The sequence below is a fragment of the Lolium perenne genome, chromosome 7, assembly GCF_019359855.2.
Source record: "Lolium perenne isolate Kyuss_39 chromosome 7, Kyuss_2.0, whole genome shotgun sequence".
In the NCBI taxonomy this organism is placed as follows: Eukaryota; Viridiplantae; Streptophyta; class Magnoliopsida; order Poales; family Poaceae; genus Lolium; species Lolium perenne.
This window is the reverse complement of record NC_067250.2, coordinates 158,308,834-158,380,922: the sequence shown is the minus strand read 5'-3', so window position 1 is coordinate 158,380,922 and position 72,089 is coordinate 158,308,834. Positions and strand designations below refer to the sequence as shown.

Genomic DNA, 72,089 nt, shown 5'->3' with positions numbered 1-72,089 from the left:
CAATGCAACAGCTCTCAACACTGCAAGATATTCGCAACTCCACACACTTGTGCACGTAGCCGCCGACCACGAAGCGGTAGATTGCAATCTTCTAATCCCCAATGGAACAGCAGATCACACAAACTTTCAGTAGCATAAAACTCCAGATCGCAACGAATTGGAGAGTTGGGGAACAATAGTTTTGCTTAGCAAACAACTATGAACTAGGGTTTATCTTAAACTTGGTCTAAAGCAGCTAGGGGGTCGTCCAAGGCACTTATATAGGTGTCCGGGACGAGTTCTGGTCGAAAAATACAAGTAAAACCGACCCAGAAAAGTTCTGGTCGAGACAGACTCGGACAGATCCGGTCTGGAATCCGGTCAACCGGGCCAGTGACCGGGCTGCCTGGCGTAGAATCCGGTCAACCGGGCGGCAACCGGGCTGCCTGGCGTAGAACCCGGTCAACCGGGCGGCAAACCGGAAAGTTCGCAAAAATCCGGTTTTTGCCCGGTACGATAAATCCAATCCGGTTGGCGCCCGGTCAACCGGGCCAGGGACCGGGCTGGCCGGTCAGGAGGCCGGTCTAACCGGGTGCTGGACCGGCCGAGATGTCGTCTTCTCCTCTCGCGCCTTCCTCCCGCTCCTCCCTCGCGCGACCATGAGATATCTTCATGTCCAGCTCCATGTCCAGCTTCACGTCCATCTTGACGTTCGTCTTCATGTCCAGCTGCTTCTCTACTCCTCTTGCGATGCTCGTCTCCTCTTGATACCTGATGATACATAAGTAATAGGACTTAGGCAGTATAAAATTCTCATCAATCAAAGTATCATTTAGAAACAAGTTCACCTGTTGTTTAAGTAGCTTCGCACGAGCCCTTGTAATCGGTCCAATCCGAACTTCATTGGACTTGAGCTTCACAGCAGGTTCATCTTCATTTATCAATGACGGAGGTAGTGGTGTAGTAGGGATGTCCTCATCATCTCCCCCCCCCTTCAAAAGGCGTCAACCCCGACGCTCCAAGGTCTTCTCCGTCATATGGTGTCAAATCAGCAACATTGAAAGAATTACTGACACGAAACTCATCAACTGGAAGATCTATTGAGTATGCATTATCATTGATCTTGGCAAGCACTTTGTAAGGACTAGCACCACGAGGCTTCAACTTAGACTTCCGCAGCTTCGGGAACCTATCCTTGCGAAAATGTACCCAGACCATATCACCAGGCTTGAACAACATCTCTTTGCGCTTCTTATTCATCCTTGCCGCATTGCTCTTGCCTTTCTTCTCTATCAACTCTTTAGTCTTCACATGGATTTTTCGCACAAAATCTGCCCTCTTGGATGCCTCCATATTAACTCTCTCATGTATGGGCAAAGGCAACAAGTCAAGTGGAGTAATGGGTTTGAAACCATACACCACCTCAAAAGGACACAGCTCCGTGGTAGAATGTACCGCCCTGTTGTAAGCAAACTCGACATGCGGCAAACACTCTTCCCACTCCTTCAGGTTCTTCTTGATCATGGATCTCAACAGTTGTGACAAGGTTCGATTCACCACCTCAGTTTGACCATCAGTTTGGGGATGACAAGTAGTACTGAATAGTAGCTTAGTCCCCAGCTTCCCCCAAAGTGTCTTCCAGAAGTAGCTCATGAACTTCACATCACGATCAGAAACAATAGTCTTCGGGACTCCATGTAGTCGAACAATCTCCCTGAAAAACAGGTTAGCAATATGCGACGCATCGTCGCTTTTGTGTGTGCAATAAAGTGTGACATTTTAGAAAATCTGTCCACTACCACAAATATAGAATCATGGCCTCTTTTAGTACGCGGCAAACCCAACACAAAATCCATACTAATATCCTCCCAAGGTGTAGTAGGTGTCGGTAAAGGAGTATACAAACCGTGAGGCTTCAGCTTGGACTTGGACTTGTTGCAAGTAATGCATCTCTTCACATACCTGTCCACATCCCGCCTCATCTTTGGCCAATAAAAGTGATCAGCGAGCATGAGTAGCGTCTTCTCACGCCCAAAGTGACCCATCAAACCTCCAGCATGTGATTCCTGCAATAAGAGCAAACGCACAGACGATTCTGGAACACATAGTTTGTTAGCTCTAAACAAGAACCCATCATGTATGTGATATTTTTCCCATGCTTTACCAATAGCACACAAGCGGTATGGTTCAGCAAAATCATGATCAGTCGCATATAAATCACATAACACCTCTAATCCAGGAATTTTAACATCAAGATGGGTTAATAGCATAGTCTTCCTAGATAGAGCATCAGCAACAATATTATCTTTTCCCTTCTTATGCTTAATAATGTACGGAAAAGACTCGATAAACTCAACCCACTTAGCAAGACGCCTACGCAAAGTAGATTGGGCTTTCAGATATTTCAAAGCTTCATGATCAGAATGTATGATAAATTCTTTTGGCCACAAATAATGTTGCCAAACCTCAAGAACTCTAATTAAAGCATACAATTCTTTATCATATATTGGATAGTTCAACTTAGCACCAGAAAGTTTCTCAGAAAAATATGCAATTGGGCGACCCTCTTGCATCAACACACCACCAATTCCAATACCACTAGCATCACATTCAATCTCAAATTGCTTATTGAAATCAGGAAGTGCAAGCAACGGTGCAGAAGTTAACAATCGTTTCAGTTCATCAAAAGCATGATCTTGGGCAACGCCCCACTCAAAGACAACACCCTTTTTAGTCAATTCATTAAAAGGTGCAGCAATAGTAGAAAAATTGGGCACAAAACGGCGATAAAACCCAGCTAGACCATGAAAACTTCTAACTTGACTCACATTCATGGGAGTAGGCCAATTTTGAATAGCTTCAATTTTAGACACATCTACTTCTACTCCATGCTTAGAGACAACATAACCTAGAAATATGACCTTATCTTTGCAAAATGTGCACTTCTCAAGATTACCATAGAGTTTACTATCACGCAACACTTGCAAAACATGTCGAATATGTATAATATGATCAGATTCATTGCGGCTGTAAATTAATATGTCATCAAAATATACAACCACAAACTTGCCAATAAAATCACGCAAAACATGGTTCATCAGTCTCATGAAAGTGCTAGGTGCATTAGTCAAACCAAAAGGCATTACTAACCACTCATATAAACCAAATTTCGTTTTAAAGGTGGTTTTCCACTCATCCCCTTCTTTCATCCTAATTTGATGATAACCACTACGCAAATCAATTTTAGTGAAAACAGCAGCACCACTCAATTCATCTAGCATATCCTCTAAACGGGGAATAGGATGACGATATCGAATAGTAATGTTGTTTATCGCTCTACAATCTACGCACATACGCCATGTACCATCTTTCTTAGGAACAAGAATAACAGGAACAGCACAAGGACTAAGGCTTATGCGGATATAACCTTTGTCGAGTAGCGCTTGTACTTGCTTCTGTATCTCCTTCGTTTCTTCGGGATTCGTCCTATACGGCGCCCTATTGGGCAGCGATGCTCCGGGGATCAAGTCAATTTGATGCTCAATACCTCGCAATGGTGGAAGTCCTGCGGGTACCTCTTCCGGAAACACGTCGCTGAATTCCTGCAAAACATTAGAAACACCAAGAGGAAGAGGGGTCATGTCGTTAGAAACCAAAACCGTACCCTTGTACATGAGCACAATAGGCATGGCTGTAGGATCCTCACAAAATTCTCTCATGTCTTGTTTGGTGGCTAATGAGACTAAGGAATTCACTCTCTCACTTTTCGTTATATCACTCACGGCATTACAATTCTCTCGCCTATCTATGGATGCATCCTCCAAATTTACTTCAATCTTCTGACGAGACTCATTGACAATTTGCTGTGGTGACATAGGCTGTAAGTTAATCTTCTTGCCCTTGAACTCCAAGTGATATGTATTGGCGCGGCCATTGTGTTGCACAGAACGGTCATAGAGCCATGGCCGGCCCAACAGCAGGTGACAAACCGTCATAGGAACCACATCAAAATCAATGGAATCCTTATACGGTCCAATCTCAAAATCAACTCGCACCATGTGGCTCACCTTCATCTCACCATTATTGCTCAACCACTGAATATAATATGGATGCGGGTGCGGTAGATACTTCAGTTTCAGCTTGGCACATAACTCTTTGCTTGCTAGATTGCGACAACTCCCGCCATCAATAATGACCTTGCAAGCTTTATCAGGACCAACTAGTGCATTTGTTTGGAACAAATTACAGCGCTGTGTAGATGCACTTGACTGCACATTAAGAACACGCTGCGAGACAACAATAGTTTGAGCTTCAGAAGGGAAAGCATCAAACCCATCACTGTCATAATCATCCTCATCTGGAGCATTTGGATCAACATCATCTCCAGTTTCATACTCATTGTCCTCATTAATGATCATAACTTTGCGGTTAGGACAATCTCGCTTGAAGTGACCCTTGCCACCACATGTATGACAAGCCATATCGCGATTGCGCGCTGTCGACATGTTAGAACTAGTTCCACTTGCTGCAGGAGCGGGCTTCTTGGTGTTGGTGACACTAGAGACCGGCTTGCTAGACGAAGTAGGAACATCCGCAGGGCGCGATGATGGCGCCATGGAGGGCGGCGCGCGGGGTGTGTAGCGCCCAGCGCCTGTAGCACGTCCCTTCATTTGCAGTTCTTCAGCCAACTGTGACTCAGCTTCTCTTGCATGATGTAGCAGCTCATTCATAGTAGCATAAGTGTGATGACGCACAATGCCCTTGATGTTAAATCTGAGACCATTCAGAAATCGCTGTAGTGTCATCTCAAGCGACTCACGGACACGGGCACGCTGCATAAGCATCTCCATCTCCATGTAGTAAGCATCATCTGTCAACACACCTTGTTTCAATTGGGTCAACTTGTCAAAAACTGAGCGCAAATAATTGGTAGGCACAAAACGAGCTTTCATTGCCGCCTTCATAGCACGCCATGTGATAATAGGCAGCTCACCATCTTCTTCACGAGCACGAACAAGTCCATCCCACCAACGCAATGCATAGCCATCAAATTCAGAGGAAGCAAGCTTGATCTTCCTATCTTCAGTATAGTCAGGATGTAAACGCCATAATCTCTCAATCTTCAGCTCCCATGTAAGATATTCTTCAACATCAGTACCTCCTTCAAATCTGGGAATTGAAAACTTGGGCTTACCCAAACCATCTTCTTGTTGTTGAGGAACACGTTGGGCTCCGACAGGGACAAAACCACGACCACGGAAATCACCAACACCACGGCCAATACCACGACCCATACCACGCCCTTGAGCATTAGCAGCTTCAGCATTGTCGCCTTGCACACTGCCATCGTCATCATGCGGTGGTTGTTGTGGTTGCACCATAGTACGTATCTCAGCAACGGCGTTAGTCAACGTCTGTATGGATGCTTGAAGAGTCGTCACGGATGTTTGAACGGTATTAACCGCTGTAGTAGCCTCATCGACCTTCAAGTGAACACCTTGAATATCCTTGTCCAACACATCACTAGCAACTCGTATTTCACGTTGCATGTGATCACGAAGTGCCTCAAATTCACGCCAAGTAACTGGTGTATCGGCGTCCTTTTTCTGCATCACATCAACATTCTCGGTAGAAGACATGATTAGTAGGTTAGTGCACTAAACAAAAATCTTTGGTGGTACTCTCACAACTCACTCAAAACTGATAAGAAAGGTAAATCTTACCGCTCCAAAGTGAATTAGTATTGCTTACCAACTTGGATTGACGGACTAGTGCACGGATGTAGTGACGCGAATATCAAGGGTATAAGAACAATCACACGACAAAGCAGGATATATGTGGGGCTGTAGGTGGGCTACCTATTTGCACCAATAACAAGCTCTAGCGCTGACCGTAGACAACCAATGATACTCACACAAGGCGATATAATGGGGCAATGCAACTATATGTAGGAAAGGTTGCAATGCACTAGAGAGATGCTAGCAAACCTCAACGAGACAGGCACAAGATTGCTCAACTACGGGTGCAGTAAAATAAACTTAGGCCTTCACTTGAATCAACTAGCACTTCACTTTTCTTTGTGGATTTTCTATTTGTATAACACACGCAGCGATGTAGCTCTTTTTGTTTCTTTTCAATTTTCTCTTATTTTTTTGATTTTCTGACACAACTCCTTGATAACACGGCCAACAGAAATATGCAAAGCACCGATAACCTAACAAGCATCCTGTCGAGCGGTAAAACTAGTCTCTTCTGGGGAAGTTCCTAGTCACTTTATATCGATAGGCTGTGTCTATGGTTGGGAACAAGCACACTGTACGCTATGTGGACTCGGAGTGACAAAACTGACACCACTAGATAAAGGAACACAAGATGAAAGAGTAAACTCAAACCCTAAAATACTAGATGGAAAGAAAAGATACGCAAAAACAACTACGAAAAGCAACTAAAACTTGAAATTAGTGCAATCTAAAGCGATGGCAAACCCTAACCCTAATTTTTTTATGGCTTTTTCTGGATAGGAAAACACTCACAACTCAACTATGGGGTGGATTGTGGATGGCTTACCGAGGAAAACTAGAAATCTGATACCAAGATGATAAGGGGTGGCCCGATCTTCTCAGTAAGCGACGGGTGGTGATGAACACACGATGGTAGCAGCGGATAGAATCGATGATGAGGAGGAGGATAACTTGTATGACGCCGATGAAGTCTCTCGATTGATTCCTGATGCCAATGCAACAGCTCTCAACCCTGCAAGATATTCGCAACTCCACACACTTGCGCACGTAGCCGCCGACCACGAAGCGGTAGATTGCAATCTTCTAATCCCCAATGGAACAGCAGATCACACAAACTTTCAGTAGCATAAAACTCCAGATCGCAACGAATTGGAGAGTTGGGGAACAATAGTTTTGCTTAGCAAACAACTATGAACTAGGGTTTATCTTAAACTTGGTCTAAAGCAGCTAGGGGGTCGTCCAAGGCACTTATATAGGTGTCCGGGACGAGTTCTGGTCGAAAAATACAAGTAAAACCGACCCAGAAAAGTTCTGGTCGAGACAGACTCGGACAGATCCGGTCTGGAATCCGGTCAACCGGGCCAGTGACCGGGCTGCCTGGCGTAGAATCCGGTCAACCGGGCGGCAACCGGGCTGCCTGGCGTAGAACCCGGTCAACCGGGCGGCAAACCGGAAAGTTCGCAAAAATCCGGTTTTTGCCCGGTACGATAAATCCAATCCGGTTGGCGCCCGGTCAACCGGGCCAGGGACCGGGCTGGCCGGTCAGGAGGCCGGTCTAACCGGGTGCTGGACCGGCCGGGACGTCGTCTTCTCCTCTCGCGCCTTCCTCCCGCTCCTCCCTCGCGCGACCATGAGATATCTTCATGTCCAGCTCCATGTCCAGCTTCACGTCCATCTTGACGTCCGTCTTCATGTCCAGCTGCTTCTCTACTCCTCGTGCGATGCTCGTCTCCTCGTGATACCTGATGATACATAAGTAATAGGACTTAGGCAGTATAAAATTCTCATCAATCAAAGTATCGTTTAGAAACAAGTTCACCTGTTGTTTAAGTAGCTTCGCACGAGCCCTTGTAATCGGTCCAATCCGAACTTCATTGGACTTGAGCTTCACAGCAGGTTCATCTTCATTTATCAATGACGGAGGTAGTGGTGTAGTAGGGATGTCCTCATCAGGTGGGCTGCCAAGCCCCTTTATATAGAGGGAGAGGGGGTGGGCTGCCTCCTCATTGATTGAGTTGGTTGGGAGGTAGCCTCTTCATTGATTGTGTTAGTTGGGAGGCTGGCTTGTGGGGGAAGAATTTGACTAAAGCTGAAATTATTAGTGGCATGGGGAAGGGACAAAAAGTGAGAGGCTTCCCAAGGTGGAATAATTATGTGAGAGAGAGGGAAATGGAGAGGCATCATGCATGTGTGCCATGGCATGGCCGGCCACATATTTTTGTCCATGCACATGTGATCAACAAGAGAGCATTTCTACACATGCATGACACCCAAGGTTGAGTGTCTCACAAATTACTAAAATGGTGGCCTAAAAAGATATAGAATTTTAGGCATAGTGATACTAATGCACAAGGGTGCTAAAGTAGATGGTGGTGGCATTCTGACCTAATAAAAGATGTGCCAAGAGATGATGGTGGTGATGGTGATTTAGACAATGGTAGAGCAAGGCTAGGAGAGATGGTGAGTGAAGTAACCATATACTCACAAGGATGAATATGGTGACATAAATCATCAATTCATGATGTCAAGGTGATGATGGAAAATAATAAAGGATTGAGATGGGTATGAAGAAATATAAGTTGCGCTTCAAATAACAGGTCAATTGGGAGTGATTTGAAAATATCAAATGATCATCTACATGATCAAAAATTGGAGGATGAGGGGATACAATGTGGTAGATCAGAGAGATACACAAGATGTGCAAGAGTTGTCATTTGAGAAGGATTTATTTGAAAGGTATATGGAACACCTCAATTGTCTAGGGACAATTGGGAAAGAACTCAAGTTGAATGAAATTTGAAAATGTTGAGAGGAAACTAGTTGGAACATAGGAGTTCAAAATATTCTACTTACTTTCTCAAGTAAAGTAGAGTTTTTCTCAAATATAAAATAAGCAAGAAGAATCAAGAAATGGTGTAGGTACCATAAACAAGCTTTTTGTTAAAAAGAAAGCCAAATAGAGAGCAATGTTTTTATAAATCAGTGCTTGGTAGAAATGGGATGAAAACAAAACCCATTTCAGTTCTTTGTTTTCCTTGATGAAATATCTTGAAAAGATTTAATAAAACTAGAAGTAGTTTTGTGATCAAAACTAGAGAAGGAAAACAATAAGGTTTTTGAGGAGGAAAAAATAATGTAGGGAGGAGTACTATCAAGGGTAGATGGTGGCTACAAAATGTACCCATCATTCCACTCTTGGTTTTGTGAAGATTGATCTTGAATAAAAATAAAAACAAGAGGTAAGAGAGGAGGAGTGATCTAGTGCTGAAACACTGGATAGGGTATAAGATCAGGTTGAATAGAGGAGTTGCAAGGATAGACTGAGACATGCAAGACGTGGAGGTTGAAGAGGGTGTTGCATAGATGAGATCCATGCATTGAAGTCAACAATAACAGTTGTGAGTGCTAAAAGATCAATTGCCAAAGTCTGGACATTTTAAGCCTGTCAACACAGATGGTCGACATGGCCTCAAAACCAACAAGGATGAGTGGGTGTAAGAGAGGGATGTAGCTAGGGGTAGATGATCCCAAGTTTTGAATTAAGGATGATTGAGCTATCTTGTACCACAAAGAGGAAAATCAAGATGGCACACTCATGTTGCCATCAGAAGAAGAGCTTGATGTAGAAAGAAGGAAAACAATTCTTCCTAAGCCACAAATGTGTTTTATTTGGTGAGTTGCTTATTTAACCACTAGGGGTGTTGTTCTTTGAGGTACTCAAGACAAAACTCAACAAGCAAAACAATACAATTCATCTACCAGCAGATCAAAGCAATTCATCACAACAAACAGATCAAGGCAATTCATCTAATTAGTCTTTAGAAAAAGTTTTTGTTCCCCCTAATTTTTGCAATAAGGGCAACTAATCAAGGTTGCAAAAGTTGGGGTGTTACAGATCCTTCCACCCTTAAAATAATCTCGTCCCGAGATTACTGAGCGCAGAACTAGAGGGGTGGTAAAGCTTAATGAAAGTTAGACTCCATCCTTCTGTAGATGCACCATTGTAGAGAAGGTCGTTGCTTCATCTTCTAGCTGACATGATGGATTCCTGCCGATGGCGAGCTCCATGAAGGGGTTGACCACTCCATGCAGATGTTAGACCTGTAGCTTCTTAATGAACCTAGCGGGGTTCATGATTGTAGGAGAGTTAGTGCACCCAATGGTGCTTGAGCAGGGTTGAAAACTTTTTAGAGTTAGCTTAAATTTAGTGGAAGACGAAGTCTTCCACCCTTAAAATTGTTCATCAGGGAGGGGCGTTAAAAACTGTAAACTTCGGCCACGGGTCTTGTCGGGCGCTCCTTGGAGAAGTCACCAGTCTCACGTCTTGAGGCGAACATCTTCAGAGGTTGATGTGTAGTCCATAGCTTCGAGGGGAGTTAGTGCAATCCCACGTTTCCAATGTTGTTTTAGAAAGATTTAAAATTTGAGGGTTAGCTCCAACTCCCTTAAGATTTTTCATCGGGCTTTCGGAAAAACTCAGAGCGTCTGCCTTGCGGTCCTGTCGGGGGCTTCTGAAGAAGTCATCGATCTTCCTTGTTCAGTTGAAGAATCTTCAGGGGTGACGTGCGGACCACAACTTCAAGAGGCACTCACGGTGTTAACTGAGCCATATGGGACGCGCGGCGAGTTAGTAAGTTGATGAAACACCTAGTTGGTATCCATAAGAAACAGCAACAGAGGTCGTCGAAGACAATCTTCAGCTTGCGGGTTGGTGCTGACTTACAGCAGTTGGTGAGTGGTAAGTTGCACCTAGTCTTGAGTTCTTGAGGTATCTTCCGGAGTCTTCACTTGATGAGGACCAGATGAACCATGTAATGTAGCTCGGCTTTGACGCTATTGTTCCCTCTCCTTGTTAGATGGTGTGTTAGAGGGTGGTTTTCAAGAAGATATCCTCGAGGTTAGCGCAATTATGCTCTAAGGTTAGACCAAGTTAGTAAGTCTTCTGGTAGAGGTGAAGTCACTCTTGAAGGTAGGGGCTTCTGCTTTCTTGATGAAGTGGAGATGCTTCAGCGGATCTTGAAGGTATTGGCTTTTGCTTTGTTGGCGTAGTAGAGATGCTTCAGATGACCTTGAAAGTAGTCGGCGTAGATAGTGGTCTGAGTTAGTTTCCCTGACGGTTGAAAAACAACTGCTAACGGGTTTAGAGTTAGAGTCTTTCGTTAATCTACCCAACTAACTAGCAGTTACCAATACATCGGCGAGGCAAACTTTAATCCTATCATTGCATGTGACACCCATACAACCATAACCAGAGAAAAAATACCACTAACAGAGGCTACTGGTATTTTTCCTAGATGCACAGTAACAAAACAAGATCAACACAATTGGAATCATTCAAAAATATTTATTTTTCAATCTTTGAGACTCAAAATACTAACCAGAAACAGTGATCAAGTTTTATTTATTAAAAATCGCACAAAAATCCTAAAAATACAAGGTCAGTGGCATCTGAAAGAAAATTTCATACTGGTTCTAGTGTAATTGGAATCACATCGATCGGAACTACCAAACTATTTTTATTAGCAAAACAGTACACTGGCAGATTTCCATATTTAATTTCTGTTTTACAAATTTCAAACAATTAAAAAGGGCGGGAACGTCTAATTAGCAAGACATACGTGCACACAGCAAACAGATACAAACACTCAAGGCAGCACACTAGGGAACTACAAGCAATCATCAAACCAGACATGGTACTCTAAGTACCCAAAAATTCCTAATGCGCGGGGGTAGCTCAATCGAAGCGATTGAGTTTGTCCTATCCACCCTATTGGATTTGGGGCTGGTCACATATGTTGGCGTCTTCATCTTGTTGGCATCGTCTTCAATAAGGATTCTTGTAGCAGTTGGTGGCAAAGCAGGCCTGGGGTTGTCTCGTCGATGTTGAGGTGGAGGCAAAAACTGCGTAGAACTTCTAGTCTCGACATCCCGGAAATATGAGGTCTTTGAAGGGGTAGCTGTTGAGGGGCTCCCGAAGTCGAGATCTTCTCGTGGCTGGCCTAAAAATTACTAGTCTAGAAACTGTGGACTTGATCCCTGATGACTGCAAAAAGTGCGAGCCCATGGAGGAAGAAGGTCAGCTCCTTGACATACTTTGGTGAAAATCAAAGACATGATCTTATTATCCCTTTATGTGTAGGACTAAGTCGGCGTCCGATCTTCAATCACTGCAGTTGGACCTACTTGAGTCTTCCCGAGGGATTGGGCCATCTATGAGTTCGAATCTCCGGTCTGAGTTGGGGACATCGATCAACATGTAGGTTTGAAGTGGATGAGACAATAGAGCAAGAATTTTCAAACCTTTTTATAAAGCGGAGAGATAAGAATTTAGAAGCTTTGAATAAATAAGAGGAGTGGAAGCTATACTTCCGACTAAAGAAAGAATCTGTTTGGTAAATAGTTTTGCCCAAGTACTTGTTTCCTAACTGACGTCCATGCTAACTAAGGTCTCCTACAGTCAGGATAGCTCTGATACCAGCTCTGTGGGGACCCCGGACTAACTGTCCGAAATACCCTGTTATGTATACAGTTCACGATCCCATGATCAGTGCGTCGTGAACACATAACCGAACTGATATCAAATTACACCATCCATTACAAAGCGGAATAAGAAAATTACAACAAGGTCACATGACCATTCTTACATAATAGACTCGAAGGGCCTATCTAAACATCAGAGTAGCATCATCACTTCAACAGCGCAGTACCCAAGTCATCTGCCATAACCCTACAGGCAACTGACTGGGAAGACGTTCCTAGCTCGCATAGACGTCGCCAACTCCTTCTTCATCCGTCGTGTTCCTCCAAGTCTGGCCAAGTAAATAGCCAGGGACAAAGCCGTGAGTACATTTGGAATTGTACTCGCAAACCATCAAGAAGATACTAACAAGAGCTAACTAAAGAGACAAGAGAGGAAGAGTAGTTTCTCTAGTGGATATAGCATGCATAAGAGAATCAGTGTCTCTTGTGAATATAGCATCTAGGAGAGATGTAATTTCTTTGGTGGAGATAGTATCCCAACTTCTCGGTCGAAGGGGATACTTAGGAGTGTTCTATGACATCTCTATATCTTTGTTAAAGAAGATACTTCAAAAGAGTTCTACAACATAAAACACTAGGATGGGAGTAACCCAGTTTATTTCCTTTCCGACCATCTCCATATGGTCATCACAATTTTCCCGTACCTTCTCGGTACTGCGAAAACAAGTTCCTTCATTTCCTTTGTCAAACACTTTCATAAAACAAAACTCTTTAGGCTAAGCAACAGCCATTCCAACCGTCCATGACCGCGGACACGGCTATTCGAATAGATTTGACTCTGCAGAGTTTGCACACTTTCCCCACAAGATCAGCGAGTTCATCATGTGGGCATCATCCCTGCATATCAACTATGCCATGACAAAAACTCGGACATAGCCTTTCGCCTATTCGTCTTAGCACGGGATCCTACCCTATGGAGTATGTACCTCCCCGGCACCGTGGCAGCTCACCTCACTTTGAGCGTGGCTCCACCGCCAAGCCAGGAGACCCATAGTGTCTTCCGGACGGGTCAGCCCCGAAGGCCTCCCGTTATACTATTGTCTCCACCAACGACAATCCGGATTCAGGGGTAACCTTACCCTTATATAGTTGTGCGGTGTCCCATGTTAAGAAGAACAAACTACGAGCTAAGCCCCGTCCCACTCCAGGGTAATGTGGTTGCGCGGGTTAATTGTCACGGGAGAATACTTAGACGCCAAAGTTTTCGAAAACAAGATTTTCTTTCCAACCATCTTTGCCAAGATCCTTTCCTTTCATAAACACACTCTTGGGTAAGTCCAACTCACCCAAGGTTTTCAAAAATTATTTTCAACAAGGTATTTTTCCAAGGGGGTTCCCAACCTATAGTTTTATGAAGGAACTAAGAGTCACAATGACATGATGCTAGCCATCATACCACTAAGGGGATGATAATTGAGGTGTTAAGGGGATCATACATACTTAGGATAAGCATGTATAGGGACAACATAATTAAGATGATTCAAACAGGGGTCATGATGTTAATCATCATACCACTAAGAAGATGACAACATGGGTATGGTAAAGGGGGCATACATGCTTAGGGTAAGCATGCATAACATCAACAAGGGGGTTCACATACTTGGGAGCAAGTATGCAAAGCATCAACAAGGGGTTCAACATACTTTGGGAATAAGCATGCATAGAGTAGAGGACCAAAAATCACATATGATACAAGGAACCAAGTGTATATTGGAGCAATGAGCACAACAAGAAGGATAAATAGCAAGAGATCAAAAGATGGCTTGCCTTGGCTTATTTGTCCCTGTACTTTTTCAACTCCATCAATATAAGAATCCCAACAACATAAATAAAATCCTTGTCCGATTCCACTTCTTCTTCTTCTCCGAAATTGTTCGCATCTATCGCCGGAAAATATAAAAGGAACACAATCAATCACATTGCACCAACAAAAAAACATACAACAACCATAATTTAACCATTCAATGAAGAGCTACCATACAAAGGACTTATAGATACCACAAACAACTTAAAGAGAACCCATTTTATCTACCTAGTAAAGGTATGAGAGTATCACAACTTAGCAATTGCCTCTCTTGGTTGTCACCATGGTATAAACCAAACATCCCCTGGTAGATAACATCATAAAGATTACATGAGCATTAGTTTGACATCAAATACATTCACAAAACATTTTCAAACATTTTTGGAAATGTAGAAAACAGTTTTCCTAAATTAAGTTGTTCACATAATCCTACATCCAAAATAGGAAGCAAACCATATCCCACATCATTTTAAAACTTAAGAAAAAACAATAGGGCTAAAGTTGAGTTGCAGAGGTTTTGTTTTGCAAGCATAAAACAAAGGTTGCCCATCTCTACTAAAAAGAGTTGGTCAAGGGTTTTGAATAAACCGAAAAGTTTTGCTTCAACAATGCATGTCACACATATACATTACTAACAGTAACAAATATATATGGTATGAGACTAATAATATTTTTCCTAGATAGCCAGTACTAATACAAGACTAACCCAATTCGAAACACCCAAAAATATTAAACCTACAATTTTAGGAATTTCTTTGAATCTGACTGTACAGAAAACAAGATCTGTAAGCCATAAATCGTAGAAAAATCCTAAAAATATGGGGCCACGGGCATTGGAAAGGTAATTAAACAGAGAAGCATACACAATTGAATTTGGGTTAAAATTGTTTATGAAACTCTCACAAATGGATTGACAAGTTTACTGCATGTTGTCACCATTTGCTTGAACTATGGAGTTGCAGAAAAGATAAAGGTTTGAAACTTGTTTGATATGATTAAGAAAACATTCAGTAATCCTACAGAATTTGAATCACTCAATTAGGTTCAAAATTGGATTTTTGATGAATTAAAAGCTAACAGCCATGTCTGCAGAACACACAGAACAAGTTTAATTCACCACAAATCGTACATAAATCATAAAAATATGAGGTCAGCTGCATCTGAAAGATATTGAACAGGTGGTTCTTATCCAATTTGTTTCACTCAAAAATTCGTTTCCAAGCTCCTGGTTTAATTCGACAAACTCAGATCTGACCATATTTTGATCTATGAACCATTTCAGTTTCACAACATCATTTGAAGTGAAACGAACGCCAAAATGAACGTACTGAAGAGGGCTTTCACCCACAGTTGAGTTTGCTAAAAAAGGTTTCGTAAAACGGAAGAAATCTAACAAACAGTGATTATGTATGTTTGCAGAACTTTATTTACCATGCAAAATCCGTAACGAATTTGAGGATGAGACCAACTCCAAGTTGTAGATCTTTTCAATACCTATCCGTGGAACTTTGAATCACTCGATTTGGAACTGCACACAAGATTTGGCGGATTTTACAAATTCGTACCAGAATCTGAAACAACAAGATGAAAGAAATTACTGCAAGGCTTTGGACGAACTTTGGTCAAGAACTTCAGATCTGAGGATAGGTGAAGCTTCTCCATGCTTGGGCCAACATGCACCTGCATCAAGATCCAAACTTAGCAAGGGAGGAAGAAGAAGAGGAGAGAAAACCATCTAGGGTTGGGGAGAAAAAGGAGTGGAAAAGTGAGAGCAAGTGAGGAGGGGTGGGCTGCCAAGCCCCTTTATATAGAGGGAGAGGGGGTGGGCTGCCTCCTCATTGATTGGGTTGGTTGGGAGGTAGCCTCTTCATTGATTGTGTTAGTTGGGAGGCTGGCTTGTGGGGGAAGAATTTGACTAAAGCTGAAATTATTAGTGGCATGGGGAAGGAACAAAAAGTGAGAGGCTTCCCAAGGTGGAATAATTATGTGAGAGAGAGGGAAATGGAGAGGCATGATGCATGTGTGCCATGGCATGGCCGGCCACATATTTTTGGCCATGCACATGTGATCAACAAGAGAGCATTTCTACACATGCATGACACCCAAGGTTGAGTGCCTCACAAATTACTAAAATGGTGGCCTAAAAAGATATAGAATTTTAGGCATAGTGATACTAATGCACAAGGGTGCTAAAGTAGATGGTGGTGGCATTCTGACCTGATAAAAGATGTGTCCAAGAGATGATGGTGGTGATGGTGATTTAGACAATGGTAGAGCAAGGCTAGGAGAGATGGTGAGTGAAGTAACCATATACTCACAAGGATGAATATGGTGACATAAATCATCAATTCATGATGTCAAGGTGATGATGGAAAATAATAAAGGATTGAGATGGGTATGAAGAAATATAAGTTGCGCTTCAAATAACAGGTCAATTGGGAGTGATTTGAAAATATCAAATGATCATCTACATGATCAAAAATTGGAGGATGAGGGGATACAATGTGGTAGATCAGAGAGATACACAAGATGTGCAAGAGTTGTCATTTGAGAAGGATTTATTTGAAAGGTATATGGAACACCTCAATTGTCTAGGGACAATTGGGAAAGAACTCAAGTTGAATGAAATTTGAAAATGTTGAGAGGAAACTAGTTGGAACATAGGAGTTCAAAATATTCTACTTACTTTCTCAAGTAAAGTAGAGTTTTTCTCAAATATAAAATAAGCAAGAGGAATCAAGAAATGGTGTAGGTACCATAAACAAGCTTTTTGCTAAAAAGAGAGCCAAATAGAGAGCAATGTTTTTATAAATCAGTGCTTGGTAGAAATGGGATGAAAACAAAACCCATTTCAGTTCTTTGTTTTCCTTGAAGAAATATCTTGAAAAGATTTAATAAAACTAGAAGTAGTTTTGTGATCAAAACTAGAGAAGGAAAACAATAAGGTTTTTGAGGAGGAAAAAATAATGTAGGGAGGAGTACTATCAAGGGTAGATGGTGGCTACAAAATGTACCCATCATTCCACTCTTGGTTTTGTGAAGATTGATCTTGAATAAAAATAAAAACAAGAGGTAAGAGAGGAGGAGTGATCTAGTGCTGAAACACTGGATAGGGTATAAGATCAGGTTGAATAGAGGAGTTGCAAGGATAGACTGAGACATGCAAGATGTGGAGGTTGAAGAGGGTGTTGCATAGATGAGATCCATGCATTGAAGTCAACAATAACAGTTGTGAGTGCTAAAAGATCAATTGCCAAAGTCTGGACATTTTAAGCCTGTCAACACAGATGGTCGACATGGCCTCAAAACCAACAAGGATGAGTGGGTGTAAGAGAGGGATGTAGCTAGGGGTAGATGATCCCAAGTTTTGAATTAAGGATGATTGAGCTATCTTGTACCACAAAAAGGAAAATCAAGATGGCACACTCATGTTGCCATCAGAAGAAGAGCTTGATGTAGAAAGAAGGAAAACAATTCTTCCTAAGCCACAAATGTGTTTTATTTGGTGAGTTGCTTATTTAACCACTAGGGGTGTTGTTCTTTGAGGTACTCAAGACAAAACTCAACAAGCAAAACAATACAATTCATCTACCAGCAGATCAAAGCAATTCATCACAACAAACAGATCAAGGCAATTCATCTAATTAGTCTTTAGAAAAATAGTTTGTGGGGACCCCGGACTAGCTGTCCGAAATTCCCTGTTATGTATACAGTTCACGATCCCATGATCAGTGTGTCGTGAACACATAACCGAACTGATACCAAATTACACCATCCATTACAAAGCGGAATAAGGATATTACAATGAGGTCACATGACCAGTCTTTACAAAATAGCCTTGAAGGGCCTAACTAAGCATCAGAGTAGCATCATCACTTCAGCAGCGCAGTACCCAAGTCATCTGCCATAACCCTACAGGCAACTGACTGGGAAGACGTTCCTAGCTCGCATAGACGTCGCCAACTCCTTCTTCACCCGTCGTGTTCCTCCAAGTCTGGCCAAGTAAATAGCCAGGGACAAAGCCGTGAGTACATTTGGAATTGTACTCGCAAACCATCAATAAAGGTACGTTGCAAGAGTGCAAGATAACAAGTGCTAATCTAAGGAGACAAGAAGGAAGAGCTATTTTCTCTTGTGGAAATAGCATGTAGAAGAGAAGTAGTTTCTCCTGTGGATGTAGCATGTAGAAGAGAAGTAGTTTCTCTTGTGGATGTAGCATCCCATCATCACAGTTGAAGGGGACACTAAGAAGATCCTATGACATCTCTATATCATTATTGAAGAAGATACTTCAAAAGAATTCTACAACATAAAACACTAGGAAGGGAGTAACCCAGTTTATTTCCTTTCCGACCATCTCCATATGGTCATCACAATTTTCCCGTACCTTCCAGGTACTCCGAAAACAAGTTCCTTCCTTTCCTTTGTCAAACACTTTCATAAAACAAAACTCTTTAGGCTAAGCAACAGCCATTCCAACCGTCCATGACCGCAGACACGGCTATTCGAATAGATTTGACTCTGCAGAGTTTGCACACTTTCCCCACAAGATCCGCGAGTTCATCATGTGGGCATCATCCCCGCATATCAACTATGCCATGAAAAAAACTCGGACATAGCCTTTCGCCTATTCGTCTTAGCACGGGATCCTACCCTATGGAGTATGTACCTCCCCGGCACCGTGGCAGCTCACCTCACTTTGAGCGTGGCTCCACCGCCAAGCCAGGAGACCCATAGTGTCTTCCGGACGGGTCAGCCCCGAAGGCCTCCCGTTATACTATTGTCTCCACCAACGACAATCCGGATTCAGGGGTAACCTTACCCTTATATAGTTGTGCGATGTCCCATGTTAAGAAGAACAAACTACGAGCTAAGCCCCGTCCCACTCCAGGGTAATGTGGTTGCGCGGGTTAATTGTCACGGGTGAATACTTAGACGCCAAAGTTTTCGAAAACAAGATTTTCTTTCCAACCATCTTTGCCAAGATCCTTTCCTTTCATAAACACACACTTGGGTAAGTCCAACTCACCCAAGATTTTCAAAAATTCTTTTGAACAAGGTATTTTTCCAAGGGGGTTCCCAACCTATAGTTTTATGAAGGAACTAAGAGTCACAATGACATGATGCTAGCCATCATACCACTAAGGGGATGATAATTGAGGTGTTAAGGGGATCATACATACTTAAGATAAGCATGTATAGGGACAACATAATTAAGATGATTCAAACAGGGGTCATGATGTTAATCATCATACCACTAAGAAGATGACAACATGGATATGGTCAAGGGGGCATACATGCTTAGGGTAAGCATGCATAATGTGGGGACCCCGGACTAGCTGTCCGAAATTCCCTGTTATGTATACAGTTCACGATCCCATGATCAGTGCGCCGTGAACACATAACCGAACTGATATCAAATTACACCATCCATTACAAAGCGGAATAAGAAAATTACAACATGGTCACATGACCAATACTTACATAATAGCCTCGAAGGGCCTAACTAAAACATCAGAGTAGCATTATCACTTCAGCAGCGCAATACCCAAGTCATCTGCCATAACCCTACAGGCAACTGACTGGGAAGACGTTCCTAGCTCGCATAGACGTCGTCAACTCCTTCTTCATCCATCGTGTTCCTCCAAGTCTGGCCAAGTAAATAGCCAGGGACAAAGCCGTGAGTACATTGGAATTGTACTCGCAAACCATCAAGAAGGGTGCTAACAATGCTAACTAAAAGAGACAAGAGAGGAAGAATAGTTTCTCTTGTGGATATAGCATGTAGAAGAGAAGTAGTTTCTCTTGTGGATGTAGCATCCCATCATCACAGTTGAAGGGGACACTAAGAAGATCCTATGACATCTCTATATCATTATTGAAGAAGATACTTCAAAAGAATTCTACAACATAAAACACTAGGAAGGGAGTAACCCAGTTTATTTCCTTTCCGACCATCTCCATATGGTCATCACAATTTTCCCGTACCTTCCCGGTACTCCGAAAACAAGTTCCTTCCTTTCCTTTGTCAAACACTTTCATAAAACAAAACTCTTTAGGCTAAGCAACAGCCATTCCAACCGTCCATGACCGCGGACACGGCTATTCGAATAGATTTGACTCTGCAGAGTTTGCACACTTTCCCCACAAGATCCGCGAGTTCATCATGTGGGCATCATCCCCGCATATCAACTATGCCATGACAAAAACTCGGACATAGCCTCTCGCCTATTCGTCTTAGCACGGGATCCTACCCTATGGAGTATGTACCTCCCCGGCACCGTGGCAGCTCACCTCACTTTGAGCGTGGCTCCACCGCCAAGCCAGGAGACCCATAGTGTCTTCCGGACGGGTCAGCCCCGAAGGCCTCCCGTTATACTATTGTCTCCACCAACGACAATCCAGATTCAGGGGTAACCTTACCCTTATATAGTTGTGCGGTGTCCCATGTTAAGAAGAACAAACTACAAGCTAAGCCCCGTCCCACTCCAGGGTAATGTGGTTGCGCGGGTTAATTGTCACAGGTGAATACTTAGGCGCCAAAGTTTTCGAAAACAAGATTTTCTTTTCAACCACCTTTGCCAAGATCCTTTCCTTTCATAAACACACGCTTGGGTAGGTCCAACTCACCCAAGGTTTTCAAAAATTCTTTTCAACAAGGTTTTTTCCAACGGGGTTCCCAACCTATAGTTTTATGAAGGAACTAAGAGTCACAATGACATGATGCTAGCCATCATACCACTAAGGGGATGATAATTGAGGTGTTAAGGGGATCATACATACTTAGGATAAGCATGTATAGGGACAACATAATTAAGATGATTCAAACAGGGGTCATGATGTTAATCAACATACCACTAAGAAGATGACAACATGGATATGGTCAAGGGGGCATACATGCTTAGGGTAAGCATGCATAACATCAACAAGGTGGTTCACATACTTGGGAGCAAGTATGCAAAGCATCAACAAGGGGTTCAACATACTTTGGGAATAAGTATGCATAGAGTAGAGGACCAAAAATCACACATGATACAAGGAACCAAGTATATAATGGAGCAATGAGCACAACAAGAAGGATAAATAGCAAGAGATCAAAAGATGGCTTGCCTTGGTTGGCTTGTTTGTCCCTGGACTTCTCCAACTCCATCAAATAAGACTTCCAACAATATAAATAAAAATCCTCGTCCAATTCCACTTCTTCTTCTCCGAAATTGTTCGCATCTAACGCCGGAAAATATAAAAGGAACACAATCAACACATTGCACCAACTAAACAAATACGGAACAATCAGAAACTAACAACTCAACCAAGGTCTAACATACTAAAAACTTATAGATACTATAAAACAACTTTAAGAGTTTTTAATTTAGAAAACTCAATTTATTCACCTAATAAAGGCATGCGAGCCTCACAAAAGAGCAATTGCCTCTTTGGGTATCACCATGGCATAAATTAATTATCCCCTGGTATATAACACCACAAAGAATACAAGTGCATTGGTTAGATATCAAAAGCATCCATATTTCATTTTTAAACATTTTTTTTAAGTAGGAAATCATTTTCCTAGTTTATTTGGCTAATAGTCACTATACAAAAATAGGAGGTAAACAATATGCTACACTCTTTTGAAAACTTAAGCAAAATGATAGGACTAAGGTTAAGTTGCAGAGGTTTTGTTTTGCAAGAATAAAATATAGGTTGACCATTTTTAAATAAAAAGAGTTGGTTAAAGATTTAAATAAACAAAAGTTTTGGTACAACATTTCATGCGATACACACATTAACACAAACAGTAACAAACATGCATGAACAGAGACTAAAAGTATTTTTACTAGATGGCCAGTACTAAAACAAGACTAACCCAATTGGATTCATACAAAAACATTAATTTTTTAAAATTTAGGAATTAGAAATACTAAACAATAACCAGTGATCATGTTTAATACCTTAAAAATCGTACAAAAATCCTAAAAATATGGGGCCAGTGGCATTGGAAAGGTAATGAAATTTGTGATCCAACGCAATTGGTTTCATCGGATTTGGGTGAGTAAAACTCGAGTTATTTTGATTTGAACATCTCTGGTTTTTCAGCAATTTAACAGGAATTCAAATGGGCGGGAGAAAACTGGGCTGTCCAGGGTTTTCGTTTTGGGCTGGCCCAGGAGGTTTCCTGGTGGCGGTGGGAAAAAAAGAAAAAAAGAAAACAGAGAGGGAGAGGGGGCCCCGGGTGGGCCAGGCCGTTGCATGGCCAGCATGGCCACTTGGCCCATGCGGCCCTTGGATGCCGATCGGGCGACTTGGCCTCGTCGTCTTGACGATACCATGCAGGGACGCGGGTGGGCGGCTGGCGGCGACAGAGAAGAAAAGGAGGGCGGGGCTAGGCTCACCGGCGGCGAGTGGTGGTCGTCAGCGACGGCTGGGCGGGGTGGCGGCGAGGTGGGGCCGCCCAGGGACACGTCCGGCGGCTTCCCTTCCACTTGCAGTAGCTCCTCCCGAGGCTCCATGCTCGCAGCAGCTTCGGACATGGTTGACGACGGCGTGCTCTGGTTGACCTGGGCAGCGCAGAGGGGATGGTTAGAACGAGCAGGGCATGGCGAGCACCGAGGAAGGAAGAGGGGAGGGAAAACGGGGTCAGGGCTAGCTTATTCATCTCCCGCCACCTTGCGGTGACCACGGGCGACGGAGGTCTTCCGTCGAACGGCAGCCGGGGAAGTGCTGCAGTGCTCTCGGGAGAGAGCCTGTGAGTGAGGTGGATGGAGTGAGAGTGGTTTGAGGGATAGGAGGGGGAGGGGTGAGGCTTTTATAGCCGGAGGGGAGCGATGGGTAGTGCATGGGCGGTGGCCTTAGGCCAATCGGAGGGCGAGCGCGCGGTGCTGTAGTCCAATGGAGGCAAACATGGTGACGTCAGGGCGGTACTGGAGGGTGACGCAAGAGGGAAGACGTCAGCAGGCGCGGGAAAGGAGGGGGTCGAGCGGGAGGGGGGGTTCTGTGTGCGTGCGTCCTATTTTGGGGTCGGTCTAGGGTTCGGTGGGTTTGGTTTGTGGCCTGGTTCGTTTTGGAATAGAGGAGAGGGTCCAGGGAGGGGGGTTTTGGTGGGTTTAAGGACGGGCCAGGGGTGCTGCACAAGCTGATGCCAAGAAGAATGATGGCCCGGCCATGTTTAAGTAGGAAAGAGAGTGAAAGGAAAGAGAGAGGGTGGATGGTGGTGAGATCAAGTCCCATGCAAAGTCAGGGTTTGCACCACTATGCAAGATTTGGAAAGAAACCAAGAGTAGAAGGAGAAGATGGTGGTGGTGGTGATGGTGAGATGAATTTTTGAAGAAAGGTCCAAATTGTAGATGGGAGGAGTAGTGGGATTATATGGAAGGTTTTGTATTTGAGCAAGTCAAAAAAGGCTAGCAAAAGTTAATGGTTTACCACATAGATATTTTTGGTCAAACAAGAAGAAGGGTAGAACCATTAAGAAATAAATAGAAAAGCTAGATGATGGTGAAAAGAAATAAAAGGCATAGGTAGTGATGATAGAGAATAGATGAGGGAGATGTGGTTGATGAACACAAGACATTTTTAAAATTTTGAATTCAAAAAGGGAGGGGTCTTCACCACTATGAGAGTTGACCCAATTTTGGATAAGGTTCAAAAAGATCTTGTCTCAGAGAGAATTTAAAATAGCCACGAAGATATTTTGAATAAAACGGGACTATAACACAATAAAGCTAAGTGGCACTTTCTCAAAAATTATTTGGTAAAGCAAAGTGCAAGAAAAGGCATGTATACCAATAACATGCATTTTGGTGAAAGCAAAATAAAACAGAGAATAATTATATATAAAATATTTTTTGGTGGAAATAAGGTGATCTAAAATTCCACTCTCATTCCCTATTTTATTTGAGAAAAATATTTGAAAAGATTTGATAAAACTAGAAGTAGCTTTGGGATTAAACTTAGAGAAGAAAAAGCAATATGGTTTTGAGAATGAAAACTTATTTAGAGAGGAGTGATCTCAATGTCAGATGATTATTACACAATGTAGCAATCATCTCCACACTTGGTTTTGTGAAGAATAAAGAAAAACAAGAGGTAAAAGAGGAACAAGTGATCTAGAGCTGAAATAGTGGATAGGGTATAAGACCTAGTGAATATAATAATTTCAAGGGTAGAATGGGACATGCAAGACGTGGAAGTTGTAGAGGATGTCGCAAAGATGAGATCCATGTGTTGAGGTCACCAATAGCAGTTGTGGGTGCTTAAGAATCAATTGCCAAAGTTTGAACATTTTAAGCCTGCCAAATCAGATTGTTGACTTGGCTTCAAAACCATCAAGGACAAGTGGGTAAGAGAGTAATTTGGTTCAAGGCAAAGACATGATTGTGAAGTGCTAATGACAAGGTAGGTCTAGGGCTAGGTGCATTGCCTTGGATGGCAAGGGGTAGCTTAATCCAGGGGCTCCAAAATGGAACCTGGAAATAGATTTAGGACTTAGCCAATTTTTGTGATGTTTTAGGGTTCTGGACTAGGGTATGAGAAAAGGATGTAGTAAGGCGTAGATGATCCCAGGTTTTGAAACAAGGATGGGTTGAGCTAGATTATACCACAAGGATTAATTCTAAGTAGGCACACTCATGTTGCCATGAGTAGAAGGTTTGATGTAGTAAGAAGGATAACAACTCTTCCTAAGTCACACATGTGTTTTATTAGGTGAGTTGTTTGTTTTACCACTAGAGATGTTGTTCTTTGAGGTAGCTCAAGACAAAACCCAACAAGCAGATCAAGACAATTTATCTACCAACATATCAGAGCAATTCATTACAACAAACAGATCAAGGCAATTCATCTAATTAGTCTATAGAAAAAGTTTTTGTTCCCCCTAATTTTTGCACTAAGGACAACTAAACCAGGTTGCAAAAGTTGGGGTGTGACACATAACATAAAAAAAGGGGGTTCACATACTTGGGAGCAAGTATGCAAAGCATCAACAAGGGGTTCAACATACTTTGGGAATAAGTATGCATAGAGTAGAGGACCAAAAATCACACATGATACAAGGAACCAAGTATATAATGGAGCAATGAGCACAACAAGAAGGATAAATAGCAAGAGATCAAAAGATGGCTTGCCTTGGCTTATTTGTCCCTGTACTTCTTCAACTCCATCAATGTAAGAATCCCAACAATATAAATAAAATCCTTGTCCGATCCACTTCTTCATCTTCTCCGGAATCGTTCGCAATCTATCGCCGGAAAAATATTAAAGGAACACAATCAATCATATTACAGCAACAAAACAAACATACAACAACCAACAAACAATAGCTAACCACTCTTCTAAGGCTAACATACAAAAGACTTAAAGATACTACAAAGCAACTAGAAGAAAACCCATTTTATTTACCTAGTAAAGGTATGAGAGTATCACAACTTAGCAATTGCCTCTCTCGGTATCACCATGGCACAAGCTAAGTACCCCCTGGTAGATAACATCATAAAGAGGACAAGAGCATTAGTTTGACATCAAATACATGCACAAAGCATTTTCAAACATTTTTGGAAAAGTGGAAAATAGTTTTCCTAGTTTAATTTGCTCACTTAACCCCATACAAAAATAGGAAGCAAACCATATATCACATCATTTGAAAACTTAAGCAAAACAAAAGAGCTAATGTTAGGTTGCAGAGGTTTTGTTTTGCAAGCATAAAACAAGGGTTGCCCATCTCTACTACAAAGAGTTGGTCAAGGGTTTTAAATAAACCGAAACGTTTTGCTTCAACAATGCATGTCACACATAAACATTAGTAACAGCAACAAATATATATGAACAGAGACTAATAATATTTTTCCTAGATAGCCAGTACTAATACAAGACTAACCCAATTGGAATCACCCAAAAATATTAAACCTACAGTTTTAGGAATTTCTTTGAATCTGACTGTACAGAAAACAAGATCTGTAAGCCATAAACCGTAGAAAAATCCTAAAAATATGAGGCCACTGGCATTTGAAAGATATTTAAACAGAGGTTCACACACAATTGGATTTGGGTTCAAATTGTTTCTGAAACTCTCACAAATGGATTTACAAGTTTACTGCATGTTTTCACCATTTTCTTTAACTATGGAGTTGCAGAACAGATAAAGGTTTGAAACTTGTTTGAGATGATTAAGAAAATATTCAGTAATCCTACAGAATTGGAATCACTCAATTAGGTTCAAAAATGGATTTTTGATGAATTAAAAGCTAACAGCCATGTCTGCAGAACACACAGAATAAGTTTAATTTACCACAAATCGTACATAAATCATAAAAATATGAGGTCAGCTGCATCTGAAAGGTATTGAATAGGTGGTTCTTACCCAATTGGTTTCATTCAAAAAATTCGTTTCCAAGCTCCTGGTTTAATTCGACAAAGTCAGATCTGACCAGATCTTGATCTGTGAACCATTTCAATTTCAGGAGGTCATTTGAAGTGAAACCAACGCCAAAATGAAGGTACTGGAGAGGGCTTTCACCCACAGTTGAGTTTGCTCAAAAAGGTTTTGTAAAACGGAAGAAACCTAACAAACAGTGATTCTGCATGTTTGCAGAACTTTATTTACCATGCAAAATCCGTAACGGATTTGAGGATGAGACCAACGCCAAGTTGTAGATCTTTTCAATACCTATCTGTGGAACTTTGAATCACTCGATTTGGATCTGCACACAAGATTTGGCGGATTTTACAAGTTCGTACCAGAATCTGAAACAGCAAGATACAGAAATTACTGCAAGGTTTTGGACGAACTTTGCTCAAGAACTTCAGATCTGAGGATAGCTCAACCTTCTCCATGCTTGGACCAACATGCACCTGCATCAAGATCCAATCTAGTGAGAGGAGAAAGGAGAAAGTGAGCTGGACTCATCCAAGATTAGGGGAGAAGAGAGTGAGAGGGATGCTCTCATGGTGAGGGGAAGCTTGAGGAAGGAGGGGAGCTTCATCTTGGTGGCTTTCCATGGCCATGGCCGGCCATGGAGCTAAGAAGGAGCAGCAGCTCGTGGGGAGGAAGGGGGAGGAAGGTATGAGGGAGTGGAGTGTGAAAGAAATGAGCAAAGGGGAGTGGAGGTGGCCGGCCAAGTTCTTATATAGAGGGAGGATGGTGGCTGCCTCCTTATTTGATTGGTGGAGGTGGGTGGCTGCCCATTTATTTGTTGGGGTAGTTGGGAGGCAAGGCTTTCAAGAGAAGGAAATGAGGAGGAGTGTCACATCCCGAAATTTACCAAATTTCGAAATGTGAAATAAAAATAAAATCTAAGCTTGTTTGTTTGTCTTGGTTGAAAAATTGACAATGAACTAAAACTTTTTAGAAAGTTATTCCAAAAATGGAGTTTTCAAAAACGTGCATTGCATTTATATGCATCATGCCATCTTTGCTATCCCTAGAAAACTTTAAATGAAATTTAAATTTTAAACAGAAACCTTAAACCCAAAGTAATGCAAATAATGCCATATAGGCATATGTGCCAAATTCAAAATTTTCAAAATATTTTTAAAGTTGTTCCAAAATATTCTTCATTGAATAAGGAATCCGCTGATATTTTATTTGTATTTTTCTGAGTTAGGTTGAGTAACTTTTGATCAAATTCAGTTTTCAAATTAATTTCCAAATACTAAAATAAGAAAAATAAAATAAAATTTGTATATAAAAAAAAAGAAGCCAACGGGACTTGGCCAAGCCATCGAATCAACAGCCAGCCAAGGCTCACGCGTGCAGGCTCGCGCGACGCAGCAGCAGCAGAACGTCCGCGTTTCCTTTGTTGTTTTTCTTTTCTTTCTTCTTTTCTCTCCTCACACGCGGGGCCCACTGCCACGTCACCGTCACCATCAAGCTCCAGCCACGAACGGAGACACATGACTGCATGCGTTTTCCGTTTCGAAAGTTTCTTCTCCAATTGATTTCGGGCAAATTAATCCACCATTTAACGAGAGATTTGTTCCTACTTAAAGCCCTCGACTCCCTCTTCATTTCCCCTCTGTTTCCTCAAACAATCGTGCCCCCAGGCTGCCTCTATTTCACGCCGAAGACCACGGTATCTGCCACCGTGCGAGCTTGATTCCGACGACCACGAGGTATCCCGCCGCCCCGTTTGGTATCCACTGGATCCTCTTGTCCTTGTGCCCCTCCTGATGTCCTCCTTTTATTTTATGCCGCACCTGAGCGTTGTCGCCCGAAGATCACCGTCGACATCGCCACTCTGTCCGTGCGTCGCGACCACACGAGGAAGTTTAGGACATCCTCTAGTACATAAACAGATTTCCCGTGTCATGCCGCTCGTCGTCGTCCACTTCGCCGAGCCCACGAACGACCGGAGGAGCACCACCGTCCGCACTCGCAACAGCGCCGTCGTCATCTTCGAACAGCACTGCCACCCCACGGTAATGGCTTCGTGCATGTATGAAACATGTTTAGATTACACATAGTCAAATCTATCCCTGGACGTTAGAGCTAAATCTGAGCATCCCTATTAGCCCAATTAACTGAACCCTTTTAAGCCTACTTTGCGGCTCACGCGCATGTCTGTGAGCGATTGTTCGGTTCACATATTGTGCTAGCTAATTCTCATATAGAAAGTTTAAAATTCCTGAACAATAGTTTTAGAGCCCTGTTTTAGATGATTTTTCTGTTGTTAAGTTCGTAATTATATTCTCTATAACTTTCGTTTAGGAAGTTTTTCTATCCGAGCAACTTGTTCGGACACCACTAGAATTCTAACCGCGTATTGTAAAAAATCCATATCTTGAGTTCTACTTAGCCAAATTCAGTAAATTTAATTTTCCTAGAATCCTTAGAAAATATAGAATCCAATAGAACCGTTAGTTTCAAGTTTTGAATTATATAAAATACCCGAATTTCAAATGAGAAATCTAGTACTTTGCCATAATAACTTTAAATGTATAAACTCTATTTAATTGATTCCTTTGGCAAATGGAAGATATCGAACTTCTCTATCCATTAGAACCACTTCCCGAAATATTTAAACCCATTTACAAGTATTCAAATTCAAAAATGAGGATTTGAGTATTGTCACATAGAAATATCTCTATAACTCTTTTGGCCACAATTCTTATTGTCAAAGTGATCCTTGCTCTCATAACCATCTACCAAAACCATTTATACTTTCTTTTCCATGATTTCAAGATCATACCTATCCCAATTATCCATGCTTTTGTAGCCTATCTAGTCATTCCCATATATCTAGATGGTCCATTTCTGAGTATTCGACTTTATCCATTCAATCTCTCAAAGTCATACCTTGCAAGCCAAACCTCATGCCACATCTTAGTACCATAGAGCGATTTCCGATTAATTGTCTTTTTTGATTTATGTTGCTATGAATGGTGTGTTTATGTTGTGCTATCTTTATTCTTATAGTTTGTGCGGAGAGCCACGCATTTTGATTGAGAGAAAAGGGAACGATCTTCAACCACCAAAAGGCAAGTGACACACACCAAAAGTCCCAGTTTTAATTCTTGCACCGTAGTGTTTTTATAGTAGAAATGTCTAGGGTTTATGCTTTATGCTTGCTAGTAAATCCTAGTAGTTTAGCTACACCACTCCTAGACTCCTTTAGCCGCCATTAAATTTAGTTGTTACCTGCTATGCCATGGAAAATGTTTTGATAGAGGTTAAGGAAAAACAACTAAGTTTAATGAATTACCTGGGTGAATGGTGGAGTTATGGAGAGGGTGGCTGTATCAGGGGGCAAGACCCTGGTGCTAGTGCACACTTGCGGAAAGTCACCCAGGCTTAAAGAGATTGTAGACAAACCTTGCTCATTAGCTTTCCGTACAACCACATGCTACTATGGCTCTGGCTTGACAAAGTATGTTGTATGAACCCGGATCCTAGGGGCCAGGTGGTGGTAGAGGGATACTGTAGGTGGAACGGGGCCCTTAGGGAATGGTTCGGGTGATTACACACAGAAGGTCTCGGCCACGGTGCACTTTTTGTCCTCCCTCGAGCAAAATGTGCATCGAGGTAGAAGGATTGACCTGGCCATGTGGGTAAAGGTGTACAACCTCTCGAGAGTGTAAAATCTAAGTACTTAGCCGTGTCCCCGGTTATGGACAACTTGAGCGAACTGACAAGTCTTTGTTCGAAGATCTCCTCATCCCAATTTCTTAAATAAAATTTGAATGGGTGAACAAGGGTAGGAAGGTACATTGGGGCTTTACCAATGGTACTTTTAATTGTTACATTGGGGATTTACCAATGTAAATTAGATCGAAAAAAAATGTTTTGATAAATGATAGGGAAAAAATGGCTTTATTCAAAATGAACCTGAGCTCTACCAGCCAGATGTGCACGTAGGTATAGGATGCCTTTTGAGTCCACAAAAGTGTCCTTGCCAATACAATTCAAATGTATTGACCATTCGTGGCTGCAACGTATCATGTTGCAGGTTTTTCAGTCGATGAGTAAGGAAACGTTAGGGGTTACGAGTCTATCCTCAACATGCTCGCCTGTGGCACATGAAGACGAAGGACTCCATGCTGTCTATGTTTATTCGTTGTGAAACTCTGATGATATGCTAGCCTTGTGCTATGCAAATTTGTAATCCTTTATGTAAATTCTGGATCATACGATGTAATAAAGACCTTTGTTTCTTGGTATTACATCTTGTACTGTGTGTGCTAGCGATTGATCCAGGGACTAGCACAGATATGCACAGAGATCGGCACCTTAAAAGGTGAGGTCGCTACAGATGGTATCAGAGCATTGTGTTGACCATAGGTTCGTGACCCTAGGTTTGGATTAGAACATAGGAATACCTTAGGATGAAACATCTATCTAATCCTACTTCTATTAAAAAGACGGTTGATTTGTGAACTTCTAGTATTCTCATCTACTCCATCTTAAAAAATATTTTCCTCTTACCTTAGATGACCTACCTTATGAACCAATCAAGGAAGTAGAGATGATGACCTTGTGCCTGAAGTGAGGGACTGCTGCTTCATGTGACATTCTTCGACTTTGCTAGAAGTGTTGCATGGCCGGGAGACCAATGAAGAACGTCAATAAAGACTTCGATGTAGACTTCACAACACACGAAGATACACTGATAGAGTAGAATAGAAACTTGAAACATCCAAAATAGAAATAGACCAGACCACCATTTTTCTCTTTTATTGAACCAACGATATCCTAATAAAGTATTGATCTTACCAAATTGTGGTATGACCATACTAGTTTGTTTGTGTTTGAACCATGTTTCTTGATGTTTGTTAGATGATTGTTGTTTGCTGAATTGTTTTGATCTACTGTGTTTGGGTAGGAATTCTCCCTTAGAACCTTTCTATCTATTCTCATCTATACCCAACCCAGAGAATATTTTCTCGGCAACTCGCCATGAAGACAACAGTAGTGAAACCAACCCTGATGTTTCCTATCAAGGTGTAGAAGGATATAGTGTGAGATACGCAAAACCGTAGTTAAGGATCGATAGAAATGTTTTCAAAATAGTTCAATAATGGAGATTGAAACATTGATTCAAGTATTCCATGGAAGTTTTGTCAAATTTGTGAGGCTGACCAAGAGTTAGAATACCAGATATACCAAACTGAAAACAAGGTAATGATTGGGTGCGACATGGATTGGCCCCCATGACGACTACTCATATTGTTTGCTCTTGTTACGAGGAATGGTAAATCTAGAGAGACATACCTACAAGTGAGACGTCGCTGATAAGCCTGAACCTTAGGGTGGAGAAATATTATACCCTTATAGTAGGCAAGTGTTGCTAAGCGTAGGACTACAGCGAGATCGAAGATCCAACCACTAGATGAAGAGTGGTGGAAGGTTGTTGTCGAAGACACCAAGAAGAAAAGGATGAAGGATCTCATGAAGTTTTCATATTTTTGGTCTCCTGATAGACCCAAGGAGTGACCCATCAGTATCAATAGTAGTTCAACAATCCACCATTTGGATTAGAATCCCTACTATGAAGGAAACCTATTCGAATCACCTTGGAGAGATATGTTTTTCACTATATGTGAATGAACTTCGCCTATTGGATATTAACTCAGAAGCCATAAGCTATAGATGATTTTAACAGATGACCAGAGGTTAAGTCATATCCTCGGATGTGCCAAGTCATATCCAAGAAGACCTTAGCCTAAACCCAAGACCCAAGACTATCTAAAAAGGTTCCTTTTAAGGGTGGTAGCCCACCCCAACATATTCCAAACCCATCTTTCTTTCTAGCCTCTTCAAATCTCGAGGACGAGATTTCTTTTAAGGGTGGTAGTCTGTCACATCCCGAAATTTTCCAAATTTTGAAATGTGAAATAAAAATAAAATCTAAGCTTGTTTGTTTGTCTTGGTTGAAAAAATGACAATGAACTAAAACTTTTTAGAAAGTTATTCCAAAAATGGAGTTTTCAAAAACGTGCATTGCATTTATATGCATCATGCCATCTTTGCTATCCCTAGAAAACTTTAAATGAAATTTAAATTTTAAACAGAAACCTTAAACCCAAAGTAATGCAAATAATGCCATATAGGCATATGTGCCAAATTCAAAATTTTCAAAATATTTTTAAAGTTGTTCCAAAATATTCTTCATTGAATAAGGAATCCGCTGATATTTTATTTGTATTTTTCTGAGTTAGGTTGAGTAACTTTTGATCAAATTCAGTTTTCAAATTAATTTCCAAATACTAAAATAAGAAAAATAAAATAAAATTTGTATATAAAAAAAAAAGAAGCCAACGGGACTTGGCCAAGCCATCGAATCAACAGCCAGCCAAGGCTCACGCGTGCAGGCTCGCGCGACGCAGCAGCAGCAGAACGTCCGCGTTTCCTTTGTTGTTTTTCTTTTCTTTCTTCTTTTCTCTCCTCACACGCGGGGCCCACTGCCACGTCACCGTCACCATCAAGCTCCAGCCACGAACGGAGACACATGACTGCATGCGTTTTCCGTTTCGAAAGTTTCTTCTCCAATTGATTTCGGGCAAATTAATCCACCATTTAACGAGCGATTTGTTCCTACTTAAAGCCCTCGACTCCCTCTTCATTTCCCCTCTGTTTCCTCAAACAATCGTGCCCCCAGGCTGCCTCTATTTCACGCCGAAGACCACGGTATCTGCCACCGTGCGAGCTTGATTCCGACGACCACGAGGTATCCCGCCGCCCCGTTTGGTATCCACTGGATCCTCTTGTCCTTGTGCCCCTCCTGATGTCCTCCTTTTATTTTATGCCGCACCTGAGCGTTGTCGCCCGAAGATCACCGTCGACATCGCCACTCTGTCCGTGCGTCGCGACCACACGAGGAAGTTTAGGACATCCTCTAGTACATAAACAGATTTCCCGTGTCATGCCGCTCGTCGTCGTCCACTTCGCCGAGCCCACGAACGACCGGAGGAGCACCACCGTCCGCACTCGCAACAGCGCCGTCGTCATCTTCGAACAGCACTGCCACCCCACGGTAATGGCTTCGTGCATGTATGAAACATGTTTAGATTACACATAGTCAAATCTATCCCTGGACGTTAGAGCTAAATCTGAGCATCCCTATTAGCCCAATTAACTGAACCCTTTTAAGCCTACTTTGCGGCTCACGCGCATGTCTGTGAGCGATTGTTCGGTTCACATATTGTGCTAGCTAATTCTCATATAGAAAGTTTAAAATTCCTGAACAATAGTTTTAGAGCCCCGTTTTAGATGATTTTTCTGTTGTTAAGTTCGTAATTATATTCTCTATAACTTTCGTTTAGGAAGTTTTTCTATTCGAGCAACTTGTTCGGACACCACTAGAATTCTAACAGCGTATTGTAAAAAATCCATATCTTGAGTTCTACTTAGCCACATTCAGTAAATTTAATTTTCCTAGAATCCTTAGAAAATATAGAATCCAATAGAACCGTTAGTTTCAAGTTTTGAATTATATAAAATACCCGAATTTCAAATGAGAAATCTAGTACTTTGCCATAACTTTAAATGTATAAACTCTATTTAATTGATTCCTTTGGCAAATGGAAGATATCGAACTTCTCTATCCATTAGAACCACTTCCCGAAATATTTAAACCCATTTACAAGTATTCAAATTCAAAAATGAGGATTTGAGTATTGTCACATAGAAATATCTCTATAACTCTTTTGGCCACAATTCTTATTGTCAAAGTGATCCTTGCTCTCATAACCATCTACCAAAACCATTTATACTTTCTTTTCCATGATTTCAAGATCATACCTATCCCAATTATCCATGCTTTTGTAGCCTATCTAGTCATTCCCATATATCTAGATGGTCCATTTCTGAGTATTAGACTTTATCCATTCAATCTCTCAAAGTCATACCTTGCAAGCCAAACCTCATGCCACACCTTAGTACCATAGAGCGATTTCCGATTAATTGTCTTTTTTGATTTATGTTGCTATGAATGGTGTGTTTATGTTGTGCTATCTTTATTCTTATAGTTTGTGCGGAGAGCCACACATTTTGATTGAGAGAAAAGGGAACGATCTTCAACCACCAAAAGGCAAGTGACACACACCAAAAGTCCCAGTTTTAATTCTTGCACCGTAGTGTTTTTATAGTAGACATGTCTAGGGTTTATGCTTTATGCTTGCTAGTAAATCCTAGTAGTTTAGCTACACCACTCCTAGACTCCTTTAGCCGCCATTAAATTTAGTTGTTACCTGCTATGCCATGGAAAATGTTTTGATAGAGGTTAAGGAAAAACAACTAAGTTTAATGAATTACCTGGGTGAATGGTGGAGTTATGGAGAGGGTGGCTGTATCAGGGGGCAAGACCCTGGTGCTAGTGCACACTTGCGGAAAGTCACCCAGGCTTAAAGAGATTGTAGACAAACCTTGCTCATTAGCTTTCCGTACAACCACATGCTACTATGGCTCTGGCTTGACAAAGTATGTTGTATGAACCCGGATCCTAGGGGCCAGGTGGTGGTAGAGGGATACTGTAGGTGGAACGGGGCCCTTAGGGAATGGTTCGGGTGATTACATACAGAAGGTCTCGGCCACGATGCACTTTGTCCTCTGAGCAAAATGTGCATCGAGGTAGAAGGATTGACCTGGCCATGTGGGTAAAGGTGTACAACCTCTCGAGAGTGTAAAATCTAAGTACTTAGCCGTGTCCCCGGTTATGGACAACTTGAGCGAACTGACAAGTCTTTGTTCGAAGATCTCCTCATCCCAATTTCTTAAATAAAATTTGAATGGGTGAACAAGGGTAGGAAGGTACATTGGGGCTTTACCAATGGTACTTTTAATTGTTACATTGGGGATTTACCAATGTAAATTAGATCGAAAAAAAAATGTTTTGATAAATGATAGGGAAAAAATGGCTTTATGCAAAATGAACATGAGCTCTACCAGCCAGATGTGCACGTAGGTATAGGATGCCTTTTGAGTCCACAAAAGTGTCCTTGCCAATACAATTCAAATGTATTGACCATTCGTGGCTGCAACGTATCATGTTGCAGGTTTTTCAGTCGATGAGTAAGGAAACGTTAGGGGTTACGAGTCTATCCTCAACATGCTCGCCTGTGGCACATGAAGACGAAGGACTCCATGCTGTCTATGTTTATTCGTTGTGAAACTCTGATGATATGCTAGCCTTGTGCTATGCAAATTTGTAATCCTTTATGTAAATTCTGGATCATACGATGTAATAAAGACCTTTGTTTCTTGGTATTACATCTTGTACTGTGTGTGCTAGCGATTGATCCAGGGACTAGCACAGATATGCACAGAGATCGGCACCTTAAAAGGTGAGGTCGCTACAAGGAGGGGCTGGCCGAATTTCAAGTCATGGCCGGCTCCTTTCTTGTCATGAGCAAGTGAGAAATGTGAGAGAGAGGCACAACATTCATGTGAATAGATTCAATGCATGATGTTGAGGAGGTAATGTCAATGAGTGATTTTGATGATGATAAGATAGGAGTAGATACATATAGATAAAAATAATGGGGAGGGTGATATGTGCTCGGAAGATAATTGTTACCACTTTGGTTGTGAAAAATATAAGAGGAAAATATACCCAATGGTATAATTGATGATTAGAAGTTTTCTCTAGAATTCCCATTTTGGAAGGATTGGGATTGACCACATGCAACAGTGCATGAGCATGGCAAGGTAGATGGGTGGTGATGGTGTTTTGGTGAAGTAAAAATAAAAAGAGATAGATGATAATAACATTGGTGCCAAGTTTGAAGAATAAAGAAATTTGATCAAATTATCAATTTGTCCAAGAGATGATGGTGGTGAAGATGATTTAGACAATTATAGAGCAAGGCTAAGAGAGATGGTGAGTGAAATAACCATATACTCACAAGGATGAATATGGTGACACAAATCTTCAATTCATGAGGTCAAGGTGATGATGGTAAATAATAGAGAATTGAGAGGGTATGATGAAATATAACTTGTTCTTCAAACAAGAGGTCAATTGGGAGTGATTTGAAAGTATCAAATGATCATCCCTTTGATCAAGAATTGGAGAATGGGGGAATACCATATGGTAGATCAGAGGTGTGCATAATATGTGCAAGGGTTGCCATTTGAAAAAGGATTTATTTGAAAGGTATATGGAACACCTCAATTGCCTAGGGAAAATTGGGAATGAACTCAAGTGGAATAGAATTTGAAATGTTGAGAGAACTAGTCGGAACATAGGAGTTCAAAATGTTCTACTTACTTTCTCAAGTGAAGTAGAGTTTTTCTCCAATGTAAAAATAAGCAAGAGGGAAAACAAGAAATGGTATAGGTACCATAAACAAGCCTTTTGTTAAAAAGAAGGCAAGATAGAAAATAATGTTTTTAGAAATCAGTACTAGGTAGAAATGGGATGAGAAAACAAAACCCATTTCAGTTCCTTGTTTTCCTTGAAGAAATATCTTGAAAAGCTTTAGTAAAACTAGAAGTAGTTTTGTGATCAAAACTAGAGAAGGAAAATAAATAGGATTTTTTAGAGAGAAAACTAATTTAGGAAGAAGTGTTCTAAAGGGTAGATGATGGCTACAAAATGTACCCACCATTCCCACTCTTGGTTTTGTGAAGATTAAACTTGAATAAAAACAAGAGGTAAAAGTAAAGAAAATGATCTAGTGCAGAAACACTAGATAAGGTATGAGATCAAGTTGGATATAGGAGTTGCAAGGATAGACTGAGACATGCAAGACGTGGAGGTTGAAGAGGGTATTGCACAGATGCGATCGATGCATTGAAGTCAACAATAACAGTTGTGGGTGCTTAGAGATCAATTGCCAAAGTCTAGACATTTTAAGCCTGTCAACACAGATGGTCGACATGGCCTCAAAACCAACAAGGATGAGTGGGTATAAGAGAGGGATGTAGCTAGGGGTAGATGATCCCAAGTTTTGAATTAAGGACTGATGTAGCCCCGGTCACCGACGTCGCTACACCAAGACCAACAAGTCCCCCAAGTGGACCGATGACGCGAGCCCGAGTCAAAGCGCTACATGATAAGGTGAACTCACTCCTCACTACCCTTGATCTTGATACCCCATTGGATGGACTGCTACCTCAGGCCGATATGCTTTGTGTTATCAGATATGAACCTCGAGAGAAGGACGTCGCAGCAGACCCGAAGATGGACAAGGAAGGAGGAGGAGAAGAGTGGCCGCCGAAGGACGCCCTCGGGGCCGGCAGATCGTCGGCCTCCGGGCACCGGCTGCCGGCCTGCTCACCCTAAGATCGCTGCCTCAAGCCTCAAAGATCGCACTGCTCACCCGGCACTGCCGGCCACGGTTCCATCGCTGCCCTTCCAGTGAAGACGCGACCAGCGGCACCTGCTCGAACCACGGCAGACTGCCCCAGCACTGCCGGCCAATCATCACCGGCAACGCTGGCCAAGCCCTGTTGACTTCATCTCAACCGTTGATTTCGCATCTATGGACCAGGATAATTTATGTAGTGCCGATTTTACCCCTGTACGAATCTGGACCTATAAGTACCTCACCCCTTCCCCGGATTAGGGTTAGACTTGTTTTGAACTCAAACCTACCTTTGAGCTTAGTCTCCCTTGGGTATCATCCCTACGTAATCAAGGCACCTTGGTTGTTGACTTTGATCTTGTTGAGTGAGATTCTAGTACAAGTTACTCTCTCTCCCTCACCAAGCTCTTCCTCTCCAACCCCAATCTCTCTCCGGAATTACGCCACGTGCCTCTTCCTCGGAGATTCTATTGGCGTGGTCCATCGAGCCACGGAGGTAAGCATCGGGTGTATCGGGTTGGTGTGCGTGCGTGAGTCTCGGAGTTCCTCGTGTTCGTCGTGTTCTTCGTGTTCTTCGCGCTCCCACCTCTTCCCTTGGATTTCGGGGTCAAGCTGCGAGATCGGGCCACACACGGGGTCTTAGACCTCATCATATGGTATCGCAGCTCTTGGTTACCGCAGATCGACCCTCCACCCACCCGATTTCGTTTCTAGAAAATTTCCCAAAAAATAGCCCCAAATTGCCTTTTGACCGATCTGTGATTTGGTTGCGTTTTGAGTGGTTTTGATCCATGGATTTCGTGCCCCTCTGGTTGATCTACGTTTTCCCCACTTTCTAGACCTCAATTCCATCGATTTCTGACGTTTTGGTCGAATTTGGGCCGCTTTTCGCGAAGAACAGCTCGAGCTGTTCGTCAGGAACCGCTTCTGCCGCCGCATCCAGTGCCGGCCGCAGCTGCCGGCAGCCGCCGCCCGATTCAGGCCGGCAACTGCCGCCGCTGAGGACCAGCCAAGCTCGGCCACCACATTTCGACCACGTTTTCACCTTTGTGTTTGCTTGTTGGTTTGAGTGCCTTGTGTGTAAATCTAACCCGCAGCTACGACGCAAGCGACGACACTCTCGGCACCCCGACTTGCAAACGTACTCTTGATCCTTCCACCATATTGCAAGTTGTGTGATCATCACCGCCTACGACACATCGAGGTATAACTTGCAACTCCTCGTTCCTTTTGCGATCCAACCCTCCCGAGCATTGCTTGTTTAGTGTTGCGAGACATTGCACGTGGCCCCGCATTGTGAGGTGTGTGTGTCGTGTTGAGTAAAGCATCCAAGCAAACACTCGTGTGGCAAGATAGCAAAAGCGAGGCTCACACTAACATAGTGTGTGAAAAAGCCCCAAAAACACAAAAAGAGTGCGAGTAGCACCATACATCCATACGCCCATACATACAAAAGTGTCCACGTGCCACCAAAGATACAAACGAGTGCAAGTGCCACCATATACAAAAGAGAAAAAGCTTTTAAGCAAAGAGAGATACGAGAAGAGAGGCCGCGTGTGAATCTTGTTGTCTCTTCCTTTGCAACCGAAGCTTTGGCTCTCCTTGTGTTAGTGTGACACCGAGCACTTATACATACACTTTTCCGCTCACTTTTGGTTGCACTAACCCCGCTCATCTCGTGTGTGTGTTCCACAACTTTTCCGTGTTTTCGTGATCACCATTTGGACACTTAATTTTTGGACCTCACCCACTTTTAACAACATACTCGATCTTGGATTTGTCTTTTGGTTTTCCACAACACTCGCCTAACACCATATTTGCTAGCTTTTGCGTGTGGTTTTGCGTGTGTTCCCGATACACTTGATCTTGCTTTCGGTTTGGTGGATTGCCTCAATACTATCTTACCTTGGTAAGAGTGCGAGGTAGTCTCCTTACACTAACATACACAACATAGTTCTTGTCTTTGCATCATGGATAGGAACGGAGATACCAATAGGGATGAAGAGATCCTCCGCAACACCGAGAGGTTGGCTACTCAACACAACCTATGGACGCAACGACAAGAGTTCAAGGAGCAACTCTCCCTCTTCGAGACCCGCATTGATGAGCAATACGATGAGGTGGCTCACAACTTCACCACCGTCAACCAAGACTTGGCCCTTCTTCGTGAAGCTACGGACAACTTGAATGGCCAAATGGCGGCCAATGATGCCAACATGGAGCGACGCATGGATAGCCTCGAGCGCGCCATCACCAACTTGGGTCGTCATCGTCGACACCGCTCTACTTCCTCTTCATCAAGCTCGTCACAAGACCATTACTCTCATGGTGGCCTTTCGTCCCCAAGCTCTTCTTCAAGGCATGAAGACCATCATCGACATGATCGCTCTCATGCTCGTCATGAAGACTCCGCTCCAACTCTAGGCGTGGAGAAATACATCGCCATGCTCGTCCACATGAGCGTCCTCCACAAGACCAAGTCCTTCAACAAGATCGTCACCAAGCGGATCGCCATGCCCACCATGGGCGTGACGACCAACCCCAAGACCAAGGTCCTCAAGATCAACCTCGGCGAGATCTCCGTCGCCACCCTCACCATGACCAACGTGGTCGAGGAGAGCCTCACCATGATCAAGATGAGAGACCCAACATTGAGCATCGTCCTCGACCGCGACAAGATCTTCAACCACATCCTCACCGTGAACCAAGTGAAGCAAGTGTTCAACTCCAACGCCAACCCAATGCTATGGTTGGCCGTCGAAGACCTCCTATTCCACATCTAGCCGCAAGAGATGAAGGCGCCCCTCCTCGTAGAAGAACCTTGGAGGATGAAGAGAACATGTTTGGAAGACTCAAGTTCACCATGCCAAAGTTCAAGGGAGAAGAAGATGCCGAGGCATACCTCTCATGGGCACTCAAGGTGGACAAGATCTTCCGCATCCACAACTACTCCGGTGCCAAGAAAGTGGCTATGGCATCACTCGAGTTTGAAGACTACGCCAACACTTGGTGGGAGCAAGTCCTCACTCTTCGAGAAGAGAAGGGTGAACCTCCTATTGACACTTGGGAAGAAATGAAGAAGGAGATGCATGCTCGCTTTGTCCCCGCACACTACATGACCGACCTCTTCAACAAGCTCCAAAAGTTGAAGCAAGGCACCAAGACCGTTGAGGAGTTCTACAAGGAGATGGAGCTCACTATGATGCGAGCCAACATCCAAGAGTCCGAGGAACAAACAATTGCTCGTTTCTTCAATGGCCTTACTTATCCTATCAAGAGGATTGTCGAGTTCCAACCCTACTCCAACATGGTTGAGTTAGTCCACCAAGCATCGAAGGCCGAGCGCCAAGTGATTGAGGACATCAAGTACTCCAAGGCCAAGTCCTATTTCTCCTCCAAGCTCGCTACATCGACTCCTCCTACTACATCAACTCCTTATGCTACAAGTGCCAAAGCCGACGCATCCTCTACACCTTCCAAGAAGCCGACTATCCAAAGTCGAATGAAGCAAACGGTCTCCTCCACCGCCTCCTCTAAGGCATCCACGGGACCCTCTAGTGTCACTTGCTTCAAGTGTGGCACCCAAGGTCACAAATCGTTTGAGTGCAAGAACACCAAGGTCATGATCACTATGGAGAATGGTGACATCGAGACTCTTGATGAAGATGAATATGAAGCCCTTGTGCAAGCCGCCGTGGAAAGTGAAGAAGCTTATGAGCAAGAAAGTGGAGAAGATCCTCTCTTATGTGAGCATGACCCAAGTCCCTCACTTGTGGTCACAAGGGTGCTAACCACACAACCTCATGCTATGGAAGACCAACGGTGTAACATCTTCCAAACCCGTGCCGGAATTGGTGGCAAGTCGATCAAGGTCATCATAGATGGTGGAAGTTGCCATAACCTTGCGAGCACCGAGTTGTGTGAGAAGCTCAACCTCACTCTCCGCAAGCATCCTCACCCTTACCATATCCAATGGTTGAGTGACAAGGGCAACGTCAAGATACAACATACCGTCACCGTCAACTTCAAGATAGGCCCTTATGAGGACACCATCGAGTGTGACGTGGTACCCATGACGGTGTGCCACATGTTGCTTGGCCGCCCTTGGCAATATGACAAGAAGGCTATACATGATGGACTCTCCAACACATACACCTTCAAGGTCAACGACAAGAAGTTCGAGTTGCGCCCGATGACTCCTAGCCAAATCATCGCGGATAATGCGAAGGCTTTAGCGAGGGCACAACTCCGCACCCACCATAGTGAGATGAGAGGAGAGGGAGCGACCCACCACAAAGAGAGTGAGCGCCACAAGCCATACATGAGTGAGCCCAAGAGTGTCCTTCTAGCCACCAAGAGTGAGTGGAGAGAGCTCCAAGAGAACCCATCCACCATATTGCACTATGTGCTCATATGCAAGGGACCCGCGTCGGAGACTAACGACTTAACCAACATTCCTCCGTCTTTGTTGTCTCTTTTGCAGGAATTTCGAGACGTCTTCCCCGACGAGCTCCCTCATGGACTACCACCACTCCGCGGCATAGAGCACCGCATCGACCTCATACCCGGCGCTCCGCTCCCAAACCGTGCCGCCTACCGCACCAACCCCGAAGAGACCAAGGAGATCAACCGCCAAATTCAAGATCTCCTCGCCAAAGGGTACGTCCGTGAAAGCCTTAGCCCTTGTGCGGTTCCCGTGATCCTTGTGCCTAAACCGGATGAGACGCAACGGATGTGTATGGATTGTCGCCCCATCAATGCCATTACCGTCCGTTACCGCCATCCCATTCCGCGTTTAGATGACATGCTAGATGAACTTAGTGGTGCCACGATTTTCTCTAAAGTCGATTTGCGTAGTGGTTACCATCAAATCCGCATGACTATTGGTGATGAATGGAAAACGGCATTCAAGACCAAACTTGGTCTCTATGAGTGGCTCGTTATGCCTTTCGGTCTTTCCAATGCACCATCTACTTTCATGCGCCTCATGAATCACATCTTGCGTCCTCTCATTGGCAAGAGCGTGGTTGTCTACTTCGATGATATTCTTATTTATAGCAAAAACCTCGAGGACCATGTGCAACATGTGAGAGAAGTCTTGTGCATCTTGCGTCATGAAAAGCTTAATGCTAACCTCCCCAAGTGCACCTTTGCTCAAAACAAATTGGTTTTTCTTGGTTTCGTGGTTTCCGCTAATGGGATTGAAGTTGATTCTTCCAAGGTGGAGGCCATCCACAATTGGCCTACCCCTACAAATGTTGGTCAAGTCCGAAGCTTCCATGGACTTGCCGGGTTTTACCGCCGCTTTGTGAAAGATTTTAGCACCATTGCTTGCCCTTTGAATGAGCTTACCAAGAAGAATGTTCCGTTTGTTTGGGGCAAGGCCCAACAAAATGCTTTTGATGAGTTGAAGAAACGCCTTACCGAAGCTCCCCTTCTTGTTCTTCCAAATTTTGCCAAAACTTTTGAGATTGAGTGTGATGCAAGTGGGCTTGGTATGGGTGGTGTTCTTATGCAAGAGGGCAAACCCGTGGCATACTATAGTGAGAAGTTGGATGGCGCACGCCTCAACTATCCTATATATGACAAGGAGCTCTACGCTTTGGTTCGTGTTCTTGAAGTTTGGCAACACTATCTTTGGCCAAAAGAGTTTATCATTCGTTCCGACCATGAGTCCTTGAAATATTTGAAAAGCCAACACAACTTGAACAAACGACATGCAAAATGGGTTGAGTTCATTGAGTCCTTCCCATATGTGATCAAATACAAGAAGGGCAAGGACAATGTTGTGGCGGATGCTCTTTCCCGCAAAAACACCCTTTTGCTAACTCGTTTGGATTTTCATGTTTTGGGACTTGAAGAGATCAAAGAACTCTATCCTTCCGATTCTTTCTTTGCTCCAATTTTTGAGAAGTGCTCCGTTGAGCGAGGAGTGGATGATTTCTATTTGCATGATGGCTATTTGTTTAAAGCTAACAAGATTTGCATTCCCAAGTCTTCGCTTCGAAAATTGCTTTTGCAAGAATCTCATGGAGGAGGTCTTATGGGTCACTTTGGACGTGACAAGACATATGCCATGCTCTCAACCCACTACTATTGGCCAAAGATGAAGCGAGATGTGGATCGCCTTTGCCGTCGGTGCACAACATGCTTACAAGCTAAGTCTACCTCCAACCCTTATGGTCTTTACATGCCATTGCCTATTCCTTATGCACCATGGACGGATATTAGCATGGATTTCGTTCTAGGCTTGCCTCGCACTAAGCATGGTCATGATTCTATATTTGTTGTAGTGGATAGATTCTCTAAGATGGCTCATTTCATACCTTGCCATAAGAGCGACGATGCTTCACACATTGCTTCATTGTTTTTCAGGGAAATCGTCCGCCTACATGGAGTACCACAAAGCATTGTGTCGGATCGAGACGTCAAGTTCATGAGTTATCTTTGGAAGTCGCTCATGGCAAAGTTTGGAGTCAAGCTCTTGTTCTCATCATCATCGCACCCGCAAACGGATGGCCAAACGGAAGTGGTCAATCGAAGCCTCTCCACCCTCCTACGCATCCTCGTGAAGAAAAACTTGAAGTCATGGGAGGAGTGCTCGCCTCACGCCGAGTTCGCCTACAACCGCGCCAAGCACAAGACTACGTCACGGAGCCCCTTCATGGTCGTCTATGGCTTCGAACCTTACACGGCGCTCGACATACTTCCGCTTCCCCTACACGAGCGCATCAACATGGACTTCGACAAGCGCACCGCCGCCGTCAAGAAACTACATGAAGAGACAAGGGCAACCATAAAAGAACATGTTCTTCGTCAAACCAACCGCATCAACGCCAAGAAGAAGGCAAGGATATTCGAAGAAGGAGACCTCGTTTGGATCCACCTACGGAAGGAACGGTTCCCTCATGAGCGCAACTCCAAGCTCAAGCCAAGAGGAGATGGCCCCTTCAAGGTCCTCAAGCGCATCAACGACAACGCTTACGTCATCGACATACCGAGCTCCAAGTACTTGGTGAGCAACACGTTCAACGTCTCGGACTTGTCACCCTATCATGGAGATGAGGAGGTGCAAGAGTCGAGGACGACTCTTTCCCAAGGGGGGGGAGATGATGTAGCCCCGGTCACCGACGTCGCTACACCAAGACCAACAAGTCCCCCAAGTGGACCGATGACGCGAGCCCGAGTCAAAGCGCTACATGATAAGGTGAACTCACTCCTCACTACCCTTGATCTTGATACCCCATTGGATGGACTGCTACCTCAGGCCGATATGCTTTGTGTTATCAGATATGAACCTCGAGAGAAGGACGTCGCAGCAGACCCGAAGATGGACAAGGAAGGAGGAGGAGAAGAGTGGCCGCCGAAGGATGCCCCTCGGGGCCGGCAGACTGCCGGCCTCCAGCACCGGCAGCTGGCCTGCTCACCCAGATCGCCGGCCTCAAGCCCCAAAGATCGCCGGCCTGCTCACCGGCATCGCCGGCCACGGTTCCGACCGCTGCCCTTCCCAGTGAAGACGCGACCAACGGCAGCTGCCGGCCTCGAACCAGCGGCATCGCTGCCGGCCCCGGCACTGCCGGCCAATCATCACCGGCACTGCCGGCCAAGCCCCTGTTGACTTCATCTCAACCGTTGATTTCGCATCTATGGACCAGGATAATTTATGTAGTGCCGATTTTACCCCTGTACGAATCTGGACCTATAAGTACCTCACCCCTTCCCCCAGATTAGGGTTAGACTTGTTTTGAACTCAAACCTACCTTTGAGCTTAGTCTCCCTTGGGTATCATCCCTCTGTAATCAAGGCACCTTGGTTGTTGACTTTGATCTTGTTGAGTGAGATTCTAGTACAAGTTACTCTCTCTCCCTCACCAAGCTCTTCCTCTCCAACCCCAATCTCTCTCCGGGAATTCTGCCACGTGCCTCTTCCTCGGAGATTCTATTGGCGTGGTCCATCGAGCCACGGAGGTAAGCATCGGGTGTATCGGGTTGGTGTGCGTGCGTGAGTCTCGGAGTTCCTCGTGTTCGTCGTGTTCTTCGTGTTCTTCGCGCTCTCCCACCTCTTCCCTTGGATTTCGGGGTCAAGCTGCGAGATCGGGCCACACACGGGGTCTTAGACCTCATCAAGGACGATTGAGCTATCTTGTACCACAAGGAGAAAAATCAAGATGGCATACTGATGTTGCTATCAGAAGCAAAGTTTGATGTAGAAAAAAGGAAAACAATTTTTTCTAAGTCACACATGTGTTTTATTAGGTGAGTTGTTTGTCTAACCATTAGAGGTGTTGTTCTTTGAGGTAGCTCAATACAAAACTCAACAAGCAAAACAAGACAATACATCTACCAACAGATCAAAGCAATTCATCTTAACAGACAGACCAAGGCAATTCATCTGATTAGTTTATAGAAAAAGTTTTTGTTCCCCCTAATTTTTGCATTAAGGACAATTAATCAAGGTTGCAAAAGTTGGGGTGTTACAGATCTTCCACCCTTAAAATAATCTCGTCCCGAGATTACTGAGCGCAGAACTAGAGGGGTTGTACAGCTTAACAAAAGTTAGACTCCATTCTTCTGTCGGCGTGCCGTTGTTGAGAGGGTCGCAACTTCAGCTTTTCAGGGACATGATGGATTCTTGCCGATAGCGAGCTTCACGGAGAGGTTGACTACTCCAGGCCGGTGTTGGATCTGTAGCTTCTTCATGATCCTAGCGGTGGTTCAAGACTGTGGAAGAGTTAGTGCATCCAACGGTGTTTGAAAACTTTTTAGAGTTAGCTTAAATTTAGTGGAAGACGAAGTCTTCCACCCTTAAAATTGTTCATCGGGGAGGGGCGTTAAAAACCGTAAGCTTCGGCCACGGGTCTTGTCGGCGCTTTCGAAGAAGTCATTGATCTCCCGTCTTGAGTTGAACATCCTCTGAGGGAGTTGTGTAGTCCACGGCTTCAAGAGGGGTTAGTGCAATCCCATGTTTTCCAACGGTGTTTTTAGAAAGGTTTAAAATTTTAGGGTCAGCTCCAATTTTTAGTGGAAGACGAAGTCTTCCACCCTTAAGATTCTTAATCGGGCTTTCCGAAAAACTTAGAGCTTCTGCCTTGCGGTCCTGTCGGGGGCTTCTAAAGAAGTCGTCGATCTTCCGTATTCAGTTGAAGAATCTTCAGGGGCGACGTGCAGACCACATCTTCAAGAGGCACTCACGTGTTAACTAAACCATATGGGATGCGCTGTGAGTTAGTAAGTTTATGAAACACCTAGTTGGTATCCATATGAAACAGCAACAGAGGTCGTCGAAGACAATCTTCAGCTTGCGGGTCGGTGCTGACCAGCGAAGAAGTGAGCGGGTAAGTTGCACCAAATCTTGAGTCTTGGGGTATCTTCAGGAGCTTCACTTGATGAGGACCAGATGAACCATGTGATGTAGCTTAGCTTTGACTTTGTTGTTTTTCCCCAGCTTGCTAGATGGTGTGTTAGAGGGTGGTTTTCAAGAAGATATCCCCGAGGTTTGCGCAATTATATTCCAAGGTTAGACTAAGTTAGTATGTCTTCTGGTAGAGGTGCAGTCACTCTTGAAGGTAGGGGCTTCTGCTTTCTTGATGAAGTGGAGATGCTTCAGCGGATCTTGAAGGTATTGGCTTTTGTTTTGTTGGCGTAGTAGAGATGCTTCAGATGACCTTGAAAGTAGTCGGCGTAGATAGGGGTCTGAGTTAGTTTCCCTGACGGTTGAAAAATAACTGCTAACGGGTTTAGAGTTAGAGTCTTTCGGTAATCTACCCAACTAACTAGCAGCTAGCAGTACATCGGCGAGGCAAACTTTAGTCCTATCATAGCATGTGACACCCATACAACCATAACCAGAAACAAAATACCACTAACAGAGGCTACTGGTATTTTTCCTAGATGCACAGTAACAAAACAAGATCAACACAATTGGAATCATTCAAAAATATTCATTTTTCAATTTTTGAGACTCAAAATACTAACCAGAAACAGTGATTAAGTTTTATTTATTAAAAATCGCACAAAAATCCTAAAAATACAAGGTCAGTGGCATCAGAAAGATAATTTCATACTGGTTCTAGTGCAATTGGAATCACATCAATCGGAGCTACCAAACTATTTTTATTAGCAAAACAGTACACTAGTAGATTTCCATTTTTAATTTCTGTTTTACAATTTCCAAACAATTAGAAAAGGCGGGAACGTCTAAATAGCAAGACATACATGCACACAAAAAACAGATACAAACACTCAATGCAGCACTCTAGGGAACTACAAGCAATCATCAAACCAGACATGGTACTCTAAGTACCCAAAAATTCCTAATGTGCGGGTTTATCTCAATCAAAACGATTGAGTTTGTCCTATCCATCCTATAGGTTTGGGGGCTGGTCACATATGTTGATGTCTTCATTTTGTCGTCACTGACTTCAACTTGGATCCTTGTAGCAGTCGGTGGTGAAGGGCCCGGGTGTTGAATCATTGATATTGAGGCGGAGGAGAAAACTGTGTAGAACTTCTAGTCTCGACATCCCGGAAACATGAGGTCTTCGAAGAGGTAGCTGTCGAGGTGCTCCCGATGTCGAGATCTTCTCGTACCTGGCCTAAAAGTTACTAGTCAAGAAACTGAGGACTTGATCCCTGACGACTGCAAAAAGTGCAAGTCCACGGAGGAAGAAGGTCAGCTCCTTGACAGACTTTGGTGACAACCAAAGGCATGATCTTATTATCCCTTTATGTGCAGGACTAAGTCGGCGTCCGATCTTCAATAGTTGTCGTTGGAGATACGTGAGACTTCATAAAAGGTTGATCCATCTTCGACTTCGAGTCTCCGGGTCTGTGTTGGGGACGTCGTCCAACATGTAGGTCTGAAGTGGATGAGACAATAGAGCAAGAATTTTCAAACCTTTTATAAAGCGGAGAGATAAGAATTTGGAAGTTTTTAAGAAATAAGAGTAGTAGAAGCTATGCTTCCGACTAAAGAAAGAATTTATTTCGTAAATAGTTTTTCCCAAGTACTTGTTTCCTAACTAACGTCCATGCTAACTAAGGTCTCCTACAGTCAGGATAGCTCTGATACCAGCTCTGTGGGGACCCCGGACTAGCTGTCCGAAATTCCCTGTTATGTATACAGTTCACGATCCCATGATCAGTGTGTCGTGAACACATAACCGAACTGATACCAAATTACACCATCCATTACAAAGCGGAATAAGGAAATTACAATGAGGTCACATGACCAGTCTTTACAAAATAGCCTCGAAGGGCCTAACTAAGCATCAGAGTAGCATCATCACTTCAGCAGCGCAGTACCCAAGTCATCTGCCATAACCCTACAGGCAACTGACTGGGAAGACGTTCCTAGCTCGCATAGACGTCGCCAACTCCTTCTTCACCCGTCAGAAATTCCTCCAAGTCTGGCCAAGTAAATAGCCAGGGACAAAGCCGTGAGTACATTTGGAATTGTACTCGCAAACCATCAATAAAGGTACGTTGCAAGAGTGCAAGATAACAAGTGCTAATCTAAGGAGACAAGAAGGAAGAGCTATTTTCTCTTGTGGAAATAGCATGTAGAAGAGAAGTAGTTTCTCCTGTGGATGTAGCATGTAGAAGAGAAGTAGTTTCTCTTGTGGATGTAGCATCCCATCATCACAGTTGAAGGGGACACTAAGAAGATCCTATGACATCTCTATATCATTATTGAAGAAGATACTTCAAAAGAATTCTACAACATAAAACACTAGGAAGGGAGTAACCCAGTTTATTTCCTTTCCGACCATCTCCATATGGTCATCACAATTTTCCCGTACCTTCCCGGTACTCCGGAAACAAGTTCCTTCCTTTCCTTTGTCAAACACTTTCATAAAACAAAACTCTTTAGGCTAAGCAACAGCCATTCCAACCGTCCATGACCGCGGACACGACTATTCGAATAGATTTGACTCTGCAGAGTTTGCACACTTTCCCCACAAGATCCGCGAGTTCATCATGTGGGCATCATCCCCGCATATCAACTATGCCATGAAAAAAACTCGGACATAGCCTTTCGCCTATTCGTCTTAGCACGGGATCCTACCCTATGGAGTATGTACCTCCCGGCACCGTGGCAGCTCACCTCACTTTGAGCGTGGCTCCACCGCCAAGCCAGGAGACCCATAGTGTCTTCCGGATGGGTCAGCCCCGAAGGCCTCCCGTTATACTATTGTCTCCACCAACGACAATCCGGATTCAGGGGTAACCTTACCCTTATATAGTTGTGCGGTGTCCCATGTTAAGAAGAACAAACTACGAGCTAAGCCCCGTCCCACCTGTGGTAATGTGGTTGCGCGGGTTAATTGTCACGGGTGAATACTTAGACGCCAAAGTTTTCGAAAACAAGATTTTCTTTCCAACCATCTTTGCCAAGATCCTTTCCTTTCATAAACACACACTTGGGTAAGTCCAACTCACCCAAGGTTTTCAAAAATTCTTTTGAACAAGGTATTTTTCCAAGGGGGTTCCCAACCTATAGTTTTATGAAGGAACTAAGAGTCACAATGACATGATGCTAGCCATCATACCACTAAGGGGATGATAATTGAGGTGGATAAGCATGTATAGGGACAACATAATTAAGATGATTCAAACAGGGGTCATGATGTTAATCATCATACCACTAAGAAGATGACAACATGGATATGGTCAAGGGGGCATACATGCTTAGGGTAAGCATGCATAACATCAAAAAAGGGGTTCACATACTTGGGAGCAAGTATGCAAAGCATCAACAAGGGGTTCAACATACTTTGGGAATAAGTATGCATAGAGTAGAGGACCAAAAATCACACATGATACAAGGAACCAAGTATATAATGGAGCAATGAGCACAACAAGAAGGATAAATAGCAAGAGATCAAAAGATGGCTTGCCTTGGCTTATTTGTCCCTGTACTTCTTCAACTCCATCAATGTAAGAATCCCAACAATATAAATAAAATCCTTGTCCGATCCACTTCTTCATCTTCTCCGGAATCGTTCGCAATCTATCGCCGGAAAAATATTAAAGGAACACATTACACCAACAAAACAAACATACAACAACCAACAAACAATAGCTAACCACTCTTCTAAGGCTAACATATGAAAGACTTAAAGATACTACAAAGCAACTAGAAGAAAACCCATTTTATTTACCTAGTAAAGGTATGAGAGTATCACAACTTAGCAATTGCCTCTCTCGGTATCACCATGGCACAAGCTAAGTACCCCCTGGTAGATAACATCATAAAGAGGACAAGAGCATTAGTTTGACATCAAATACATGCACAAAACATTTTCAAACATTTTTGGAAAAGTGGAAAACAGTTTTCCTAGTTTAATTTGCTCACTTAACCCCATACAAAAATAGGAAGCAAACCATATATCACATCATTTGAAAACTTAAGCAAAACAAAAGAGCTAATGTTAGGTTGCAGAGGTTTTGTTTTGCAAGCATAAAACAAGGGTTGCCCATCTCTACTACAAAGAGTTGGTCAAGGGTTTTAAATAAACCGAAACGTTTTGCTTCAACAATGCATGTCACACATAAACATTACTAACAGCAACAAATATGTATGAACAGAGACTAATAATATTTGTCCTAGATAGCCAGTACTAATACAAGACTAACCCAATTGGAATCACCCAAAAATATTAAACCTACAATTTTAGGAATTTCTTTGAATCTGACTGTATAGAAAACAAGATCTGTAAGCCATAAACCGTAGAAAAATCCTAAAAATATGAGGCCACTGGCATTTGAAAGATATTTAAACAGAGGTTCACACACAATTGGATTTGGGTTCAAATTGTTTCTGAAACTCTCACAAATGGATTTACAAGTTTACTGCATGTTTTCACCATTTGCTTTAACTATGGAGTTGCAGAACAGATAAAGGTTTGAAACTTGTTTGAGATGATTAAGAAAATATTCAGTAATCCTACAGAATTGGAATCACTCAATTAGGTTCAAAAATGGATTTTTGATGAATTAAAAGCTAACAGTCATGTCTGCAGAACACACAGAATAAGTTTAATTTACCAAAAATCGTACATAAATCATAAAAATATGAGGTCAGCTGCATCTGAAAGGTAAATAATAGGTGGTTCTTACCCAATTGGTTTCATTCAAAAAATTCGTTTCCAAGCTCCTGGTTTAATTCGACAAAGTCAGACCTGACCAGATCTTGATCTGTGAACCATTTCAATTTCAGGAGCTCATTTGAAGTGAAACCAACGCCAAAATGAAGGTACTGGAGAGGGCTTTCACCCACAGTTGAGTTTGCTCAAAAAGGTTTTGTAAAACGGAAGAAATCTAACAAACAGTGATTCTGCATGTTTGCAGAACTTTATTTACCATGCAAAATCCGTAACGAATTTGAGGATGAGACCAACGCCAAGTTGTAGATCTTTTCAATACGTATCTGTGGAACTTTGAATCACTCTATTTGGATCTGCACACAAGATTTGGAGGATTTTACAAGTTCGTACCAGAATCTGAAACAACAAGATACAGAAATTACTGCAAGGTTTTGGACGAACTTTGCTCAAGAACTTCAGATCTGAGGATAGCTCAACCTTCTCCATGCTTGGACCAACATGCACCTGCATCAAGATCCAATCTAGTGAGAGGAGAAAGGAGAAAGTGAGCTGGACTCATCCAAGATTAGGGGAGAAGAGAGTGAGAGGGATGCTCTCATGGTGAGGGGAAGCTTGAGGAAGGAGGGGAGCTTCATCTTGGTGGCTTTCCATGTCCATGGCCGGCCATGGAGCTAAGAAGGAGTAGCAGCTCGTGGGGAGGAAGGGGGAGGAAGGTATGAGGGAGTGGAGTGTGAAACAAATGAGCAAAGGGGAGTGGAGGTGGCCGGCCAAGCTCTTATATAGAGGGAGGATGGTGGCTGCCTCCTTATTTGATTGGTGGAGGTGGGTGGCTGCCCATTTATTTGTTGGGGTAGTTGGGAGGCAAGGCTTGCAAGAGAAGGAAATGAGGAGGAGGGGCTGGCCGAATTTCAAGTCATGGCCGGCTCCTTTCTTGTCATGAGCAAGTGAGAAATGTGAGAGAGAGGCACAACATTCATGTGAATAGATTCAAGGCATGATGTTGAGGAGGTAATGTCAATGAGTGATTTTGATGATGATAAGATAGGAGTAGATACATATAGATAAAAATAATGGGGAGGGTGATATGTGCTCGGAAGATAATTGTTACCACTTTGGTTGTGAAAAACATAAGAGGAAAATATACCCAATGGTATAATTGATGATTAGAAGTTTTCTCTAGAATTCCCATTTGGAAGGATTGGGAGACCACATGCAACAGTGCATGAGCATGGCAAGGTAGATGGGTGGTGATGGTGTTTTGGTGAAGTAAAAATAAAAAGAGATAGATGATAATAACATTGGTGCCAAGTTTGAAGAATAAAGAAATTTGATCAAATTATCAATTTGTCCAAGAGATGATGGTGGTGAAGATGATTTAGACAATTATAGAGCAAGGCTAAGAGAGATGGTGAGTGAAATAACCATATACTCACAAGGATGAATATGGTGACACAAATCTTCAATTCATGAGGTCAAGGTGATGATGGTAAAGAATAGAGAATTGAGAGGGTATGACGAAATATAACTTGTTCTTCAAACAAGAGGTCAATTGGGAGTGATTTGAAAGTATCAAATGATCATCCCTTTGATCAAGAATTGGAAAATGGGGGAATACCATATGGTAGATCAGAGGTGTGCATAATATGTGCAAGGGTTGCCATTTGAAAAAGGATTTATTTGAAAGGTATATGGAACACCTCAATTGCCTAGGGAAAATTGGGAATGAACTCAAGTGGAATAGAATTTGAAAATGTTGAGAGAACTAGTCGGAACATAGGAGTTCAAAATGTTCTACTTACTTTCTCAAGTGAAGTAGAGTTTTTCTCCAATGTAAAAATAAGCAGGAGGGAAAACAAGAAATGGTATAGGTACCATAAACAAGCCTTTTGTTAAAAAGAAGGCAAGATAGAAAATAATGTTTTTAGAAATCAGTACTAGGTAGAAATGGGATGAGAAAACAAAACCCATTTCAGTTCCTTGTTTTCCTTGAAGAAATATCTTGAAAAGCTTTAGTAAAACTAGAAGTAGTTTTGTGATCAAAACTAGAGAAGGAAAATAAATAGGATTTTTGAGAGAGAAAACTAATTTAGGAAGAAGTGTTCTAAAGGGTAGATGATGGCTACAAAATGTACCCACCATTCCCACTCTTGGTTTTGTGAAGATTAAACTTGAATAAAAACAAGAGGTAAAAGTAAAGAAAATGATCTAGTGCAGAAACACTGGATAAGGTATGAGATCAAGTTGGATATAGGAGTTGGAAGGATAGACTGAGACATGCAAGACGTGGAGGTTGAAGAGGGTATTGCACAGATGCGATCCATGCATTGAAGTCAACAATAACAGTTGTGGGTGCTTAGAGATCAATTGCCAAAGTCTGGACATTTTAAGCCTGTCAACACAGATGGTCAACATGACCTCAAAACCAACAAGGATGAGTGGGTATAAGAGAGGGATGTAGCTAGAGGTAGATGATCCCAAGTTTTGAATTAAGGACGATTGAGCTATCTTGTACCACAAGGAGAAAAATCAAGATGGCATACTCATGTTGCTATCAGAAGCAAAGTTTGATGTAGTAAAAAGGAAAACAATTTTTTCTAAGTCACACATGTGTTTTATTAGGTGAGTTGTTTGTCTGACCATTAGAGGTGTTGTTCTTTGAGGTAGCTCAATACAAAACTCAACAAGCAAAACAAGACAATACATCTACCAACAGATCAAAGCAATTCATCTTAACAGATAGATCAAGGCAATTCATCTGATTAGTTTATAGAAAAAGTTTTTGTTCCCCCTAATTTTTGCATTAATGACAATTAATCAAGGTTGCAAAAGTTGGGGTGTTACAGAAAACTGTGTAGAACTTCTTGTGTCGACATCCCGGAAACATGAGGTCTTCGTAGAGGTAGGTGTTGAGGTGCTCCCGAAGTCGATATCTTCTCGTCGCTGGCCTAAAAATTACTAGTCAAGAGACTGAGGACTTGATCCCTGACGACTGCAAAAAGTGCACTTCCACGGAGGAACAAGGTCAGCTCCCTGACAGACTTTGGTGACAACCAAAGGCACGACGTTATCATCCCTATATGTGCACACTAAGTCGGCCTCCAATCTTCAATAGTTGTTGTTGGAGATACGTGAGACTTCATAAAAAGTTGATCCATCTTCGACATCGAGTCTCCGGGTCTGAGTTGGGGACATCGCCCAATATGTAGGTTTGAAGTGGATGAGACAATAGAGTAAGAATTTTCACACATTTTAATAAAGCGGAGAGATAAGAATTTAGAAGCTTTGAAGAAATAAGAGGAGTAGAAGCTATGCTTCCGACTAAAGAAAAAATTTGTTTCGTAAATAGTTTTTTGCAAATACTTCTTTCCTAACTAACGTCCATGCTAACTAAGGTCTCCTACAGTTAGGATAGCTCTGATACCAGCTCTGTGGGGACCCCGGACTAGCTGTCCGAAATTCCCTGTTATGTATACAGTTCACGATTCCATGATCAGTGCGCCGTGAACACATAACCGAACTGATATCAAATTACACCATCCATTACAAAGCGGAATAAGAAAATTACAACATGGTCACATGACCGATACTTACATAATAGCCTCGAAGGGCCTAACTAAACATCAGAGTAGCATCATCACTTCAGCAGCGCAGTACCCAAGTCATCTGCCATAACCCTACAGTAACCGATCGGGAAGACGTTCCTAGCTCGCATAGACTTCGTCAACTCCTTCTTCATCCATCGTGTTCCTCCAAGTCTGGCCAAGTAAATAGCCAGGGACAAAGCCGTGAGTACATTTGGAATTGTACTCGCAAACCATCAAGAAGGTACTTTGCAAGAGTGCAAGATAACAAATGCTAATCTAAGATGACAAGAGGGAAGAGCTAATTTCTCCAGTGGAAATAGCATGAAGAAGAGAAGTAGTTTCTCTTGTGGATATAGCATATGAAAGAGTAATCGTTTCTCTTGTGGATGTAGCATCCCAACATCACAGTTGAAGGGGACACTAAGAAGATCATATGACATCTCTATATCTTTGTTGAAGAAGATACTTCAAAAGAGTTCCTATGACATCTCTATATCTTTGTTGAAGAAGTTACTTCAAAAGAGTTCCACAACATAAAACACTAGGATGGGGTAACCCAATTTTATTTATCCTTCCCGACCATCTCCATATGGTTGACACATCCTTTCCCGTACCCTTCTGGTACTTCAAAACAAGTTCTTTCCTTTCCTTTGTCAAACAATTTTGTAAAACAAAACTCATCAGGCTAAGCAACAGCCATTCCAACCGTCCATGACCGCGGACACGACTATTCGAATAGATTTGACTCTGCAGAGTTTGCACACTTTCCCCACAAGATCCGCGAGTTCATCATGTGGGCATCATCCCCGCATATCAACTATGCCATGACAAAAACTCGGACATAGCCTTTCGCCTATTCGTCTTAGCACGGGATCCTACCCTATGGAGTATGTACCTCCCCGGCACCGTGGCGGCTCACCTCACTTTGAGCGTGGCTCCACCGCCAAGCCAGGAGACCCATAGTGTCTTCCGGACGGGTCAGCCCCGAAGGCCTCCCGTTATACTATTGTCTCCACCAACGACAATCCGGATTCAGGGGTAACCTTACCCTTATATAGTTGTGCGGTGTCCCATGTTAAGAAGAACAAACTACGAGCTAAGCCCCGTCCCACTCCAGGGTAATGTGGTTGCGCGGGTTGATTGTCACGGGTGAATACTTAGACGCCAAAGTTTTCGAAAACAAGATTTTCTTTCCAACCATCTTTGCCAAGATCCTTTCCTTTCATAAACACACACTTGGGTAAGTCCAACTCACCCAAGGTTTTCATAAAACATTTACAACAAGGTAAGCCTTGAGGGGTTCCCAACCTAAAGTTTCATGAGTTGAACTACTATTGCACTACGGCCGAGGTGAGAGTCATCACGCCATAGATGGTGAGAAAAGGAGTAATGGAGTGGATCATACTTGCTTAAGGTAAGCATGTACTATGACCACACAAGGAGGATTATACTTTCAGATTTGTGGTGCTAAATATACAACTTAGATAGTGGATTATCACTATCCAACATACTCTCCAATGGGTACACGGCATACTCCTCTCAAGTTGAGAATACACCAAGATCATGACATTGATACCTCTATACTACAAAAGTGGTGGGTGTAGTGTAATTCATTATCTTGAGATGGAACATGCTCAAGTCGAGCATACAAGATAACCAAGAGGAATAGCACGGCCATGATACCATGCATCCCATAATCACAAAGACAATAGTGGAGTATCACCACTAGGGAGTACTCCACTAGCAACCATACATATATGACAATAATAAGGAGAACAACACACATAGAACCAAGGTGCTTTGGACATCAACAAATGACATCCAACTAGACACCAAATCAGAGGTCAAAAGATGGCTTGCCTTGGCTTATTTGTCCCTGTACTTCTTCAACTCCATCAATATAAGAATTCCAACAATATAAATAATCTTCTCATCCGATTCCACTTCTTCTTCTTCTCCGGAATTGTTCGCATCTATCGTCGGAAAATATAAAAGGAACACAATCAATCACATTGCATCAACAAGACAACATTCAACAATCAACAACTAACCATGCAGCCAAGGTATAACATACTAAAGACCTATAGACACCACAAAACAATTTTTAAGAGTTTTAATTTAGAAAACCCCATTTAATTACCTAGTAAAGGTATGAGTGCATCACAACTTAGCAATTGCCTCTCTCAGTTATCACCATGGTATAAACCAAATATCCCCTGGTAGATAACATCATAAAGATGACAAGTGCATTAGTTTGGCAACAAAAACATTCACATTATAATTTGAAACATTTTTGGAAAAGCGGGCAATCATTCTCCCTATTTTAAGAAGCTTACATAACACTACACAAGAATAGGAGCAAATGATATGCCCCACCATTTGAAGACTTAAGCAAAACAAAACAGCTAAAGTTAAATTGCAGAGGTTTTGTTTTGCAAGCATAAAACAAAGGTTGCCCATCTCTACTAAAAAGAGTTGGTCAAGGGTTTTAAATAAACCAAAAAGTTTTGCTTCAACAATGCATGTCACACATAAACATTACTAACAGCAATAAATATGTATTAACAGAGACTAATAATATTTTTCCTATATAGCCAGTACTAATACAAGACTAACCCAATTGGAATCACCCAAAAATATTAAACCTACAATTTTAGGAATTTCTTTGAATCATTTGTACAGAAAACAAGATCTGTAAGCCATAAATCGTAGAAAAATCCTAAAAATATGAGGCCACTGGCATTCGAAAGATATTTAAACAGAGATTCACACACAATTGGATTTGGGTTCAAATTGTTTCTGAAACTCTCAAAATTGGATTTACAAGTTTACTGCATGCTTTCACCATTTGCTTTAACTATGGAGTTACAGAACAGATAAAGGTTTGAATCTTGTTTGATATGATTAAGAAAACATTCAGTAATCCTACAGAATTGGAATCACACAAATAGGTTCAAAAATGGATTTTTGATGATTTAAAAGCTAACAGCCATGTGTGCAGAACACACAGAACAAGTTTAATTCATCAAAAATCATACACAAATCATAAAAATATGAGGTCAGCTGCATCTGAAAGGTATTAAAGGTGGTTCTTACCCAATTGGTTCCATTCAAAAATTCGCTTCCAAGCTCCTGGTTTAATTCGACAAAGTCAGATCTGACCAGATTTTGATCTGTGAACCATTTCAATTTCAGGAGGTCATTTGAAGTGAAACCAACGCCAAAATGAAGGTATTGGAGAGGGCTTTCACCCACAGTTGAGTTTGCTCAAAAAGGTTTTGTAAAATGGAAGAAATCTAACAAACAGTGATTCTGCATGTTTGCAGAACTTTATTTACTATGCAAAATCCGTAAGAAATTTGAGGATGAGACCAACGCCAAGTTGTAGATCTTTTCAATACCTATCTGCGGAACTTTGAATCATTCGATTTGGATCTACACACGAGATTTGGTGGATTTTACAAGATCGTACCAGAATCTGAAACAGCAAGATAGCAGAAATTACAGCAAGATTTTGGACGAACTTTGGTCAAGAGCTTTAGATCTGAGGATAGCTCAACCTTCTCCATGCTTGGACCAACATGCACCTGCATCAAGATCCAATCTTGTGAGAGGAGAAAGGAGAAATAGGGGTGGATTCAACTAGGGTTAGGGGAGAAGAGAGTGAGAGGGATGCTCTCATGGTGAGGATGAGCTTGATGGAGGAGGGGAGCTTCATCTAGGTGCCTTTCCATGGCCTTGGCCGGCCATGGTAGCTAGGTGGAGCAGGATTTCGTGGGGGAGAGGTAGGAGAGGGGTGTGAGTGATGTAGCCCCGGTCACCGACGTTGCTACACCAAGACCAACAAGTCCCCCAAGTGGACCGATGACACGAGCCCGAGTCAAAGCTCTTCATGATGAGGTGAACTCGCTCCTCACCACCCTTGATCTTGGTACCCCTTTGGATGGATTGCTACCTCATGCCGACGTGCTATGTGTCATTAGGTACAAGGCGCGTCAAGACCACGGAGAGGAGGAGACGCCAAGGTCAAGGGAAGGAGAGAAGCAACTGGACATGGAGATGATCATGAAGCCAAAGCCAACGTCGCACGAAGCGCTCCAAGGAAGAGACGGACGCTGGCCGGTCCAGGACCCGGTCAGACCGGACCTACAACCGGATGCCCCGGTCATAGGCCCGGTCGACCGGGCGCAAACCGGGCCAGCTCCCTCGTACCGGACGACGACCGGAAACTTCGATTTCCGGTTTGCGCCGGTCGACCGGACCCATGACCGGACGGCCCGGTCCCAGGCCCGGCCGACTGCCCCAAACCGGACCTGACGAGAATGCCCCACCAAACTGCCTTAACTTATCCATTCGCGTACTGTTCGCCCTTGCTGGCCATGTATGACTATATAAGTAGCTGGGACCCCTCATTAGCTCTTGAGACTTGTTTTGAACTCAAACCTAAATTTGAGCTTAGTCTCCCTTGGGTATCATCCCTCTGTAATCAAGGCACCTCGGTTGTTGATTTGGAACTTGTTGAGTGAGATTCTAGTACAAGATACTCTCTCTCCCTCACCAAGCTCTTCTTCTCCAATCCCAATCTCTCACCGGGAATTCTGCCGCGTGCCTCTTCCGGGTGATTCTATTGGCGTGGTCCATCGAGCCACGGAGGTAAGCATCGGGTGTATCGGGGTGTGTGTGTGCGTGAGTCTCGGAGTTCCTCGTGTTCATCGCCGTGTTCTTCGTGTTCCTCGCGTTTTTCCCATCTTCCCCCTTGGTTTCGAAGTCAATCCGCGAGATCGGGCCACACACGGGTCTCAGACCTCATCATATGGTATCCGCAGCTCTTGGTTACCGCGGATTTGACCTCCCACCCACCCGAAATCGTACCTAGAAAAATTTTAAAAAAATCAACAAAAATACCCCTAAATAGCCTCTAGACCGATCTCGTGATTTGGTTGCGTTTTGAGTGGTTTTGGTCCGTGGATCTGGTGTTGTTGTGCTTGATCTACTATTTCCAAAACTTTTAGCCTCCAATTCCATCGTTTCCCTTCGATTTGGTCGATTTGGCTTGGTTTCGTGAAGAACGGAGAGAGAAACCTTCATCCCGCGAAATCCGGTTTCGAGCCGGTCAGCAAGACCTGAGCCAGACTGACGACACACAGAACCCGGTCGGCCGGGCGGCAGCCGGACAGGCCGGTCCAGAGCCGGTCCAACCGGGACCCTGCGACCGGGCGCAGCAACGCCCCTCCTTCGACCTCGACATCCGGCGATCTCCACCACCACCACCACCACCACCATCATCGCAGGTATAACTTGCAGGTCACCTTGTAACCCCTCTTCCTTTTGCGATCTATCCCATCGAGCATTGCTTGTCTAGTGTTGCGAGACATTGCACGTGGCCCCGCATTGTGAGGTGTGTGTGTCGCGTTGAGTAAGGCACCCAAGCAAACACTCGTGTGGCAAGATAGCAAAAGCGAGGCTAACGCTAGCATAGTGCGTCAAAAAGCCCCAAAAACACAAAAAGAGTGCGAGTAGCACCATACATCCATACATCCATACATCCATACGCCCATATACACAAAAGTGTCCACGTGCCACCAAAGATACAAACGAGTGCAAGTGCCGCCATATACAAAAGAGAAAAAGCTTTTAAGCAAAGAGAGATAGGAGAAGAGAGGCCACGTGTGAATCTTGTTGTCTCTTCCTTTGCAACCAAAGCTTTGGCTCTCCTTGTGTTAGTGTGACACCGAGCACTTATACATACACTTTTCCGCTCACTTTTGGTTGCACTAACCCCGCTTATCTCGTGTGTGTGTTCCACATCTTTTTCCGTGTTTATAGTGATCTTCACATTGACATTTGGATTTTTGGACCTCACCCGCTGTTAACAACATACTTGATCTTGGATTTGTCTTTTGGCTTTCCACAACACTCGCCTAACACCATATTTGCTAGCTTTTGCGTGTGGTTTTGCGTGTGTCCCCGATACACTTGATCTTGCTTTCGGTTTGGTGGATTGCCTCAATACTATCTTACCTTGGTAAGGGTACGAGGTAGTCTCCTTCCACTAACATACACAACATAGTTCTTGTCTTTGCATCATGGATAGGACCGGAGATACCAATAGGGATGAAGAGATCCTTCGCAACACCGAGAGGTTGGCTACTCAACACAACCTATGGACGCAACGACAAGAGTTCAAGGAGCAACTCTCCCTCTTCGAGACGCGCATCGATGAGCAATACAATGAAGTGGCTCACAACTTCTCCACCGTGAACCACGACTTGGCCCTTCTTCGTGAAGCTACGGACAACTTGAATGGCCAAATGGCGGCCAATGATGCCAACATGGAGCGGCGCATGGATAGCCTCGAGCGCGCCATCACCAACTTGGGTCGCCATCGTCGACACCGCTCTACTTCCTCTTCATCAAGCTCTTCCTCAAGGCATGAAGACCATTACTCTCATGGTGGCCTTTCGTCCCCAAGCTCCTCCTCAAGGCGTGAAGACCATCATCGACCTCATCGCTCACATGCTCGTCATGACGACTCCCGCTCCAACTCTAGGCGTGGAGAAATACATCGCCATGCTCGTCCGCATGAGCGTCCTCCACAAGCTCAAGGCCTTCAACAAGATCGTCACCAAGCGGATCGCCATGCTCACCATGGGCGTGATGGCCATCCCCAAGACCAAGATCCTCAAGATCCACCTCGGCGAGATCTTCGTCGCCACCCTCACCATGACCAACGTGGCCGAGGAGAGCCTCACCATGATCAAGATGAGAGACCCAACATTGAGCATCGTCCTCAACCGCGACAAGATCTTCAACCACATCCTCACCGTGAACCAAGTGAAGCAAGTGTTCAACTCCACCACCAACCCAATGCTATGGTTGGCCGTAGAAGACCTCCTATTCCACCTCTAGCCGCAAGAGTTGACGGCGCCCCTCCTCGTAGAAGAAACTTGGAGGATGAAGAGAACATGTATGGCAAGCTCAAGTTCAACATGCCCAAGTTCAAAGGTGAAGACGACGCCGAAGCTTACCTCTCATGGGCACTCAAGGTGGACAAGATCTTCCGCATCCACAACTACTCCGGTGCCAAGAAAGTGGCTATGGCATCACTCGAGTTTGAAGACTACGCCAACACTTGGTGGGAGCAAGTCCTCACTCTCCGAGAAGAGAAGGGTGAACCTCCAATTGACACTTGGGAAGATATGAAAAAGGAGATGCATGCTCGCTTTGTCCCAAAGCACTACATGAAAGACCTCTTCAACAAGCTCCAAAACTTGAAGCAAGGCACCAAAACCGTTGAGGAGTTCTACAAGGAGATGGAGCTCACTATGATGCGAGCCAACATCCAAGAGTCCGAAGAACAAACAATTGCTCGCTTCTTCAATGGCCTTACTTATCCCATCAAGAGGATTGTCGAGTTCCAACCTTACTCCAACATGGTTGAGCTAGTCCACCAAGCATCGAAGGCCGAGCGCCAAGTGATTGAGGACATCAAGTACTCCAAGGCCAAGTCCTATTTCTCCTCCAAGCTCGCTACATCGACTCCTCCTACTACATCAACTCCTTATGCTACAAGTGCCAAGGCCGACGCATCCTCTACACCGTCCAAGAAGACGACTATCCAAAGTCGCATGAAGCAAACGGTCTCCTCCACCGCCTCCTCTAAGGCATCCACGGGACCCTCTAGTGTCACTTGCTTCAAGTGTGGCACCCAAGGTCACAAATCGTTTGAGTGCAAGAACACCAAGGTCATGATCACTATGGAGAATGGTGACATCGAGACTCTTGATGAAGATGAATATGAAGCCCTTGTGCAAGCCGCCGTGGCAAGTGAAGAAGCCTATGAACAAGAAAGTGGAGAAGATCCTCTCTTATGTGAGCATGACCCAAGTCCCTCACTTGTGGTCACAAGGGTGCTAACCACACAACCTCATGATATGGAAGAACAACGGTGCAACATCTTCCAAACTCGTGCCGGAATTGGTGGCAAGTCTATCAAGGTCATCATCGATGGTGGAAGTTGCCACAACCTTGCGAGCACCGAGTTGTGTGAGAAGCTCCACCTCACTCTCCGCAAGCATCCTCACCCTTACCATATCCAATGGTTGAGTGACAAGGGCAACGTCAAGATACAACATACCGTCACCGTCAACTTCAAGATCGGCCCTTATGAGGACACCATCGAGTGTGACGTGGTACCCATGACGGTGTGCCACATGTTGCTTGGCCGCCCTTGGCAATATGACAAGAAGGCTATACATGATGGACTCTCCAACACATACACCTTCAAGGTCAACGACAAGAAGTTCGAATTGCGCCCGATGACTCCTAGCCAAATCATCGCGGATAATGCGAAGGCTTTAGCGAGGGCACAACTCCGCACCCACCATAGTGAGATGAGAGGAGAGGGAGCGACCCACCACAAAGATAGTGAGCACCACAAGCCATATATGAGTGAGTCCAAGAGTGTCCTTCTAGCCACCAAGAGTGAGTGGAGAGAGCTACAAGAGAACCCATCCACCATATTGCACTACGTGCTCATATGCAAGGGACCCTCGTCGGCAACTAACGACTTAACCAACATTCCTCCGTCTTTGTTGTCTCTTTTGCAGGAATTTCAAGACGTCTTCCCGACGAGCTCCCTCATGGACTACCACCACTCCGCGGCATAGAACACCGCATCGACCTAATACCCGGCGCTCCGCTCCCAAACCGTGCCGCCTACCGCACCAACCCCGAAGAGACCAAGGAGATCAACCGTCAAATTCAAGATCTCCTCGCCAAAGGGTATGTCCGTGAAAGCCTTAGCCCTTGTGCGGTTCCCGTGATCCTCGTGCCTAAACCGGATGAGACGCAACGGATGTGTATGGATTGTCGCCCCATCAATGCCATTACCGTCCGTTACCGCCATCCCATTCCGCGTTTAGATGACATGCTTGATGAACTTAGTGGTGCCACGATTTTCTCTAAAGTCGATTTGCGTAGTGGTTACCATCAAATCCGCATGGCTATTGGTGACGAATGGAAAACGGCATTCAAGACCAAACTTGGTCTCTATGAATGGCTCGTTATGCCTTTTGGTCTTTCCAATGCACCATCTACTTTCATGCGCCTCATGAATCACATCTTGCGTCCTCTCATTGGCAAGAGCGTGGTTGTCTACTTCGATGATATTCTTATTTATAGCAAAAACCTCGAGGACCATGTGCAACATGTGAGAGAAGTCTTGTGCATCTTGCGCCATGAAAAGCTTTATGCTAACCTCCCCAAATGCACATTTGCTCAAAACAAATTGGTTTTTCTTGGTTTTGTGGTTTCCGCTAATGGGATTGAAGTTGATTCTTCCAAGGTGGAGGCCATCCATAATTGGCCTACCCCTACAAATGTTGGCCAAGTCCGAAGCTTCCATGGACTTGCCGGGTTTTATCGCCGCTTTGTGAAAGACTTTAGCACCATCGCGTGCCCTTTGAATGAGCTTACCAAGAAGAATGTTCCGTTTGTTTGGGGCAAGGCCCAACAAAATGCTTTTGATGAGTTGAAGAAACGTCTTACCGAAGCTCCACTTCTTGTTCTTCCAAATTTTGCCAAAACTTTTGAGATTGAGTGTGATGCAAGTGGGCTTGGTATTGGCGGTGTTCTTATGCAAGAGGGCAAACCCGTGGCATACTATAGTGAGAAGTTAGATGGCGCACGCCTCAACTATCCTATATATGACAAGGAGCTCTACGCTTTAGTTCGTGTTCTTGAAGTTTGGCAACATTACCTTTGGCCAAAAGAGTTTATCATTCATTCCGACCATGAGTCCTTGAAATATTTGAAAAGCCAACACAACTTGAACAAACGACATGCAAAATGGGTCGAGTTCATTGAGTCCTTCCCATATGTGATCAAATACAAGAAGGGCAAGGACAATGTTGTGGCGGATGCTCTTTCCCGCAAAAACACCCTTTTGTTAACTCGTTTGGATTTTCATGTTTTGGGACTTGAAGAGATCAAAGAACTCTATCCTTCCGATTCTTTCTTTGCTCCCATTTTTGAGAAGTGCTCCGTTGAGCGAGGAGTGGATGATTTCTATTTGCATGATGGCTATTTGTTTAAAGCCAACAAGATTTGCATTCCCGCGTCTTCGCTTCGAAAATTGCTTTTGCAAGAGTCTCATGGAGGAGGTCTTATGGGCCACTTTGGCCGTGACAAGACATATGCCATGCTCTCAACCCACTACTATTGGCCAAAGATGAAGCGAGATGTGGAACGCCTTTGCCGTCGGTGCACAACATGCTTACAAGCTAAGTCTACCTCCAACCCTTATGGTCTCTACATGCCATTGCCTATTCCTTTTGCACCATGGACAGATATTAGCATGGATTTCGTTCTAGGCTTGCCTCGCACTAAGCATGGTCATGATTCCATATTTGTTGTAGTGGATAGATTCTCTAAGATGGCTCATTTCATACCTTGCCATAAGAGCGACGATGCTTCACACATTGCTTCATTGTTTTTCAGGGAAATCGTTCGCCTACATGGAGTACCGCAAAGCATTGTGTCGGATCGAGACGTCAAGTTCATGAGCTATCTTTGGAAGTCAATCATGGCGAAGTTTGGAGTCAAGCTCTTGTTCTCATCATCATCGCACCCGCAAACGGACGGCCAAACGGAAGTGGTCAATCGAAGCCTCTCCACCCTCCTACGGGTCCTCGTGAAGAAAAACTTGAGATCATGGGAGGAGTGCCTTCCCCACGCCGAGTTCGCCTACAACCGCGCCAAGCACAAGACTACATCAAGGAGCCCCTTCATGGTCGTCTACGGCTTCGAACCTTACACGGCACTCGACATACTTCCGCTTCCCCTCCACGAGCGCATCAACATGGACTTCGACAAGCGCGCCGCCGCCGTCAAGAAACTACATGAAGAGACAAGGGCAACCATACAAGCACATGTTCTTCGTCAAGCCAACCACATCAACGCCAAGAAGAAGGCAAGGATATTCGAAGAAGGAGACCTCGTTTGGATCCACCTCCGGAAGGACCGGTTTCCCCATGAGCGAAACTCCAAGCTCAAGCCAAGAGGAGATGGCCCCTTCAAGGTCCTCAAGCGCATCAATGACAACGCTTACGTCATCGACATACCAACATCCAAGTACTTGGTGAGCAACACGTTCAACGTCTCGGACTTGTCACCCTATCATGGAGATGAGGAGGTGCAAGAGTCGAGACGACTCTTTCCCAAGAGGGGGGAGATGATGTAGCCCCGGTCACCGACGTTGCTACACCAAGACCAACAAGTCCCCCAAGTGGACCGATGACACGAGCCCGAGTCAAAGCTCTTCATGATGAGGTGAACTCGCTCCTCACCACCCTTGATCTTGGTACCCCTTTGGATGGATTGCTACCTCATGCCGACGTGCTATGTGTCATTAGGTACAAGGCGCGTCAAGACCACGGAGAGGAGGAGACGCCAAGGTCAAGGGAAGGAGAGAAGCAAGCTGGACATGGAGATGATCATGAAGCCAAAGCCAACGTCGCACGAAGCGCTCCAAGGAAGAGACGGACGCTGGCCGGTCCAGACCCGGTCGACCGGACCTACAACCGGATGCCCGGTCATAGGCCCGGCCGACCGGGCGCAAACCGGGCCAGCTCCCTCGTGCGGACGACGACCGGAAATCCGCAGTTTCCCGGTTTGCGCCCGGTCGACCGGACCCATGACCGGACGGCCCGGTCCCAGGCCCGGTCAGACCGGCCCCAAACCGGACCTGACGAGAATGCCCCACCAAACTGCCTTAACTTATCCATTCGCGTACCTGTTCGCCCTTGCTGGCCATGTATGACTATATAAGTAGCTGGGACCCCTCATTAGCTCTTCAGACTTGTTTTGAACTCAAACCTAAATTTGAGCTTAGTCTCCCTTGGGTATCATCCCTCTGTAATCAAGGCACCTCGGTTGTTGATTTGGAACTTGTTGAGTGAGATTCTAGTACAAGATACTCTCTCTCCCTCACCAAGCTCTTCTTCTCCAATCCCAATCTCTCACCGGGAATTCTGCCGCGTGCCTCTTCCGGGTGATTCTATTGGCGTGGTCCATCGAGCCACGGAGGTAAGCATCGGGTGTATCGGGGTGTGTGTGTGCGTGAGTCTCGGAGTTCCTCGTGTTCATCGCCGTGTTCTTCGTGTTCCTCGCGTTTTTCCCATCTTCCCCCTTGGTTTCGAAGTCAATCCGCGAGATCGGGCCACACACGGGTCTCAGACCTCATCAGTGAGTGAGTGGTGGAAGGAGTGGAGAGTCAAAAATGAGAAGCAAAGGAGGAGGGGGTGGCCGGCCAAGCTCCTTTTATAGAGGGAGGATGGTTGGCTGCCTCCTCATTGCTTGGGCTGGTTGGGAGGCTGCTCATTTAGTGATTGGGTTAGGTGGGAGGCAAGGCTTGTAAGAGAAGAAAGTGGAGATGAAGAAATTTCAGCTCATGCATGCCAAGAGCTTGGCATGGCCGGCTACTTCTTGATATTACAAGAGGACAACCAAAGTGCAATACCATTTCATGCATGTCGGCCAAAGTTGAGTGTAGGGGATGATTAGCCAAAAGTGGCTTGGGGATGTATTCAAATTTGGGAAAGAGGTGACAATAAACATTGGTGCCCATGTTGAGAAATAAAGTACTTTGATCAAATTGTCAATTTGGCCACGAGTTGATGGTGGTGATGATGGTTTAGATAATGGTAGAGCAAGGCTAAGAGAGATGGGGAGTGAAGTAACCATATACTCACAAGGATGAATATATTGACATAAATCATCAATTCATGAGGTCAAGGTGATGATGGAAAGAAATGGAGGAGTGAGGTATGTATGATGAAATATAAGTTGCTCTTCAAATAAGAGGTCAATTGGGATTGATTGGAAAGTATCAAATGGTCATCCATTTGATCAAGAATTGGAGAATGGAGGGGATTCAATGTGGTAGATCAGAGAGATACACAAGATGTGCAAGAGTTGTCATTTGAAATAGAACTCAATTGAAAAGTATTTGAAACACCTCAATTGTCTAAGGACAATTGGGAATGAACTCAAGTGGAATGGAGTTTGAAAATGTCGAGAGAACTAGTTGGAACATAGAAGTTCAAAATGTTCTACTTACTTTCTCAAGTGAAGTAGAGTTTTCTCAAATTTAAAGTAATCAAGAAATGGTATAGGTACCATAAACAAGCCTTTTGTTAAAAAATAAGGCAAGATAGAAAATAATGTTTTAGAAATCAGCACTTGGTAGAAATGGGATGAGAAACAAAACCCATTTCAGTTTCTTGTTTTCTTTGAAGAATTATCTTGAAAAGATTTAATAAGACTAAGAAGTAGTTTTGTGATCAAAACTAGAGAAGGAAAAACAATAGGATTTTTGAGAGAGAAAACTAATTTAGGGAGAAGTGTTCTCAAGGGTAGATGATGGCTACAAAATGTACCCACCATTCCCACTCTTGGTTTTGTGAAGATTAAACTTGAATAAAAACAAGAGGTAAAATTGAAGGAAGTGATCTAGTGTTGAATCATTGAATAGGGTACAAGATCAAGTTGAATATATGAGCTGCAAGGATAGACTGAGACATGCAAGACGTGGAGGTTGAAGAGGGTGTTGCATAGATGAGATCCATGCATTGAAGTCAACAATAACAGTTGTGGGTGCTTAGAGATCAATTGCCAAAGTCTGGACATTTTAAGCCTGTCAACACAGATGGTCGACATGGCCTCAAAACCAACAAGGATGAGTGGGTATAAGAGAGGGATGTAGCTAGGGGAAGATGATCCCAAGTTTTGAATTTAGGATGATTGAGCTAGGTTGTACCACAAGGAGAAAAATCAAGAAGGCACACTCAGGTTGCCATCAGGGGAAGAGTTTGATGTAGTAAAAAGGAAAACAACTTTTCCTAGGACACACATGTGTTTTATTAGGTGAGTTGTTGGTTTTACCACTAGAGGTGTTGTTGTAAGAGGTGGCTCAAGACAAAACTCAACAAGAAAAACAAGACAATACATCTACCAACAGATCAAAGCAATTCATCTTAACAGACAGATCAAGGAAATTCATCTTAATTAGTCTATAGAAAAAGTTTTTGTTCCCCCTAATTTTTGCATTAAGGACAATTAATCAAGGTTGCAAAAGGTGGGGTGTTACAATACTTATGTTATTTCATCTATTTTTGCATGTTTGATAATTATTGGAGAATTAACTGCCAGAGTCAGAATTCTGCTATAAAAAGGACCGTCAAGATACCATATTTCTTAAGAAAAGCAATTCCTAGAAAATACCCAGAAATTCCTATTTTGCCAGATGTCGGAGGATGCCAGAAGGGGAGCCTGAGGTGGGCCAAGAGGGGCCCACACCACCCCTAGGCACGGGCCACCCCCTGGCCGCCGAGCCTAGGCATGGTGTGGTGGCCCTGGCCCACTTCTGACATCATGCCTTCACGTATTTCATCCCCCAAGAACCCTAAACAGAGGGGGAGCGAACAGACAAATATTCCGTAGCCGCTACGGGGCAGAAAACCACATAGAGAGAGAGAGAAAGCTCTCCGGTAGGCAGAAAACTGCCGGGGAAATTCCTTCCCGGAGGGGGGAAATCATCACCATCATCACCATCATCGAGCTGGACTTCATCGGTATCATCATCATCTCCATCACCAGCACCACCATCTCCACTCCATCCCGCTGTAACATTTTTGGGTTTGATCTTGTCTAGTTCAAAGGGAAAACTTTCCAGGTGTTGATTACTCCTTGTAGTTGACACTATTGAGTGAAACCATTGAATTAAGGTTTATGTGCAGATTGTTATTCATCATTATATCACCTCTGATTATGATCCATATGATGTCTTGTGAGTAGTTCGTTTAGTTCTTGAGGACATGGGAGAAGCGATGATGTTAGTAGTGGAACTATGTTGAGTAATATTTAATGGTTTGATATTTAAGTTGTGGTGTTATTCTTCTAGTGGTGTCATGTGAACGTCGACTACATGATACTTCACCTTTATGGGCCTAGGGGAATGCATCGTGTATTTGGCTACTAATTGTGGGGTTGCGGGAGTGTCAGAAACCTAAACCCCCATTAGGAAACCAGTGCATGAGGGAGTGTAGGATCTCAAAGTTTAAGGCTGTGGTTAGATTTATATTAATTAATTTCTTGTAGTTGTGGATGCTTGCAAGGGGGTATAATCACAAGTATGTATTAGTCCAAGTTGGGGTAGTGCATTAGCATAGGTTCACCCACACAGCACTTACCAAACCAATGAACATTATTCAGCTGCGTGAAGCAAAAGCACTTGACGAAATTCCCGTGTGTCCTCGGGAACATTTAGTCAACATAAGTAAAACAACCGGCTTGTCCTTTGCTCTAGAAAGGATTGGGCCACTCGCTGCAATTATTATTACTATCTTTTATTTACTCGTACTTTATTTATTTGCAATACCAAATACCCCTGAAAACCTGTTTGCTAGTGTTTATAGTGAATCCTTGATCAAAACTGCTTGTCAACACCTTCTGCTTCTCGTCGGGTTCGACACATATTTCTCGAAAGTACTACGATACACCCCATATACTTGTGGTTCATCACCGTTGTTCCCTGCACGACTGGGATGCGCGCCTCCTCTACGAGGCGAACTACCCGGCACCGCCAGATTTCCGTGGGCCACCATCATGGCGGCTTAGCGTTGGCGGCGTCTACATCCCGCCGCCGCCGGTGGGCGACGTCGTGCTGGAAGAGGAGATACAGCTCGCCCTCGCCGTGATGACGAACGAGGAGAGGGCCCTGCCGGAGAGGTACCCCGAGAACCTCGCCGCCTGGGACGCGTATTTCCACTAGCGGTACCAGCGAGAGCTCGCGGCGTACAAGGGGTCTCCTCCGCCATCTGCGAGGAACAACTCTGAGGGAAGCCGCCACTAGTGGAGCGCCCTAGGGCGCAACCTCGCCGCTATCCTCGACATCATCAAGGTGGGGAACTCCCCCGTCCTGCAGATGTCGCTGCGCACTACGGTGTCATTCTCCAGGCGCCGCAGGAGCTCCTCCTGGAAGCCGCGGCGGATGGCATCCACCTCCTCGTCCTCTAGGTTGACGTCGCGCTCGCGCTCCGCAGGGTCTGCCCTGTGAACAACACCGACAACTCAGCTCCGCGCCATCAAGCCGGAGCCCATCTCTCCGCTGCGCAACCGAGGCGGCGAGATAGTTATCCACGAGAGGCGTTCGTCGCCTCTGCGCGGCCGACTCATCCACATCAAGTGCTAGGAGAAGAAGGCCACACCGACGAGCGCCTGCGGAAGCCAAAGAAGGAGCCTAGGCTAGCGAACTCCCTCGACGTTGAGGATGACGCCATCCTCGAGGTGGTGCTGGCGCGCTCGAAGAACGGCCTCGTGCCCACTAATCTCCAGATGCCGCTTGACGCGACACTCACCTTGATGGGGCCTAAGGCCACGTGGGTTGCCCGATCTCACGAATTAACCGAGGAAAAGGTGGGAGAGAGAAAGAACACGAAGAACCCCACGAAGAATACGGCGAACGCACACAACACAACCCGATACAATTATGGTTTCGTCCCGGTAGCCCGAACCACTATCCCGATAGAATCTCTCGAGAG

General features: G+C 43.8%; 5 long non-coding RNA genes across 5 annotated transcripts; 2 read left to right on the top strand and 3 right to left on the bottom strand.

Moving 5' to 3' along the window:
- Positions 1–21,000: 21,000 nt before the first annotated feature.
- On the bottom strand, positions 21,001–27,174 carry LOC127300956 (uncharacterized). Its single transcript, XR_007851708.2, has 6 exons — positions 26,845–27,174; positions 26,660–26,756; positions 26,417–26,494; positions 25,459–25,533; positions 25,185–25,297; positions 21,001–21,288 (listed from the first exon to the last, which is right to left on the bottom strand). It is a non-coding gene; the product is annotated as an uncharacterized lncRNA (long non-coding RNA).
- Positions 27,175–27,839: 665 nt separating this feature from the next.
- LOC139834129 (uncharacterized) lies at positions 27,840–30,711 on the top strand. Its single transcript, XR_011749507.1, has 3 exons — positions 27,840–28,473; positions 29,471–29,532; positions 30,501–30,711. It is a non-coding gene; the product is annotated as an uncharacterized lncRNA (long non-coding RNA).
- Positions 30,712–32,924: 2,213 nt separating this feature from the next.
- Positions 32,925–35,755, top strand: LOC139834108 (uncharacterized). The gene is made up of 3 exons (XR_011749465.1): positions 32,925–33,524; positions 34,519–34,580; positions 35,545–35,755. It is a non-coding gene; the product is annotated as an uncharacterized lncRNA (long non-coding RNA).
- Positions 35,756–50,503: 14,748 nt separating this feature from the next.
- Positions 50,504–52,559, bottom strand: LOC127300957 (uncharacterized). The gene is made up of 5 exons (XR_007851709.2): positions 52,346–52,559; positions 52,161–52,257; positions 51,918–51,995; positions 50,960–51,034; positions 50,504–50,808 (listed from the first exon to the last, which is right to left on the bottom strand). It is a non-coding gene; the product is annotated as an uncharacterized lncRNA (long non-coding RNA).
- A 4,696-nt stretch (positions 52,560–57,255) lies between these two features.
- On the bottom strand, positions 57,256–57,705 carry LOC139833519 (uncharacterized). The gene is made up of 2 exons (XR_011749334.1): positions 57,629–57,705; positions 57,256–57,461 (listed from the first exon to the last, which is right to left on the bottom strand). It is a non-coding gene; the product is annotated as an uncharacterized lncRNA (long non-coding RNA).
- Positions 57,706–72,089: the final 14,384 nt, after the last annotated feature.